Source organism: Musca domestica, unplaced genomic scaffold, assembly GCF_030504385.1.
Source record: "Musca domestica strain aabys unplaced genomic scaffold, Musca_domestica.polishedcontigs.V.1.1 17, whole genome shotgun sequence".
Classification (NCBI taxonomy): domain Eukaryota; kingdom Metazoa; phylum Arthropoda; class Insecta; order Diptera; family Muscidae; genus Musca; species Musca domestica.
Genome location: NW_026712230.1, coordinates 6,452,018 through 6,524,106, shown reverse-complemented (window position 1 = coordinate 6,524,106; position 72,089 = coordinate 6,452,018). Strand labels below are relative to the sequence as shown.

At 33.6% G+C, this 72,089-nt stretch overlaps 3 protein-coding genes across 4 annotated transcripts; 1 reads left to right on the top strand and 2 right to left on the bottom strand.

The window, feature by feature from the left end:
* The first annotated feature begins 7,610 nt into the window (after positions 1-7,610).
* On the top strand, positions 7,611-9,644 carry LOC131800518 (larval cuticle protein LCP-30-like). The gene is made up of 3 exons (XM_059120411.1): positions 7,611-7,766; positions 7,856-8,379; positions 9,286-9,644. Exons 1-3 carry the CDS (start codon positions 7,743-7,745, stop codon positions 9,527-9,529), a joined length of 792 nt encoding a protein of 263 aa, XP_058976394.1. The 5' UTR covers positions 7,611-7,742; the 3' UTR covers positions 9,530-9,644.
* A 4,986-nt stretch (positions 9,645-14,630) lies between these two features.
* Positions 14,631-25,089, bottom strand: LOC131801689 (uncharacterized). Its single transcript, XM_059120616.1, has 2 exons — positions 24,384-25,089; positions 14,631-14,817 (listed from the first exon to the last, which is right to left on the bottom strand). Exons 1-2 carry the CDS (start codon positions 25,005-25,007, stop codon positions 14,746-14,748), a joined length of 696 nt encoding a protein of 231 aa, XP_058976599.1. The 5' UTR covers positions 25,008-25,089; the 3' UTR covers positions 14,631-14,745.
* A 19,576-nt stretch (positions 25,090-44,665) lies between these two features.
* Positions 44,666-47,336, bottom strand: LOC131801688 (uncharacterized). Of its 2 annotated transcripts, XM_059120614.1 has the most exons (6): positions 46,461-47,336; positions 46,263-46,403; positions 45,991-46,203; positions 45,569-45,919; positions 45,356-45,515; positions 44,666-45,289 (listed from the first exon to the last, which is right to left on the bottom strand). In XM_059120614.1, the coding sequence occupies exons 2-6, from the start codon at positions 46,380-46,382 to the stop codon at positions 44,817-44,819; spliced, it is 1,317 nt and encodes a 438-aa protein (XP_058976597.1). In that variant the 5' UTR covers positions 46,383-46,403; positions 46,461-47,336; the 3' UTR covers positions 44,666-44,816. The 2 variants fall into 2 exon arrangements, with proteins under 2 accessions (XP_058976597.1, XP_058976598.1); XM_059120615.1 differs by having other exon boundaries at positions 46,263-47,336.
* Positions 47,337-72,089: the final 24,753 nt, after the last annotated feature.

Here is a 72,089-nt window from a genome sequence, read left to right as displayed (position 1 = left end):
TTCCAAATTCCGTTACGTATTCCAAATTTGGAGACTGTATCTTCAACCAATCCATAGATATGTGCATATAAAATCTAAATTTTTGGGAGGTACCTCCGATTCTGATGCTATATCTCCAGTTCCAAGTGGAAATTCAAAAATGTATATAGCCTATGTTACTTTCAGGCGATGTTGCAGTATATATGGAAATTTTCAGGAAAATCTATTTAGCGGTTTTCGAGTCCATAAATTACAAACAAACAAACAAACATACAAACATTTTCCTCTTTTATAGATATAGATTAACTTACTTCATTTCGTTCGGAAGCTAGAGTGATTTGCACAGACGGACGGACATCGCTAAATCGACATTGAATTTTATGCTGATCAAGAATATATACTTTGTGGGGTCTAAAAAGTATATTTCGAGGAGTTACAAACGGAATGAGAAACTTAATATACCCTCCATACTATGGTGGAGGGTATAAAAAGATGCCAAATTAGGGCCAAAAAAACCATGAAAAAAGTGGGCAAGACCACAATATATATAATAGGTTAAATCATAGGATGGTTATATAAATATCGTTAAAATGTAAAATATACTTGATATGGGATTGTACCCTTATCCGCGAGTTATGACCTATATCATGACCTGCAAAAGTAATTTAGAAGCTGTTGAATGTTTGGAAAGAATTTGTGGAAGGATAGAATTCCTTGTCTTACTAAATGTCCAATTTCCTGTACTATTTTGCACTCTTTATATTCCGTATTTTACTGATTGCAGTCTTAAAGAATTTTGCATTTTGTGCTCCCATTTAGCTTTGTTGGTCATTTCTGATCGTTTAAATGTGTTCGCATCTTCCAGCTGAAGCACGATGTAGGCCCTAAATATCAATTTTAGATATGAAAGATCGCCAGTTAGCATCGTATAGCGCACCTATTTCGTTTTTATGGTGAAAAATTATTCTTCATTTTGTTCACAAAAGATCCATTGAATTCAATATGATAAGCCAAATTGAAAAAAACCGTACATAATATAAAGTCGACAAAAGAAGAAAGACAAATTGAAAAAAATCTTCAACTTCTTCACAGATTTTTTAGAGCGAATGTTTAAAGGTCCTTACAAACTACACTTCAATGTAACCCGTCTGGAGTTTGTGGTGGACACTTCCACATAGATCATTCGTTATTCATTCATAACACTTAACATTAACAATAATTTGTGTACAAAGCAAAATAATTTTGTCATTGAAACTTATGACTTAGTTCCTTTTGGTTTTACAACGGCACATTTTATTTCTATGTATGTCGGTTTTGATATTTTTTTCTTGTGGCACCTATATGTTGGCAACTCGCTTAATTTTTACATTCCCTTTTTTCCTTCTTCACAATGGCAAACAAAGGTCTAATCTTCCGCAGCCAAATTAATAAGCTGTCTTTTTTACTGAAACTTCAAGAAGTAAAGATCAGAAAACAGTTCCCGATATCCGAATAAATTTGAAACCATCCAAGTGATTAAAATTTAATTTTACATCCAATCCAATTTCTACCATCTTGCATCACATAAAAGTTATCATATTTAATAAGGGTAAGGTTAATCAAATGAGAAAAAGTGCAAATATTTACAGACATTTTTTGTAGAGACTTCGGTACACCCAGTGCTACGTCATTAATCCGGAAAAAGTGATACCGAACCCTTATTTGGCTTAAAAAACTAAAGGCAATTTCCAAAGACTTGCAAATACCAGCTTTTGTTGTAGCCCAAAGAAAACAAACACCATTCCGGAAGAATCTGAAATTCGCCCTACATAAAATCTGCATAGGTACTAAACACGCTTAGATCGTAGTCTACCCACCGGGTAGACAAGGAACTCCAGATTTTGCCATAAGCCCACGGGTTTGATTACTAACTTCACAACATAACCTACAACATTAAACCTTCAATAGGAGAATCGAAGCCACGTGAAATCTTCGGATCCTAGTTTTGCCATACCTCAAAAATTCACAACTTCAAGTACAAACTTCGCATATTGGCTGTGATACTATTTGGAAATGCTGGCTTAAATACCACCCAAAACCAATACAAATCGATTGCTAATGTTGCACAATTACCTGGCGATTACTGGCATTCCATTGTATATTTAATCATAAACCCAATACAGCCTCGATAGCCTGTAAAAATAGTATCGCAGCATGGAAAATAGGATATCAATATGGGAAACTAGCAACTCATTCTAAATATACATCAGGGTCCCAACACGAGTCCATTTCAAATAAAACCCCGATCTATAATCCAGCATTGACATCAGGAATCCATCACCTAAGATAGTAAAATTATATAGATAGTATATTATATTATATATACACAACTTTATATAACAAATTATTTTGCTTTATTATCTAAACATATTCAATGATATATACCTTCGTTGAGTAAATATTTTCTTGAATGAATGTTTGTATTGACGCCTATACGACCTAATGTAAAAAAATGTTTAGATAATATTGCAAAATAATTCTTATGATAATCCATACCCATTTTTGCCTCTTACTGTATGATCGACATTAGAAATAGTTCATATTGAGAAGCAAAAAGAATCTTATTAAAACAGGTTTACATGAATGCAACAACAACATACGCATGGATTGGAGGCCTTCATACCAAGCAGAGTATGTTGGTAAGTTTTTAATAATTTGTTTTTATTTTTTCTTATGTCGATCAGCTTTCTGTAAGAGAGATAATATGTTCTGTATTCCCATCATTGACCTATTACCCCTCAATTCCCATCATTGACCTATTACCCCTTTTCTATAAGCATATAATCTCTCTATGAATGCGATAGTAAGATATTAACCATTTGAAAGTTAAAAAATAATTGTGTACCTTAATTATTTTGTAAAATTGTAAAATTGTACTCTATATTTTGAAATGAATCCTTAAATATAATCAACAGACGTTTCTTACAAAATGGTATAGGGTCTTAATTTCGGATTGATTAATTTTTTAGGGGTCCTAAAAATATATGCCGTTAGGACATAGGATGGTGTGGGTTTAGAGGCACGACTCTGCTAACATCAAAGAGTCCTCATTATTTTTTACATTATCCTATAGGTCCGGTGATTTGTTTGCATTATATTTTTTCAAAAAACAACCATAAATTTCACACCTAATTTTTAAGGGGTAAATTGTTATTTTTTTGGTCCATTGTTTTGTAAAGTAAATAAAAAGGGAGTCTACAATATTTTTGTAATGATAAACATGGCTTGTGAAGAGCAGGACACGAACCCCGCAACCGACTGAAGCTAGGCTTTAATGGCTCCCGAAGTCCTAACTCTACACCAGTTCAACGATGCCTAAGTATCATATTTCGAAATAGCATCTACCACAATTATAATGATGGTGTACATTACAAATTTCAGAGTTCAAGAAATCGAGTCAATTAAATGACATCGTACATCGTAAAATATTGATTTTTTGTTCATAGCTTATCATCTTCTGAAATGATATTATTCGTATAGTTCCACTTACCCAATAAATGCATAAAATCTATAAATAATAGTTTTGTCCCTTGTCGCATTATACTCCCCAAACAGACTATACATCATACTGGAATTAAAAAAAAAAAAAAAACAAGTAAAATAGCTGTAAGTTCGGCCGGGCCGATATTTGAATACTCTCCACCATTTGGTACAAATTTGGCAATTTCGGAAAAAATAAAATCCGTTAAAAATTATATTAACATTATTTATTTATGTCCAAATAAATAATGTTTATGTCCAGTTAGAAAAAATAAGAATGAAAAAATTAGAAACAAATTCAACTCTAGTGTTTTAAAACTTCCGTTTGATCAAATTGACTTAATGAACCCTTATTTAGTAGATATATGGTTAGAATTTATGATTCCTCTTGTTATTTGTTATATACGAAAAAAGGTTTTTTTTTTTTTAATGATTTCCAATCGTAGTTTAAAGTTCCGTCCAGTTTCAATATAACAAACCTTCATTCAAATATTGGAAGCCCAATTCTAAATTGTTTGAAGATGGAATGTAAATATCTATCAAGCGAATATATTTTCGATCCACTTCCCGCAAGATAATGAACCTAATATCAATTAATTTTTGTAAATCAAATTATTAGATGATCATTACCATACAGTAAATATACGATTTAATTGTAATTCAATGCATGGTGAATGTCAAAGGATGTAAAAGAATTAAAACACATCAGAACTCTTCACTACAGTCGTGTATCCGGCTGTAGTTTGAAATAAAACGCTTTAATTCAATTAACCATTGTAATTCGCGTTAATGTCAAATACGGACACAATCATTTACATCACACTGTGGAATTTCAAAAAAAAAATGTCAATTATAATAATTTAATATTGACACAAATAACATTATGGATAGTAAATTATTTTAATTGTAAATCTTCATTAATTTGAGATTTTATTACAAAGCCTATGAAACGGCGAAGATAATGAAGAAGAAAAACAATAACACCAGTCGAATCGATCGATGGATGGCCGGATGGACAAGTGTGGGTAAATTTCAAATGCCTCATAAATTGTTACACTTAATATCGACAACTTTTTTCGTAGTAGCAGTAGCTGGATTGAGCCTAACATTGAGAATTTTTTCAATTTATTACAGTCTGATCTCGCTAATTGGGTATTTAATAAGTTAGAAAGCAGTAAGTTCGGCCGGGCTGAACTTTAAATACCCTCCACCATTTGGAAATAATTTGGAAATTTAAAAAAATAAAATCCGTTAAATGTTCTGTTCTGGAAAATACCGAATATGCCCGTTATATTGGGGTCTTTGCCATTACCGTTTGTCATATGCCATTACCATATTCAAATTCGAAACGTGAAATAAACGGTGAATAATGTAGCTAAAATCATCAAAATCCGTATATAGGGAGATACCGTAATATAGGACCTATACGAAGACCTGGAGCTGCATAGGCAATTTTCTGTCTTAGGCTGTAATATCTATGACGAACTTCAAATACGAAATTTGAAACAATTCCGGTGAATAATGTCGCTTAAATCATCAAAATACCGAATATCGGGAGGTACGGTTATATGGGGGCTCTATGAAAACGTGGACCTACATGACCCATTTACATACTTAACGTGCTTACTAGCAAAATAAACATGTGTGCAAAATTGTAGCATTCTATCTCAATTCGTTCGAAAGATAGAGTTTTATGCGAGAGAACCTAATAAGTAGTTAACTGGACCTATGAAAAAGTGCAAGGCTGAGTTTGAATTATTCAAAATGTTAACCCGTGGTGGGGAGGTACGAGTCCGATCTAAGTTTGATAATAATATTACGATGTACCATGTATCTTGCGTACCTACATCGACTCCAAATATCCTTAAACGGATTTGGTCCAAAGAGGCCTTGAGTCTAAAACCGTTATTTCGATGAGTCACGTTTTGGCCGTATCAAATGATTTATGCCCTCTTTAGCCATATGAACTCCACATGAAGTAAGTCGGTTTTGTTTCGTAACAAGTTAAAAATATCAGTCGGTATTGCCGGCAGATATATACCCTCAGCCTGTGCTCGATTATTTAAATATAATTTGACTAGTGCTACAATTATTCAAACGTTTCACGCTCTATGGAGCAGGTTCCCAAGGAATGGGCAATATTGTCCATTTTGTATCGGACCCAAAAATATTATATAAATATTCCGACGTTCCTGGTATGGATTATATCGACTCACTCTTTCACTTCATATGAGACATGTAATAATATTTAGAAAGTGTTAAAATGTGCGTGATGTACCATATAGAGTCTACCGAAATATTACACTTGTATACTTCATCTGATACGAATAAAAAATATTGAGCGAAATATTGGGCAAAATTTCAATAAAGGATATTTATGTCCAATTTTATGCTAAATCATAAATACCGATAAATTTCATATTCATATCAGGCTTCTTATTGAGAGAAATATTTGAGAATAAAAAGTAGTAAAGTATTGCTAAATTGTTTCGAAAGTTTTAACACATATACTTATTGAAAATTGTGACTCCAGAAGGGGTTGGCAGATATATATCAACTTCAAAACAGATTTTGTGTTAGCAAAACTATTTGTGTGTGAAATTTAAAGAGAGTTGGATATTTATTTCGCTTTATTTGAGAGTTTTGTTTTTCAAAATCTTGAACCCTATGTATGGGGGAGAAGAAATGGTTCAATTTATACCACCTTTATAACAGATCTTGTGTTGATAGAAATATTGAGATGTGCCAAGTCTAAATGGAATCGGATGTTAATTTGGCGTTTTATAAGCTTCGTGGGTATTCAAAATTTCGACACTTTGTGTGGGAGGTACCAGAAGGAGTGGACTGATACATCCCATGTTAGCACCAGATCTTGGGCTTATAAAAATATTGAAATGTGTGAAATTTTAAGACGTTCGGATCCATACATTACATTATTTAAAGTTATAATTATTCAAAATGTTGAACCTTTGTGGGGGAGGTATTGATGGAGTGGACCGATACTGTCCATTTTAAAGTTAGCGCTAAATCGGCTAATCGTTTCTCTTTCTGTGCAAAAAATATATTTTATATATATTTTTTGAAAATTTTGACCTTTTGTGGGGGAGGTACCAAGAGAAGTGGACCGATGTATTGCCTCTTAACACCAGACCTTGAGTTAATAAAAATATTGGGATATGTGAAATTTGAAGACAATCGGACTCGTACATCACTTTTTATAAGAGTTGTAATTATTCAAATTTTGACCCTTTGTGGGCGAGCAAAATCGGATTATCGTTTCTCTTTTTGTGCAAAAAATATTTTTTGAAAATTTCGACCTTTTGTGGGGGAGGTACCAGAAGGAGTGGACCGATACATTCCGTTTTTGCACCAGACCTTATGCTAATAAAATTATTGGGATGTGTGGAATTTGAAGACTGTCGGACTCTTACATCATATTTTATAAAAGTTTTAATTATTCAAAATTTTGACCCTTTGGAGTGGATCGATATTGTCCATTTTCGCACATGACCTAGCACAGATGAAAATATGAGGATTCGTAAAGTTCGAGCAAAATCGGATTATCCTTTCTCTTTCTGTGCAATAAATTATTTTCTTTGAAAATGTTGACATTTTGTGTGGGAGATACCAGAAGGAGTGGGCCGATATTGCTCGATCTAAGTTTGACAAAAGTATTACGATGTACCAAATTTGAATTAAATCGGATACTCCCTTCGAGAGTTATCGTGCGCACCAGCCAGCCAGCCAGCCAGACAGACAGACGGACGGACGGACATCGGTAGATCGACTCCAAATGTGAAACGAATTTGGTCCAAAGAGACCTAGGGTCTAAAACCATTATTTCGACTAGGCAAGTTTTGACCTATCAAATGATATATACCCTCTGTAGCCATATGGCTGAGGGTATAAAAAGTTGCCAGACAAATGTAAAGTGTAACACATTGTTCTCCATTCTTGTGTGAAGTGAAACAATTATCAAGGTCACACTGTACTTCAAATTAAAACATCAGCCGCCAACAACAGATGAATGCGTAGCCAAACAATCAAGCCGACGGATGATGAGTTATAACCGATTGAACATCACTTATTATCAGAAATATCATTCTATGCACTTGGTTCTCAGCTGTAACAGCGCCAGCTCGGAGGCTTTTATAGCCCAGCTCATTAGTATAAATAGACGGATAATCGTTACAAGCATTTCATTTCAAATACATTTCTATTAACAAATATTGGCGAATAACGCAATGCAGCTATTATTGAGGCCTTGGGTGCGTACCGACTTGAAGTGCTAAATAAAACTTTGATATTTAAAACTTCGACTAAAAACAGGATTTATTTAAAATGTTTTGATTTGCAGTTATGCCTTGTACTATTGGCATTAGTCAGTGTTGCAGTTCGAGCCCAAAATGATGGTCGCTACAAGCCGCCAACAAGGCCACCCACAAGACCAACACCGAAAAGTGATGGTCGTTATCGTCCTGCCAACGATGGCAGATATCGTCCAGGAGGCGATGGTAAATATCGTGGTGGTAATGATGGCAAATATGTCCACAAGGATGTGAAATATGTTCACGACGATCGTCCAGGAGGAGGTTATACGGGCGATGCAAATCCCTATAAGCAGGACAAGGATCGTTTTGGTCCTGGTGGTGGCGGCGGTGGTGGTGCTGGAAATGCAGCTGCAAATGGTGCAAATGCAGGTGGTGGGGCAGGTGCTAAAAAACCGTCATCGGGCAGTGGTAGTGGAGGAGGTGGTGGAATTTTAGCTGCAGCTGTAACAGCCAAACCCTTACCAAAAGGCAAGGGAAGTGGTGAGGGAAAAAATGGCTGGGCAATCATACGTTTGGAAGATAAAGTCGAAGAGGATGGCTATCATTACCTGTGAGTATGAGTTGTGAAAAGTTAGAAATTCGAATGAGTATCGTGAATAATTTTTAATCGAAAGCTATATAAGATTGAAGATAGCGGGAAGCTGGTTTACATAAGACACATCTTAGGATCATTACAAAGTAAAGATCGATACAAATGAGAAGAAATCCACTTTGTTGAGAAACAATTTTTTCACTATATTTCTTCTACAAATATGTCCCCTAAGGATTTGAATAAATGGTCATATTTGTTTCAGAATTTCCTCGTAATATAACATATAAGTTGTCCCAGATGACTCAGACCAGCCAGATTTTTATTAAGCTCGGCAGATTATAAACCTTGTACGAAAAATGAAAACTGAATGAAGACATGCATTTAATTGTCAAAAGATTGGGAATATGTAGGTTAGTTTTAACATCCCTGCATCAATGCCAATGAAAGACGGAAATCACTATCGTCTATGAGTTTTATATTACGTTTTTTACGGGTTAACCCAGATACTTCACAATAATGTGACTACGGAAAACATGTGTTAAAGTTATTGAGACCAACCACGGTCAACCCGGGTAAAAATTTGGTAATAAATACGCAAATGTTTATTTGAAAATGAATATATCCTTCATAGTTTTACAAAAAAAAAAAAAAAAAAAAAAAAAAAAAAAAAAAAAAAACCTTTTAAAAATAACCCAAAATTCACAATTGGGCTTAACAATCTAAAAATTTGAAATTTTATGGTTGCCTGCTAAGGCAACAGAAAATGGAAGACTGTTGTTGACTTAACAGACACTTAACAGCTTGATTTTGCTATAAAAATGTTGAAAATAACAATGTGTATGCCTAAAAGTATGCAACGATTTTTCACCAGTAAATGTTTATTTAATATTAACCCTTAACCAACTCATTAATAATGTTTTACAGATATGAAACAGAAAATGGTATTTTGGCTGAAGAAAACGGACGCATTGAAGCTCTCCAAACTGATCCGGGCCTACGTTCCAAAGGATTCTACGAATACACCGGTGATGATGGCAATTTATATCGCGTAGAATATACAGCCGATGACAATGGTTTTGTGGCCCAAGGTGACCATTTGCCAGTGGTTCCACCTCACATACCCAAATTGTTGGCTTATTTGGCAGCCAATGCCTCAAACAAGAAGTAAACGAGCCGTAATATTCTCTCCACTTTAAAGTAATTCTTTCTTTGATGACTAACAAAAATTGTAATAAAAATATTGATGACTAATGATTGGGTAATAAAATTGTGTTTGATGTTGATTATATGTTGTATTTTTATGTTCTCCACAATACAATGGAGAACATATTTTGTTTTTTCACCCAGAAATATTCGTCAGAGACCCAAAAAGTATGTATTTTCCTGATCAGAATAAAATTATAAGGCGATTTAGCGATGTCCATCTGTCTGATTAACTGATTAACGTTTAGGTATAGCCTCAATATGATAGTACCTCCTGATTTTCGCTATTTTGAAGGTTTCTGCACAATTAGTGGCGGAGGGGAAAGAAACCCTATTTACTTGTTTTAGTTCTACATTAAACAAAATATTTGTTCAAAAACTGGTCAGAAAGTAAAAAAACTATTGAAATGAAGTCTATTTTTTAAACCTCATAATACTTAAGCTCAGTGACTGCCAAACCTATTAAAGTAAGTATAGAGAATCCTAGTAAGAAAAAAATCGGTGCAATTTTAGAAAACTGCAATGAAAGTGATTTCTTTTAATAACAATATTATCGGCCATCTAGATTCTCTAATGGTTACCATAAAAAAAAATTCTACAAATATTGTTCGATTAATTTACCAACTTTAACAATAAACATTGAAAGGGATCTCAAAGAACCCTTGGTGAGTATATCAACAAATAGGCGAATTAATTTGGGAAAAGTTCTAAAATAAGGGGTAATACTATTTAAAAGATATGCGTAAACCTGTTTATGATATTAATTTTTTTGCGAACAACTTTTTTATCTGATGAGAATTCTTAAAAGAAAATTACCTTTAATTCTATTTTTAAAATGCAGATGAAGTGTGAGATCGATAAACGACTAAAGTTTAGCATTTTTAATGAATTTTGGAGGTGGAGATTATAAAAACGTCAAAATAATTTATCAAAACCTTTCTCTTATAGAATCAATATTTTAGGCTGTTAAGCCTTATTGAAACTAATTAAATCTGATATTTTTATTATTTTTAATTTTACATATTCCTTATTCATTTGAAGGCATGTTGACTTAGTCATTCGGACGAAACTTTATAGTACAGTAAATATGCAAATATACTGAAAGTCGGACATACCAAAAAATTGGAGACTACTGGTTCAATCCCCATTGCCGAACCTGTCAGTTTATCGAAAATCGAAGAACAACGTTAAATTGGGTCACACCTAAACGTAAACAGATTTAGCGCATTTAAAATACCATCTCAGACAAAATAGATTATTCAAAACTCCACACAGAAAAATGAAGAAGAAATTACGATGTTAGTTACGAAATGAGAATATCATGGTAGGCGACAATTCAATTTTTTCCATTTGTATTTTTAACACATTCGTTAAGGTGTGAATACACAAGGAGTGGGCATATTTTGTGACATTTCATAAAAGGATTACAAAGCCGCACTTAAATCCTGCCGTCGTTTTCTATTATAAATTGACATTAATATGCACAGCCATGACTTCAAGCTTTTGATGTACTTGCACCTTTAGTATTAGAAAACTTTGCATTTTCTGAAAGCCTTCAAATGTTAACGAAATCTGACAATGGTGTGACAATATCGTTCTCTTTCACAAGAATTGTTATTTTCCTTTCCTTCCTTCTTTATATCCAAACAATCATTTATCCATTAAGAATCAATACGAAAGAAGTAAATTGGGAAACTAGGAAATGAACAATTTTCTTACCTGGTGTCGACATCATTTTTGCGGCTCAATCTCTGACCACAGCAAACCCATTGGAAGAAAATTTGAGTCTTGTGACAAATTGTTTCAAATTTCATATTTAAAGTTTGTAATGGGTGCTACAGACTTTAACCAAAAATTACTAATGCAGGACCACGTCTTCGTATAAGCCCCATCATTTTCGAAGGAATTTTTTGAAAATTTTTCAATTTCCTTCAAAATGTTAGGCTCGGCGGAACTTTTTACTTGTTTATCTTAAGATTAGACTTGCCCTGGAAACTCAAAATATCACTTGGCAATTAATATGACATTAATATATGAATGTGCTAATTTTTCGCAAAATCACCAAAATACCGAATATTAGGATGTACCATTATGTATATGGGGTCTATGAGAAGACGTGAATTAGTATGGGCAATTTTCTGTCATATGAAGCAGTGCCAACTGCGAACTACAAATTTCGAATTTGATATAATTCTGTCGTAAATTATCGCAAAATACCGAATACATATAGCTAGCCATACGAAAAATGTGGATCTTTATTGGCAAATTTCTATCATAGTAAGTAGTACCAATTTTAAAATCCAAATACCAAATTTGAAACAATTCCGGTGAAAAGGGTGTACCGATACATACGAAGATGTGGACCAGCATGAGCATGGACCCGGGTCATTTCTAAGCCACTCGTCCGACAGCTGTTAAAATTATTCCAGTTACAGCTCATATTGTTTACAAGCGTACAAAAGCATTGTGGTGAGAATTTCCTGAAAAAAGTAATTTGTTATGGAATACAAGCGTGATAGTATGATTTCTTTATATTTGGCTGGAAAACCACAAGTGGCTATCGTTAGAGCACTTCAGCATTTAAATGTGAATAAATCTCTTGTGTCTCGTACCATCGCTAGTCACCGTGATACTGGTAGCGTAGCCAGACGTCAAGGAAGTGGACGGAAGAAAACAGCGACATCAGCAGAAATGGTTCGAAAAGTAAAGAAGCGACTTGATCGAAACAGCACGCGCCACCCAAGAATGGTTACAAAATGAGGTTCCTCGCTTCATTTCCAGCGCACAATGGCCACCAAAATCTCCGGATACCAATCCGTTGGACTATTGTGTCTGGAGTAGTTTGGAAAGCAAGGTTGGCATACCAACGTGTCGATCACCTCAAGCAAGCGCTTCACCGGGAATGGTCCAAAATACTGCAAACACCAAGATAAGTGGTTGAAACATTTAGTTAAAATCATCAAAATGCCGAATATTGAGAGAGTCTCAAAGATATGAATTTGGATGGGTGATTTTCTGTCATACAACTTTCTATCGTATGAAATGTGACACAAATGATCAAAATGCCGGATATCTGGAGGTTCAGTTAAATGGGGCCCACACTTAACCGTGGACCTCTATAGCAAATTATCTGCCAGAGAAGGTGGTACCTATTTGTGGGGCATTAAATTAATTCCTTTAAGTGTAACAAACGGAAAGACATATGTAATATACTCCCCATACTATGTGCAAGTAAGTTTTATATTTTCCTAGGTACCCACAAGGAAGTAAATGGTACAAACAGGTTCACACTGTATATAACGGCACCACAAGATATTTGGAATGTTGATGGCAATTTCCTTATTCTACTGAAATACCTGTTTAAAATATAACTTTCTCGAATATTAAATACGAATAACTTTTATTTTGAAAGCTTTTGTTTTCATTATGCTTTATTCAAAAACTTATTAAACTTAAAGCAGAACCTTGACGAACTTCACGCTTAAGCATATCAACCCAAAACAAAACGACCAAATCAGTCGTAAAATAACTAGCCCATTAAAGGGCATTCGTGGAAGTAACACATCGTAGTAGAATTTATAATTTTGTTAGTATAAGCATGTATTTGAATAACGTGCTCAGTCGTTGGAACCAATGATAGAAATTTATTAGTTTTGATAATGACGATGTGAATTTTCACACACCAGCTGTGTATATTCGACGTTTTCGTAAGGCCCCATATAACTGAAACTCCTGCTATTTGGATTTTTTTAAATTACTGTGTCATTTTTCAATGGATTTTTTGTACATTTTGAAAATTTCTTCCAAATATAGGAGGGTATCTAAAGTTCGGTCCGGCTTAACTGTCTTTTGCTCGTTTTTATACCCTCCAACATAGTATGGAGGGTATATTCAGTTTGTTATTCCATTTGTAACACCTCGAAATCTATATATATATATTCTTGATCAGCATAAATTCTGTGTCGATTTAGCGATGTCAGTCAGTCTGTCCGTCTGTGGAAATCACTCTAGCTTTCGAAAGAAATGAAGTAAATTGATAAAAATTTACTCAAATATGTATTAGGTCTGCAGGACTCTTGGTATTGAAAATGGACCATGTAGGTTCACGTCTTCGTATAGCCCCCCATATAACGGTTCCCCCTATATTCGGTATTTTGATTATTTTAGCGACATTATTTACCGGGACTATTTTAAATTTAGTATTTGAAGTTCGTAATGAATACTACAGCCTATGACAGAAAATTGTCTGTCAAAAATTCTAGCGACATTATTTACCTGAATTGTTTCAAATTTCGCATTTGAAGTTCGTAATGGATACTACAGCCTTCGTATAGCCCCCATATAACGGTACCCCCGATATACGGTATTTTGATGATTTTAGCGACATTATTTACCGGAATTGTTTCAAATTTTGTATTTGAAGTTCGTAATGAATACTGTACCTATGTCAGAAAATTGTCTGTGCAGGCTTATGACAAAAGTTGCGTATGCAGGTCCACGTCGTCGTATAGACCCTAACATATTTTAAGATTTTAACAGAATTTTTAATAGAATTTAGTTTTTTTGGAAAATTTCCAAATTTGTACCAAATGGTGGAGGGTATTCAAAGTTAATATTTCTTTTTTTACTTTTTGTATAAATTCCACTACACAATCTATTAAACTTACAGCTTTTTTACTAGTTTTTTTTTTTTTTTTTTTTTATTTCAACTAAAAAGGATGGGTTCATAATCTTGATTTTACTTAATATATTAGTTAACAAGTAAGAAATGGCTACTATGGCTAGTCCGGTTCATAAGTTTAAAAAATAATAACTGTTTATATCAGATTGTGTAGTGGAATTTATACAAAAAGTAAAAAATAAATATTTTCTTTTTTATACATTAATTATTTTTCACTTACTGCGATTTCATTAAAAGATAAGAACATTTCGTTTTGTTTTCAACTTCAAAAGTAAATAAGTAAAAGTAATTTTAAAATAATATACGTTAAAGTATTTTTAATTACCGAAGCAACACAATAACTCACATGTATTTATTACGAGTTTTTAACACATTTACACCGAATGTAACTTCATTTATTTACGATAATGTTTTATTAAAAGTAAGCATCTCTAATAACAATAAAATGCAAAACCCAGTTTTGTTTATGGCCTATGTCGACCGATTTTATAAGCAGCCATTTACAATGTTGGCAAGATATTGACTTCTATATACTCCAAGACATCTTTGATGGCATTCTTTAAGTTTTCGTTCTGCAATGAAAGAAGAATAAAGAAATGTTATTTATATGTATGTAAAAAACTATATAATTAAGAAATTATGATTTTTTGACGTTCATCCTGGATTTAGGTAACCTACTCCAAAAAAAGTTGTTATTCCCGGGGTACAATTATGAGGACAAATAAGTAGCTACGTTTTTTAGTATCCAAAAAAACCAAAAATAGTTTTGTTGACTTATGTGTTGCCAGGAAATAACAACTTACTTTGAATGACATGCGCTTTGTTAAAAAAAATATATAAATCCGATATCGAGTTAAGGAGATAGAAGGCTAAAATTTGGACACATGTATATTTTGCTAGTAGGCAGGTTAGTTCGTAAATGGGCCATGTAGGTCTACATTATCATATAGCCTCCATATAACGGTGCCTTCCGATATTTGGTATTTTGATGATTTTAGCGACATTATTCAACGGAATTGTTTAAAATTTGGCATTTGAAGTTCGAAATGGATACTACAGCCTAAGACAGAAAATTGTCTGTGCAGGTCCACGTCTTCGTATCGACCCCATATAACGATGCCTTCCGATAATCGCTATGATGACTGTAGCTCCACTATTATCTGAAGTTTCGAATTTGAATATTGTAATGGCTTATGAAAAAAATTAGCAATACAGGTCCATGTCTTCGTATTGACCCTAACATAACGGCTACATTTGGTATTTCTAAAATTTTAACGGATTTTATTGTTTTTGAGAATTGTTGTTGAGAAATTCCAAATGGTGGAGGGTATTTAAAGTTCGGCCCAGCCGAACTTACAGCTTTTTTACTTGTTAATCTTTTTTTATGCTCTCCGTGATAGAGGGTGTATTATCTTTGTAATTCCGTTTATAATTATATCTGTACCTTCTAGTACCTCACCAATAACTTTCTCATAAAATATGAAATCAGTGCCCCATTATTTTCAAACTACATATATATATATATATATATATATATATATATATATATATATATATATATATATATATATATATATATATATATATATATATATATATATATATATATATATATATATATATATATATATATATATAAAAGGAAGTTGTGTTAGTTACTACGCTTATAACTTAAGAACCGCTGGACAGATTTTAACGATTCAAACAAATTCGGAATTGTCTCTTTTCCGAAGAGGATAATATCCAAAAAATCGCGTAAAAATGTGATACATTAACGTTTTCATTTTGACTTTTGAATTGTACAATAGTAATGTTTTATTTTGCATGATTTTTTTTCCATTTTGACTTACTTTTTTCTAATGTACATTTGTAGTGTTTTTTATATTTTATTTTTGAATTCGAATATTAATACCAATTTATTTAATTGACTTGATTTCTTGAGAACTGAAATTGATGGCGGGTTACATGGAAGTGTAGTACCGAATTATGCGGTGGCGAAACGGAATAGAGGATATCGAAATAATTAAACGCGGTCACACCAAAGTTAAAAGATAATTACTTTTTCAAAATCGCCAAAAACTCACGAAAAAGAGATCTCATTGCACAAATTCTGAAATCGGGAAAAAAATCGAAATTTTTTTTTTTTTTTTTTTTCAATGGAATCGATTTTTAAAATAATAGTACATTCTATTGACAAACTTTGTAAGGACCTTTAAACATTTGCTGTAAAAATCGGCTAACAAGTTGAATATTTTTACAATTTGTTATTCTTTTTTTGTCAATTTTTTTTTTCAATTTGCATTATCATATTGAATTCAATTGATTTTTTGTGAAAAAATGATCAAAAATGACCGAAAAAGTCTAATGGGCCTCATCTCAAAGCGTGAACGTGCCTTTTTTATGTGACAATAATCCGTCCAATGAGAGCTCAAAATGCAAAATTCTTTGGGAGTACAATCAGGAAAATACCAAATATAAAAGGTGCAAAATAGTAGAGCGAATGGGACTTTTATTAAGAAAAGGATTTCTATCCTCCCAGAAATTCTTCCCAAACATTCAAGATACCTTAAATCGCTTTTGCAGGTCATGATATAGATCATAACTCACGGATAAGGGTACAACCCGATTTTATATTTATATAACCATCGTATGATTCAAGCTATTTTTGGGGTCTTAGTCCCTTTTTATTTTTTGGCCCTTATTAGGCATCTTTGTGTCTAAGGGGGTACAGAACCTCTTCGCATAAAATTTGAAATTTTCAGAGTAGGGCCCATATTGGTCTTGAACACATTCATCAATTGATTTGGCTAAAAAATTTTGTTATGCTACCCTGGGGAAGGGAACCATCATACAGATAATTGCCACATAGGAATTATTTAAGTAAAGTCTCCACATTGGAGTATCCCCAAGTCCACTTTCACACCTAATGTGTGGTCAGAAAGGAAAATTTTGTATTCTATTGAATTTGTAACTCCCAAGAGAATATTGGTTGGGAACGTAGATTTGGAATGTACATCTATATGAAATAAATTGTGGGAACATGAACAAATTACAAATATAAGAAAGTAGTACGGGACCGAATATTTGTTGAATCGACATTGAATTATACTATGATGAAAAATATGGACTTTATGGGGTCTCCAATTTACAATTTAAATGGAAAATAAAAAAATTCCCATCTTACGGTAATGGGTGTGAAATACCTATAATTTTGAGTTGGCCTCTATTTGCCATATTGGATTATAAGGGGTAGAAGAAAGTTTTCAAAGTAGTTCGATGTTTCGGAGTAGTGCCCATATAAAGGTACCTCCTGATTTTACCATATTTCAAAGGATTTGGCTAAAAATGTGTATTCGGGGGGTGAAAATCTTACACAAAAATGTCAACATATTCACAAATTTTAGAATTTTCTCCATGCAATAGTATACCCTCAAGTCCACCTTTTTGCGGACAAACAGACCGACATGGTTAGGGGGACTTATGAGGACTCTAATGCACAATCTAAGGTGCTAATGGGTTTAAAAAAGTAATTAACTTAGCCTATTCTTAAATCATTCAGCCCTCAATTATGAGGTGTACAAAATACAGTAAATTCCAAATTGCTTCTCATTTGACTGTAAAATTTTGCTACGATTTTTACCATACTAAAAATTAATTTGATCCCTTACATGGGGATAAGATTCATATATACTTTTTAATAGATTTGTATAGCACATCCACACATTTGAAGCACACGGTTTAAATATTGAAGTCCACTGGTTAAAAATGGGTACAGATATTTTAAAACACTTTTAATCGACCAGTACGCAAACACTTACATCAGTCATATCTGTGAATAATTATGCTTTTAAAAATATGCATAATAAACAAAAACTACGGGCCGGCAACGCGGACCGGGCCAGCTAGTTTGTATATAAAATTTTGAATGCATATAAAATCAAAAGGGGTGCCGAAGCTCACCGGTTTTAGCTACTTTCTATTATAAAATACGAAAGAAAATAACGCCTGAAAGTAACATATATTTTTATTTTAGGCAGATGGTGTCAAAAGAAGAAATATTTTGCAGAAAAATATCTCTATACCTATAAGAATAAACTATAAGTTGGGTACAATATTCTTTAATAAAATTATATTCGAAATTTATTTATAACATGTGTTTGTTTGTTATACCCTCAGCCATATGGCTGCAGAGGGTATATATCATTTGATACGGCCAAAACCTGCCTCATCGAAATAACTGTTTTAGACCGTTTCAGAATATTTGGAGTCGATCTAGTGGTGTCCGTCCGTCCATCCATCTGTCTAGCTGAATGTTGCGCATGATACCTGTCGAATGGAATATACGACTAGATCCAAATATTAATGTGAAACGCCGTTATTTTATTGCCAGACTTAGATCGAGTTTGGAGATTGGCAACATTGGCCCACTCCTTCTTGTACCTAACCCCCTAAGGGTCAGCATTTCAACGCAAATAATTTATTACATAGAAAGATTAATGATTATTTGATTTTGTGGAAACTTTGCAAATGCCAATATTTTTGTCAGTGCTGGGTCAGGTGCGAAAATGGACGATATCACTAACCTGCCCCACAAAGGATCAAAAGGTGGAATAATTATAACTCCTATAAAATGGTATTTATAACTCTTATATAATAGTCCGATTGTCTTCAAATTTCACACATTCCGATAATTTTGTTAACATAAGATATCGTGCGAAGATGGTTCTCTTAATACTTCATTTATCCAAATATTTTCACTAAAACAAAATCTGGTACGAAAATGGAATATATCGGGCCTTCCTTCTGGTACCTCCCCTACAAAAGGTCAAAATTGTGAATAATCAAAAATCTCATAAAATGCGAAATAAGCATCCGATTCATTGTAAGTTTTACACATTCCAATATTTTCACTAACACAAGATTGGTGTGAATATGGAATTTATCGGCCCACTGCTGGGGTCAACATTTTGAATAATTATAACAAGTCAGCGATTTTAATCAAATTCGTGAATCTCAAATTTCTGTTATCCCTAGAGCTATTAGATATTGAGGTCCACTGCTTTAGGTTATATATATATATATATATATATATATATATATATATATATATATATATATATATATATATATATATATATATATATATATATATATATATATATATACTAGCTGGCCCGGTCCGCGTTGCCGGCCCGTAGTTTTTGTTTATTATGCATATTTTTAAAAGCATAATTATTCACAGATATGACTGATGTAAGTGTTTGCGTACTGGTCGATTAAAAGTGTTTTAAAATATCTGTACCCATTTTTAACCAGTGGACTTCAATATTTAAACCGTGTGCTTCAAATGTGTGGATGTGCTATACAAATCTATTAAAAAGTATATATGAATCTTATCCCCATGTAAGGGATCAAATTAATTTTTAGTATGGTAAAAATCGTAGCAAAATTTTACAGTCAAATGAGAAGCAATTTGGAATTTACTGTATTTTGTACACCTCATAATTGAGGGCTGAATGATTTAAGAATAGGCTAAGTTAATTACTTTTTTAAACCCATTAGCACCTTAGATTGTGCATTAGAGTCCTCATAAGTCCCCCTAACCATGTCGGTCTGTTTGTCCGCAAAAAGGTGGACTTGAGGGTATACTATTGCATGGAGAAAATTCTAAAATTTGTGAATATGTTGACATTTTTGTGTAAGATTTTCACCCCCCGAATACACATTTTTAGCCAAATCCTTTGAAATATGGTAAAATCAGGAGGTACCTTTATATGGGCACTACTCCGAAACATCGAACTACTTTGAAAACTTTCTTCTACCCCTTATAATCCAATATGGCAAATAGAGGCCAACTCAAAATTATAGGTATTTCACACCCATTACCGTAAGATGGGAATTTTTTTATTTTCCATTTAAATTGTAAATTGGAGACCCCATAAAGTCCATATTTTTCATCATAGTATAATTCAATGTCGATTCAACAAATATTCGGTCCCGTACTACTTTCTTATATTTGTAATTTGTTCATGTTCCCACAATTTATTTCATATAGATGTACATTCCAAATCTACGTTCCCAACCAATATTCTCTTGGGAGTTACAAATTCAATAGAATACAAAATTTTCCTTTCTGACCACACATTAGGTGTGAAAGTGGACTTGGGGATACTCCAATGTGGAGACTTTACTTAAATAATTCCTATGTGGCAATTATCTGTATGATGGTTCCCTTCCCCAGGGTAGCATAACAAAATTTTTTAGCCAAATCAATTGATGAATGTGTTCAAGACCAATATGGGCCCTACTCTGAAAATTTCAAATTTTATGCGAAGAGGTTCTGTACCCCCTTAGACACAAAGATGCCTAATAAGGGCCAAAAAATAAAAAGGGACTAAGACCCCAAAAATAGCTTGAATCATACGATGGTTATATAAATATAAAATCGGGTTGTACCCTTATCCGTGAGTTATGATCTATATCATGACCTGCAAAAGCGATTTAAGGTATCTTGAATGTTTGGGAAGAATTTCTGGGAGGATAGAAATCCTTTTCTTAATAAAAGTCCCATTCGCTCTACTATTTTGCACCTTTTATATTTGGTATTTTCCTGATTGTACTCCCAAAGAATTTTGCATTTTGAGCTCTCATTGGACGGATTATTGTCACATAAAAAAGGCACGTTCACGCTTTGAGATGAGGCCCATTAGACTTTTTCGGTCATTTTTGATCATTTTTTCACAAAAAATCAATTGAATTCAATATGATAATGCAAATTGAAAAAAAAAAATTGACAAAAAAAGAATAACAAATTGTAAAAATATTCAACTTGTTAGCCGATTTTTTACAGCAAATGTTTAAAGGTCCTTACAAAGTTTGTCAATAGAATGTACTATTATTTTAAAAATCGATTCCATTGAAAAAAAAAAAAAAAATTTCGATTTTTTTCCCGATTTCAGAATTTGTGCAATGAGATCTCTTTTTCGTGAGTTTTTGGCGATTTTGAAAAAGTAATTATCTTTTAACTTTGGTGTGACCGCGTTTAATTATTTCGATATCCTCTATTCCGTTTCGCCACCGCATAATTCGGTACTACACTTCCATGTAACCCGCCATCAATTTCAGTTCTCAAGAAATCAAGTCAATTAAATAAATTGGTATTAATATTCGAATTCAAAAATAAAATATAAAAAACACTACAAATGTACATTAGAAAAAAGTAAGTCAAAATGGAAAAAAATCATGCAAAATAAAACATTACTATTGTACAATTCAAAAGTCAAAATGAAAACGTTAATGTATCACATTTTTACGCGATTTTTTGGATATTATCCTCTTCGGAAAAGAGACAATTCCGAATTTGTTTGAATCGTTAAAATCTGTCCAGCGGTTCTTAAGTTATAAGCGTAGTAACTAACACAACTTCCTTTTATATATATAGATATATGTTGGTTTAAAAACAAATTCAAAAAATTAATAAAAAACGAAAATATTGTTATACTTTAATGTGCAAATAAACAAATAGAACACGCGTTCTACCAACGCGTGAACATGACAAGAACAGCTGACCATGAGAAAAGCAGGAACATGCCATGCATGCCCGAAGAATTAGTCCTCCTTTCCAAATTCCGCCATATATTCTGAATTTCAATCGAATCGGTCACATCTGAACCGATTTAAATATAATTTGACAAATTTATTTTTGTACCAAATTTAGTCACTTATGCCGAATGTCATTGGAATCGGAAATACGTGTCGTGTTTCGTGTATAAAATATGTGAAATCGGCCGAAAATATGTATGGCAGCTATATCTAAATCTGAACCGATTTCAATATAATTAAGCAAACCAATATTTTAGACAAATTCCATCACACATTCTAAATTTCATTGAAATGTGGCTTACACAGCATGTTTAATGCAGCAAATACATGAAATCGGCCGAATATATTTATGGGAGCTATATCCAAATCTGAACCGATTTCAATATAATTTGGAAAGTTCATTTTTGTTTCAAATTCCGTTACGCATACCAAATTTGGAAACTGTATCTGTAATTGATCAATAGATATGTGCATGTAAAATCTAAATTTTTGGGATTCTGATGCTATATCTCCAGTTCCAAGTGGAATTTAAAAAAAATATGTAGCCTATGTTACTTTCAGGCGATGTTGTTTTATACTTGGAAATTTCCTGTAATTATTAGAAAACAAGTAAGCAAAAGCTATAGTCGTGCGGGGCCGATCATGTGATTCCCTACAGCACTACAATGTGTTAGAAGCCCCCTTATGTCCAAATCCATTTTGGAATATATCGCTTTTGAAATTATGTCACGGAGCACTGCTCAGTTATTACCCTTTGCTTTTGGCCAGAGACATTTGCCCAATATTTACGCACCCCCTCGTGCTGTTAGTTGTTGTGGTCCATTTTACAGCTAAATATAATCGAATTATCATCCAAAATACTAGAATTCTTCCCTCTCTTCTCAGGCGTGTCGATTGGCGTCAATTGTGTGATCAGGAAATTTTTTTGTTTGTTTTCGATTCATTTGAACTGCTTGTCTACGATCTATATGATTTGGCTACATTCGTCAAGGAAATCAGCATAAACAAGCCAGAAGTTGGCGTCAATTGTCTTTTGTGTATTTCGAATGCTGGTATTTTTTCACACAAAAGTAGTGGTCCATTCTACCTGCTGTCCTAAACTCTAACTTCATGCGAGATTTCGTATCCTTTGTTTTCTTTGTGAACATTTTTAGTTGTTGGTCCGTTTCAACCTTGAAAAATATTGCGGACATCTTCGAAAACAATAGGACTAACCCCAACCCTACCCTTGTGAAAACTTTCGGACGATATTTGCAATCTGTATATCCCCACCTGTGTCGTAAGGTAAAAAAATATTACAAAATATACACTTCAATATTATAAGTCAAATTGAAAAAATACGCGCGAGATAAAAAATATGAAAAAAAAGAAAAATGTCACAAAATACTACAAAATTTATATTAACGTCTTATTTGAATCTTTTTATGCAATTTTTTTAAGATTTTATAATTTAATGCCAAGAAGGCATTCTGAATTGACAAAATTTGTCAAAATCGGTCCAGCCATTCTTGAGATATAAGCATTCTAACTAACATCCCCTTCCTTTGTATAGACACATTGAATAGATTTCGCTATATATATCCGATATATTTATTATCGGCATCTACGTTACGGTCAGAATTGACCTGTTCATCTATTTGTGATTCCGCCGGAAATAAAAATATTCGCGGTTTAATGGAAAATTTGACTTTTATTTAACACAAATGTAATGGTCTATTTCACACACTAAATATGACCGATGACCGTCAAAATTGGAAGGCTTCTGCCCCAGTCCTTAGCTCTAGCCTCATGCTAACTTCCGACCTGTAGAGCAACTGTAAACTCAGGAAATTTTTCAGTTTTTTGTCCATTTTATGAGATCATCTTCAAAGGCAATAGGGTTCTATTCTGGCCGTAGCCCCACCTCCACTCCAAATTTCGTGAAGATCGGGCCATAATTGCAACCTGTAGAGTGATTACAAATTAACATGGACAGACAGACGGACATACATAGCTAGATTGACTCAGATTCATATATTCTTTCCTATGTGTGAAACCAATATTTCGAGGTGTTACATAATTTTTGGCCCAATCAAAATTATAATACCCCCAACACAAAGTGTTGTAGAGTATAATTAATATTGTCAGACATTGCTTATGAATAATTCTCTATTCATAAGCAATGTCTGACAGTAATGTGCAGGTTTAACTTTTAGTATCCTCCACTTTCAAAACATATTAAATAGCCTATTTCCTCTGATAATCAAATCAATTTTCCATTTCACGTTCTTAATGGTGATTTAATTGATGTATATGCAATAGAATTGACAATTTAAATGCTAGAAGTTTTCTAAATCTGATAAACTGTAAACGTACTAATGGTCCCACCTTGGCTATAATTTCATTGCATAAAAATAGAAATATGTGATCCCACGATATGACGCAGAATGCCATAAAATGACCATTATCGATTGATATTCCACGTTCAAATACAATTCCATCTGCTGAAAACTAGATATAACAAATAATCTAATCCTTTAAAATGCTAACTACTCACATTTGATTTATCTTTTCGATCCGTAACAGAGTAATCGTAACCCCTGGCCTTGTCATATTCTCCATCAATGTGGGCATCACTTTCTTCACTACCCGTCTTAGTTGCACTCTCACTTTCACTGTCACCCGCTGTGCCATCATCACCATTGTCGGCAGGTGGTACATAAGCTTTGCCATGTCCATTATTACCACTGAACAGCTGATTTTCATTGACAAAATTAAATTGATGGCTTTCATCGCCATCCCGCAGCCATTCAAATTTTATGATTTGCCAGCCACTGCCTTCGTAATTGAAGTCGACCATGAAGCGTAGGCGATCTTTGTCGCTCAAAGGCAAAATACCAGGACCACCATCGGCCTTGACAACGAAAATATTGCCACTGGCATCGTGTACATATTTTAGGCCTCGATCACCATAGCCGCCATCATAGGGACGATGAATGTGTACATATTTGCCGCTATCGTCTGGCGTCCATTTGCCCCTTAGGCCTCCATGTAGTTCTGGTACATAACGTCCTGGTTTGATTGTTGTGCTGGTATCCTGTGGCAAGGTCTTGGTAAAGTTCAGCAATGTTGCGATCACAATGATTTGTATTGAAACTTTGTATCCTTGAAATTGTGACATTTCCACTTCAGTAAAATCGAGATTCAATACTAGTTTTTAAGCTTTTTTCTAACAATTATTTTATTTAAATTTATAAAAATGTGTGAATGCTATTCGTTGCACCTGAAGACTATTTCACAATTGTTTCATAAGTAAAGATTACACTATGGATTTTTCAGCGGTTATCAAAACAACTTCTGTGAAAAAAAACATGTCAATATTTTTATCAATTTTATTTGGTTATTATAACAATTACAGCTCACCGCTGACGAATGTCTGGTGTGTTATTTTTACTTTTACCCTACACTAGACAACATCTACAAGAGAGGGAAAGACTGGTTTAAGGGAAGACTTCAACTGTGCTAATGTAAAAAAGAGATTTTAGATAGTTTTAGTCGGAATATCGACAAATGTATTTTAGTGAGCTTTTGACATTGAATCGAAAACAATTATAATCAATAATTGTAAAAACCCCATATTAAGCAATAATTATACCCTACAACAGTATGTGTTGGGGGTATTATAAGTTTGATTGGGCCAAAAATTATTTAACACCTCGAAATATTGGTTTCCCACATAGGAAAGTATATATGGATCTTCCTATCTCACCGAGCTGAGTCGATTTAGCTATGTATGTCCGTGGGCCTACGCTTATTGTCTTTGAAGATGATCGCATAATATTTAGGGATTGAAATGGACCAAAAACTGAAAAATTTCCTGATTTTGCAGTTGCTCTATAGGTCGCAATTATAGACTAATCGAAGCGGAAGTTATCATGGTTCTAGAGCTTAGGGCTGGACAGAAGCCTTTCAATTTTGAGTCAAATTCTCCATTAAATCACGAATATTTTTAATATCGGAGAAATCACAAATAGACGAACAATTCTGACCGTTACGTAGATGCCGATAGTAAATATATCGGATATATATAGCGAAATATATACAATGTATATATACAAAGGAAGGGGATATTAGCTAGAATACTTATATCTCAAGAATGGCTGGACCGATTTTTTCAATTTGACTTATAATATTGAAGTGTACGATTCTCTCGAAAATTTTCAAAAGTTAGGCTCAGAAGGGCCAGATCTATTGTTTTCAAAGATGTACGCAGTATATTTAGGGGTTGAAATGGACCAACAGCTACATATTTTCCTGATTTTGTTGAATGGACCACTACTTTTGTGTGAAAAATACCAACATTGCCATTCTACCGAGACGCTGAAAATAACTAAAAGCTATATCCAAAATACATAAAAACACGAAATTCTGGCTTTTAATGCTGATTTCGTTGACGAATATAGCCTAATATTGTAGACAAGCTAATCATATAGATGAGTCAAAATTTAGAGATACAGAAAGGCCTCTTCCTTTTGAAGACGATTGCGAAATATTTAAGAGTTCAAATTACCAATAAACAGAAACAAATTCCTGATCACACAATTGAAGCCAATCGACCCGCCCGAGAAGAGAGTTGAAGACAGGGAAGAGTTCTAGCATTTTGGATGACCATTGGATTATATTTAGCTGTAAAATGGACTAACAGCACGACGGAGAGCGAAAATATTGTGCAACTGCTAAGGGTAATATTTGGGCCGTGCTCCGTTACATGATTTCTCAAACTGATTTGGACATAAAGAGGCTTCTAAAATATTGTAGTGTAGTAGGGTATCATATGGTCGGCCCCGCACGACCATTGCCTTTGCTTAGTTGTTTTTGTATACATTTATTATTTTCAAAAAATTATTATAGATTTTTTCGATTCTTGAATAGTTTCACTATATGGCTGTATTCCCTAGGCATTGACCTCCATTTCTAGCTACAGTATCAGCAGTAAACTATCGTAATATACCGACAGTAGTTCTAACAGATTTAAAAATAACATTGAAATTCTTGAAATTCATTTGGAATGTCAGCCACTCAATTAGATTATTCAATAAATATGAGAAATTTAAAATGTGAATATGAAAAACTTGCATTTGAATGGAATTCCTCTGCTTCTGCTTCTTCTTCTTTTCTTTTCAAATTTCAATTGGCAACTTAACAAATGCACTTTTTCAAATAAATTGTATTTAGCATATCATTATTGCATGGGAAAGGGATATTACTCACAGTGACAGCCATTTGGCTGACGTTCCCTGCAAATGAACTGCATTATTTTAACCGGACAATATCATTTGAAAATTAAAAGTGTGAATACAATTTATTAAATGTGATTCTTTATTGTGAGTAGGCGGATTTATTTGATGTGAAAAGATACGGATTGAATTTCACTGAGGTTAACGACTGGGTGGAATAAATTATAGGTTTAAGTCAATTACATGTCAAACAGAAAATGTGACAGTTATCAATTGGGATAATTAAGTGACAAATTTTCCCTGCCTTATATGAATTGTACTTTTATTTATTAAAGAGACAAGGTTATCCATATTTAACAACTAAATATGTTTTTTTTATACCCTACAACACTATGTGTTGGGGGTATTATAAGTTTGATTGGGCCAGAATTTATGTAACACCTCGAAATATTGGTTTCCCATATAGGAAAGTATATATGGATCTTCCTAGCTCGCCGAGCTGAGTCGATCTAGCTATGTATGTCCGTCCGTCCGTCCGTCTGTCCGTCTGTCCATGTTAATTTGTAATCACTCTACAGTCCGCAATTATGGCCCGATCTTCACGAAATTTACAATGTAGGTGGGGTTAAGGTCAGAATAGAACCCTATTTCTTTTGGAGATGATCGCATAATATTTAGGGGTTGAAATGGACCAAAAACTGAAAAATTCCTGATTTTGCAGTTGCTCTACAGGTCGCAATTATAGACCAATCGACGCGGAATTGCGCATGTGGCTAGAGCTTAGGGCGGGGAAGAAGCCTACCAATTTGGGTGGTCATCGGATAATATTTAGCGGGTAAAATAGACAATATCTTTTGTGTTGAAAAAATTCAAAAATTTTCATTAAACCGCGAATATTTTAAATCCCGGCGAAATTAAAAGCCATGACAAGGTTACTTCTGATCTTTACATTGATGTTAACATCCAACAAATCGGATATATAGCAAAATATGTGCGATATATATTTCTAGAAGAAGAAGATATGCTTGAAAGATCTCTTATATGTCGAGAACGGCTGAACTGATTTCGACAGTTCTCATTAATTCAGAATGGCCTCTTGGCAGGAAAGAAAAAACGTCTAAAAAAATCGCATAAAAATATCTCTCTAAAGACGAAAATATTGATTTTGTAATATTTTCTCATATTTTTCAATTTTGTCATATTTTTGGCATATTTTCATTTTGAATTAAACATTTGGTAATATTTCTACAGCTAACAAAACTAAGTAGTTAGGATATCAGGATATCATATACAGATCGCATTTATGGCCCGATCCTTATGAAATTTTGCATGGGGATAAGATGAGGGTCAGAATAGAAGCCTACTCTTTTTGGAGATAATCGCCATATATTTAGGGGTTGAAATGGACAAAAAAACTACAAAATTGTCAGCAAGTCGTAATTATCGCCCGATCGCATTTGAATGGAGGTTACCGGACATTGCAAAAGCCAAATAGTTTTGAATGGCCATCAAAAATATTCAATGTGTGAAATAGTTTGCCAACTTTTGTAGACAAAATACGAAAATATCATTCCAGTGTCTTTTTGGAGAATTCACAAATACAGGAAAGACGCACTTCTGACTATTTCGTTAAGGCTGATTTCGTTGAAGAATATAGTCAAATGTCTGTATCTCATATAGATGCGTTAAAGTCAAAAACCAATAATAAATGTTAATCTTTTGCCACTTCTGAGAGATTATAGGTCTTTGAGAAATATTGGTTCCAGATCTAGGAAGACCATTTATGTGTAAATTGGAAATGAGCAAATTAGTTCAAGTTTCTATTATTCGAAAATTAGAACGAAACCTGATGATTTTCTTTTATTATTTGTCACAATATATTGTGGAATTCTTTCGAGTATCTGGCCTATATAAACTGTATCATTTATTATAGTGTTGTAGGGTATTCAACGGTCGGCCCCGCTCGACTGTAGCCTTTGCTTACTTGTTTAAAATACGAAGAGTATGTCCTTGGCATTTATAAATTGCCATATGAAAAGCCAAATTTACAGGAAACTGCAATTTTTTAAAGTTGAACCGAATTTTTTTTTTGCTATTAGTGGAATTCGAGGTTGCAATACCCATGAACCTAAAGATGGGTACGTCTCCCACAAAGCCGTCACAGTTTTGAATAACCAAAATGTTATGACCATTGCGAATTAGGCATCTGATTCTTTCTATATTTCTATTAACACAAGATATTTCTATTAACACAAGATCTGATGTAAAGATGATAAATATCGGCCCATTGCTTCTGATGCCTCCCTGCAAAGGGTAACAATTTTCCATACTTACACCTCTCATAACTTACGAAACAAGTCAACCATACATCTGATGTAAATATGGAACTTATCGGTCAAATATTTCCTTATATATAAAAGTGGAAAATGTTTGTACGTTTGATTGTTTGTTTGTTGTTTTGTTGTATGTATGTTTCAATGTATGACTCAAAACCACAAAAGAGATTTTCTAGCATATTTACAAATGTATTACACCATCGCCTGAAAGTGAAAAAAGCAATTTGGTACCAAAATAAAATTGTCAGATTTGGATATAGCTACCATCTATATTTTCAGCCGATTTCATGTATTTGATGCACCAACCAAGCTGTATATCTCCAATTTCAATGAAATTTTGAAAGTCAGAAAGCCAGAAAAAAAAACCAGTAAAGAAAGTTTTAAAGTCGGACGGGGCCGACTTTATGATACCCTACACCACTTTGCTAATTTAGTAGAGCTCCACATAACAATTAAAAGTTGTTATGGGAGAATTCAATCATACAAGCTATTATAATTTAAAGTTCAAAGGAGTAAATATGCATTTGTATCTTTTAAATTCGGACTTGTGTTGCCCATTAGGTGCACAAATAATTTAAAATCGGATAAAATATATATATATGGGAGCTATATCCAAATCTGGACCGATCTTCACCAAATTTGACATACTAGCTTCTAGAAATTCCAAATTCCATCCCATTTAGACAAATATTGGACGTTTGGTGCACAATAAAAAATAAATCGGACGAAGTTATATACGGGAGCTGTATCCAAATCTGAACCGATCTCGATAAAATTTGACAAATGTATTTCTGAGCTGTATTTGATATATTTCCCCAAATATTGTTGTTGCAGAGTGCATATTATCGCTGCGGAGGACAAAAATAACAAATCGGATGAACAATATACATGGGAGCTATAGCTATATCTGAACCGATTTCGATCAAATTTGACATACTTATTTTCAGGCCTAATTTGGGTGTATATGCAAAATTCCATACAATTCGGGCTGATATTACACGTTTGGTGCACAATAAAAAGTAAATCGGACGAAGATATATATGGGAGCTATATCTAAATTTTGACCGATTATCTCCAATTTCAATAGAGTTCGTCCTTGGGCCAAACAAATGATTTGTGCAAAATTTCATCTGGATCGGGCAATAAATGCGACCTGTACTTTGTTTACAAAAATACATGGACAGACGGAGGGACGGACAAGCATAAATCAACTCAGAATGTGATTCTATGCATATCATCAAAAGGAACTATGGGTCTATCTCGTTTTCTTTTGCCTGTTACAAACAAATGCACCAAGACATAATACCCTGACCACTTTGTGGTGTAGGGTATAAACAAAAATATCGTAGATATTAAATTTTTGAATTTGTTTTATTTTTAGTTAAAACCCACAAAATATTCGTATAGAAAATTTTCAATTTATATTAAATCAAAAGGGGTATCGAAGCACACCGGATTCGACTATAGTCGATATAATCCAAATCTTGCACATTTTAATATTTATTCAGACTTGTGTCAGAAACCTATCCAGTGATGTAGCACTACAGACCAGTCTGACAGCGTTTTTAGTACACCCTATACTCATTAGTGCGAGTAAACTATAAAAGTCAACCTAAGAAAGAAGAAGTCAATATGTCAAATGAACCAAATAGTGTTTTAAAATGGCAAAAAAAATAAATAAAAACTTTAAGGCGTGTTTCGTCTTGAAATTAACCACATTAATAGATCATCAGATTTGCTAAATTAGAAGCTGTTAAATTACCATGAATACACAATTCCAAACATTCCTAAACTTTGAGTCATCTTTTGCCTCAATTACAACAGCATATATTAAATTGAAATTCATACAAATATCGATTTTAGGCAGCATCTCAATGTAAGATGCTAATAGTTTATCTGCGATGAATGCGTGCCACAGCACAGCAATCACCCAACACATGTTTTCAATTCATATTTCGAAAATGATTACAGTTGTAATAATGTATTCAAAATTACGATCAATTATCGAAAAGACAACCGAGATATTCCCAAACCAGTTTAAAAGAATGCAATTTCGATGCAGAGACATGAGTCAAACAAAGGCTTTAATGACAAAAATTGATTACGGCATTCAGAAATACCCATTCATTACGATTCCGAATTCGATTCCGGCGATATATGTTTTAGTCACGCAACAGCGGAAGTACACAGGTACACACTACACATACATATATATGACCAAAAGTAATTTCCCAATCGATCAGACACATTAGTAGGAAATTAATTTCTTCTTAATTAAACGTAATAATTTAATAAGAAAAAATAATGGAATTTTGAAAATGTCTCTGAGGTATGAAATTAAAACAAACACAGTTTGCATTTGCACAGAAGATTAAGAACATAAAATTTTGAATAACACCTGGTACACTTTCGGCGTTGTCGTGTAAATATATCTTTATGGGCACTTAAAGATCCCCAAATGCATCGTAATTTTTCAATTTCCTGTTCATGCAAGATGTTTCCTTTGCGGAAAAAGGAATAACAAATTAAATTTATCATTTATCATTCCTCGTCCTCGTGAATTATTCAAATTTGAGTTGCATACATATGTATCAATATGTGGACCATGTTGACGTCTCATATTTTTTAGTGTGACCTAAATTGGCCTTTGTAACAACACGTGCATAACTTAAATTAATATTAGTCATCTTTCAAATAGGGGCACCACTAAAATCTTAAAATTCATTCTTTAATTATTTCAATATGATTTTGTATCAAAATAATTGGATAAACATAACTTCAGACTTTAATGCCATGTTTACGTTAGAACTTTTTGTAGGGTTAACCTACTTTGAGAGGATTTATTTGAAGTAAAAGTAATGGATATGACAATTTAAATCCAAATCCAGTGGGTTAACCCTCATATATATAAACGTACTATAAGAAGCGATATAGAAATTAGGATGATATAGTAATTAGAGAAGAACATCTAAATTGCCTTTTAGACAACAGTTTAGAGTGTTTGTCAATGAAATATTAACCCATTAACGCCGACGGGTGCGAAAACGCAACAAAAATAGAGGTGTTTTTTAGCATGCATAGAAACGGTTTCATATTTGATATCGCTTTTCTGTTTCTTGGTGTATATAGTAGATTGATGGGTCTATTTATTTGACTTTGGCTTTGTCAGACATCACCTACATGATGATAAACGTATCGCCAAGTGCAGGTTTTTCCACATGCAAAAAATAATCCCATTTTCACCAAATTAGAAGTACTTGCTTCAGGGTTGAATTCACTCGGATGTGTCGAAATCCATTCATATTGGATAGATATTAAATATGTGGCGGACAATAAAATTTAATTCGGACGAAAATATATATGGGAGCATCGAAATCTGAACCGATTGCCAGATATACTTCTAGACTGAACCTGGCTGCATGTACCTAAATTAATTTGATTCGGACGGATATTACGCATTTGTATTGTATTGTGCACTACTTATGAAATCGGACGACACTATGTATGGGAATTATATTCAAATCTGATCCGTTAATTACAATTTCCATAGATTTTCAATTGGATGATTCTTTCTCTTTTTATACCCTCCGCCAAAAAAAAAAGTATAGAGGGTATATTAAGTTCGTCATTCCGTTTGTAACTCATCGAAATAATCATTTTAGACCCAACAAAGTATATATATTCTTGATCAGCGTAAAATTCTTAGATGATTTAGCCCTGTCCGTCCGTCTGTCCGTCTGTTGTAATCACGCTACAGTCTAAACGAATTAAGATAGGAAGCTAAAATTTTGCACAGATCTCTCTTTTGTCAGGTCAAGTTCGAAGATGGGCCATATCGGTCCACGATATCGTGTAGCCCCCATATAACGGTACCCCCCGATATTCGGTATTTTGAAGATTTTACCCACATTTTTCAACGGAATTGTCTGAAAATCCACACAAGGAGTCCCTTGTGAGTACTTTACATCCTGAAAGAGAATTATCTATATAGGTCTACCATATTGTATATCCCCCACATAACGGTACCCCCCGATATTCGGTATTTAGAAGGTTTTACCCACATTTTTCAACGGAATTGTCTGAAAATCCACACAAGGAGTTCTTTGTGAGCACTTTACCCCCTGAAAAAGAATTGTCTATATAGGTCCGCAATATCGTATATCCCCCATATAATGGTACCCCCCCGATATTCAGTAGTTTGATGATTTTAGCCACTTTTTCCAATGGAATTATCTGAAAATCCACACAAGGAGTTCCTTGTGAGTACTTTACGCCAGGCATAGATTTGTCTTAATAGGTCCACAATATCATATATACGCCCATATATCGACACCTTTCTATATTAGATATTGTAAAGATTTAAAAAAAATTTAATGGATTTTGTTTTTTTGAAATTTTTCTAATGGTGGAGGGTTTTCAAAGTTCGGCCCGGCCGAACTTACTGCTTTTTTACTTGTTGTTGTTAACACATCTTTGAATGTTTAAACAACTTGTACCTCCCTCTCAAAAGGTCAACATTTTCAGAGAAAATACTTTTTCGTACACAATCGGTCAAAATTTTGAATATAATTATAATTTGCAAAATAAGAACTCGATTCTATTCAAATATTCCATATCCCAATATTTTCGCTAACGAAAGATTTGGTGTGAAGAATGATGGATGGAGCTGAACCCGTCCGTCTTCGCTACTCCTTTCACCTTTATTTGCATTCAAAATTCTACACAATTCTCACAATCCTGTAAAATAAATTATATACAAAAAAAATTAAAAAGAACGTATTCATTGTAATGTAAAAAAATTTAAATTACGAAGAGTTTGTCCTTGAATTTTTATAAATTGTCATATGAAATGCCAAATGTACAAGAAACTGCAATTTTTCAAAGTTGAACCGCATTTTTTTGCTATTAGTGGAATTTGAGGTTGTAATACACATGAACCTATATACTTCTCCTCAATAATCGTAGTCCTAATTAAATTTTTGTGTGCTTTTTTATAGTTAGAAGTTTACAACAAATTCCGTCACACATTGCAAACTTCATTGAAATTTGACATACATAGCGTGTTTTCTGCATCAAATACATCAAATCGGCCGAAAAAATTATGTAGGATCTATATCCAAATCATATCAATATAATTTGACAAATTTATTTTTAGATCAAATTCCGTCACACATTCCAGATTTAATTTAAATTAGAGATTCAGAGCGTGTTTGGTGCAAATTTATTTAATCACTGGAATCGAACATACATATCGTGTTTGGTGCATCAAATAAACGAAATCGGTCGAAAATATACATGTGAGCTATATCCAAATCTCACCGATTCCAATATAAGTTTGGCAAATTCATTTTTGTACCTTGAGATCTGATATTAATATAGAAATCATCGACTCACTCCTTCTGGTACTCCCCCATAAAAAGTTTACATTTTGATTAATTATTTGCATAATCTTGGAAAAAAATGTTAAATGCTCATCCCAACATTTTTCCAGTATTAGGTCAAGTGGAATACTTCGGTCCACTATATCTGATAGCTCTCGCACATTTCTTAATTTTTCAAAAATTATTACATTTCTTATGTAAAGTTAAATGAAGTTGTCGATATAGCCCAAATCTGTTACATTTATATCAGACATATGTCAGATACAAAATGGACAACATTGGCCTAATTATTTGGAACCTCCTTCCTAAAGGGTCAACAGTTTCCCCCAATCTATATCAACTTAACCATCATTTAGCACTTTTCGTACACGTTATACTAAATATTTTGAAATGTATTTCCTATTCTAAAAGCGATACACTAACAGTTGTCTCTATACCAATGTTAAACCCTCTGGCTCTTTTGCTACAATCTATACGAAATTTAGTACGAATTAGTACCTTTGGTAAACTACATACTATGTATTTTCAAATCCACGCCCCCAAGCCACAAACTAACATTGATCGTAATATCATAATGAAGAAATCCACCTCCTTTCCTATATCATATCCCAAATTAAGCACTATCGTACTACACACAATGCTCCTTATACCAAAATTTGCAATTCCATCTTCTTTCTTATACCATATCCAAAATTTAGTACTATTTGGTATTTTCCGTCAAATCTGATGTGTTTTGCTACTACTTGATAATAATTGTACCATGGATTCCGACATAAAGATTTTAGTTATATCCGCTAAAAACATAATGGTACCAAGTTAGCAGCTTTTAGTTCTTTTCATGCACTTAAAATACGAATTTCATAAAAAACTAAAACCAAACTCGACCAGTGCCCCTCTTTAAGAATTCTAGATTCATCGGTTCTCCCAATGCACATGGTACAATATTTAGTGGCTTTTAGTTATTTTCGTACAATTTTATTACGAATTCCCAAAATGTTTTTCCCTACATCTTCTTGTTAGTTATATTCAAACCTACATATATAAATGAAAGCTCTGGGAGCTTCCAATCGCTCAATATTAATGGTTTGTACTTCACCTATGTATATAGTTTGAAATTCGGAGAACCTAGACTTTTCTCACACATACATCCCAATGTTGAACTTCACCCAATCTTTCCAGATTATAGTTTCAGTCATTTCGTCTGGCCACCAGTGTCAGTCAATCAGTAAATCAAACAATCGCCCAACTGTTTTACTAATACAGGGTGAGATGAAAACCAGTAAAGAAAGTCCTAAAGTCGGGCGGGGTCGATTTTATGAAACCCTACACCACTTTGCTAATTTAGTTGAGCTCCACTTAATAATTAAAAGTTTTTATGGGAGAATTCAATCATACACGCTATGATTATAATTTAAAGTTCAAAGGACTAAATATGCCGAAGCTTTTGTATCTTTTAAATTCGGACTTGTATTGCCCATTTGGTGCGAAATTAATTTGAAATCGGATAAAAATATATATGGGAACTATATCCAAATCGGAACCGATCTCGATAAAATTTGGCAAAGATATTTCTGAGCTGCATTTGATATATTTCCCTGAATATCGTTGTTACGGAGTGCATATTACGGCTGTGGGTAACAAATACAATAAATCGGATGAACAATATATATGGGAGCTATAGCTATATCTGAAACGATCTTCAAAAATTTGGCATACTACCTACTAGACTAAATTCGGTCGTATGTGCCAAATTCAATCCCATTTGGACATATATTAGACGTTTGGTGCACAATAAATGGTAAATCGGACGAAGTTATATATGGGAGATATATCCAAATCTGAACCGATCTTGATAAAATTTAGCAAAGGTATTTCTGAGCTGCATTTGATATATTTCCCCAAATATTGTTGTTACAGAGTGCATATTACGGCTGCGGAGGACAAAAATAACAAATCGGATGAACAATATATATGGGAGCTATAGCTATATCTAACCGATTTCGATAAAATACTTATTTTCAGGCCTAATTTGGTTGTATGTGCAAAATTCCATACTATTCGGGCTGATATTACACGTTTGGTGCACAATAAAAGGCAAATCGGACGAAGATATATATGGGAGCTATATCTAAATTTTTACCGATTATCTCCAATTTCAATAGGGTTCGTCCTTGGGCCAAACAAATGTTGTTTGCAAAATTTCATCTCAATCGGATAATAAATGCGACCTGAATTTTGGTCACAAGAATACATGGACAGACGGACGGACAGACGGACTGACATGCATAAATCAACTCAGAATGTGATTCTATGCAGATCATCAAAAGGAACTATGGGTCTATCTCGTTTCCTTTTGCCTGTTACAAACAAATGCACAAAGACATAATATCCTGACCACCTTGTGGTGTAGGGTATAAAAATGTAACGTCGTCCGACAGCTGTTAAAATTATTCCAGTGACATCTCATTATATTGGTTACAAGCGTTAAAAAGCATTCTGATAAGAATTTTCCAGAAAAAAAAGTTATTCGTGATGGAATTCAAGCGTGATATTGTGATTTCTTTATATTTGGCTGCAAAACCACAAGGGGCTGTCGTTAGAGCACTCCAGCATTTAAATGTGAATAAATCTTTTGTGTCTCGTAACATCGCTCGTTACAGGGATACTGGTAGCGCATCCCGAAGTCAAGGAAGTGGACGGAAGAAAACAGCAACATCAACAGAAATGGTTCGAAAAGTAAAAAAGCGACTTGATCGAAACCCGTTTCGCACATTAGGCAAATATTGAAAAATGAGCTCGGGGTAAAGCCATTGAAATTCCAAAACGTGCAAGAACTTACACCGCAACAGAAAGAAAATAGACTCACAAGAGCTAAAGAGTTGCTTCGCTTGACCGAAAGTGGTGAATTACAGAATTTTGTTTTCTCCGATGAGAAACAACAACAAACACAATGATCGTGTTTACTTGCCGAAGAGGTCAGGTGAAAATGTGAACCTTCGGTTGGCCACAAGAACTCGTGGGCCGCCATAACAGCCGATGGTCGCTCTCCGCTGGTATTAATCGACCGTGGCATCAGAATAAATGTCGAATATTATCGCCAAAATATTCTGGAGCGTCTATTAAAGCTTTGGGGCACGCAAACATTTTGACCGCACCCCTTGGGCATTCCCACAGGACTCAGCACCATCGCACTCAGCACGCGCCACCCAAGAATGGTTACAAAATGAGGTTCCTCGCTTCATTTCCAGCGCACAACGGACACCAAAATCTCCGGATACTAATCCGTTGGTGTCTGAAATATTTTGGAAAGCAAGGTTGGCACTAATAAATACCTCACCTCAAGCAAGCACTTCCCTGAGAATGGGCCAATATACCGCAGATCAACATTCGGACAGCGTGTGACGCTTTCATTGGCCGTTTGAAGGACATAATTCTTGACAAACGTGACCAATTCGAACAAATCTAAACTTATTCTAAAAGTTGATGCTATTTTCCGACATTTTTTGTTTTCATTCAATAAAATTTAAAAAAAAAATTTAAAAATTATGGCTTTTGAATTTGTTGCAGTTTTTTTTATCTCACCCTGCATATTATGTGTTATTAACATTACAATATGTCTAAATCAAATACGATACAAGACGAAAAAATGTCAAAACAACGTATAGTTATCGGAACACCCTGTTACAACGACATGCATTTTTACGCTCCACTTCCTCAAATTTAATGTGGGTACATTCTTCGATCCAAAAATATGATATATCTTTTGTGTTTTCCAAAAAAAAAAAAAGATTATACTCTTTTTGGGATTATAAAAAATGCGAAAATAATTTATGGACAGTCGCTGCGATTAAATCGCTGAATAATATAAAAATATCAATTTATTAAAACAGTATTGTCGACAGATCTTCTTCCTGCGTGTATTAACCCCAGTCAAGTTGATTCAACTTGGATATTGTCATTTAGTTCGGTGGGGGTTTTTTGTGGGTATTTCTCTTAAATACCTGCATCTATATTCTCTTAATTATTACAAACACGAAATTGCCAAAATCATGACTCAAAACATATTGCTTTACTTTGCCTTGTCAGTAAAACAAAAGAGAATTTCAAACTGGATTATACCGCGACACACGTTCCAAACAGTCATTACGCTTTTTCGATCATTCGGTGTCCGTCTGTCCAGCCGCAAAAATGATAAATTAACAAGTCTTCAAAATATGATCGTTATTTTAAACAAAAATGTTTGCAAATGCCCCGAGGAATTTATTGAGGATTTGTCATTGTTTTGACAAATAAATAAATGATCCGTTAACAGTCTATAGATAACTCAGGACAGAGACCTTAAATTGAAATTTATTTTGAATTGTAAATAAGAACATAGACACTCTTATCGGTGTTTTGTAGAAAAAGAAGTAAAAAAGAATTTCCAAAACACATATTTTCGTAAAGTGTCCAACACACTTTTTTTATAATCTCAGTCTTTCAGTATGTTAACACGTGTTCGATCATGTGAAACATTTAACGACTTCATTATCAGGATCAATCAGCTGCTGCCAATAATGTAAAAAAGCCGCAGTTATCGGCTAAGATCAATGGAAAAAAATTTTAAATATGGACAATTAAAATCAGATAAAGTCAAGCTTTTAAAATGCCGCTGCTTGCAAAATGTATGGCACAAAATTTCCAATGCATTGTATCGGCACAGCATTGTTGGTCCAAAAATAACAGTAATTCATTAATAAACTGTCATTCATTCTCAGCCCTGTGTCTCAAAGCTGTGTACCGATTTCTGAGATTATATGATATATCTAACAAGTTAAAAAGGATCAGTCGGTTTTTTCTACAGATACACACTCTCAGCTTATTTCACATAACAAGCAAAAAAGCTGTAATTTCGGTCGGGCCGAACTCTTAATACCCTCCACCATTTGCAACGAATTTGGCACTTTTCAAAAAAATAAAATCCGTTAAAAATTCTGTTAAAATCTTAAAAATACCGAATGTAGCCTTCATATTATAGTCTATACGATGACTTTTGTCATAAGCCATTACAATATTCAAATACGAAACATGAAAAAAATCGATGAATAATGTAGCTATAATCATCAAAATACACAATACAGGGACATACTATTATATGTTGGCTATACCAAAACCTGGACCTGCACAGACAATTTCTGGTATAGGCTGTAGTATCCATTACGAACTTGCTAAATTTGAAACAATTCCGGTGAATAATATAGCTGTAATCATCAAAATACCGAATATTGGGAGATACTGTTATATGGGGGCTATATGAAGGCATAGACCGTAAACATTGGAACATAGATCAAATTTGGAACATTTCCGGTGAATAATGTCGCTTAAATCATCAAAATACCGAAAATTGGGAGGTACCATTATGTGAGGGCTATATGAAGACGTGGACTTGCACAGACAATTTTCTGTCGTAGGCTGTAAAATCCGTTACGAATTTCAAATACGAAATTTGAAACAATTCCGGTGAATAATGTCACTAAAATCATCAAAATACCGAATATTGGGAGGTACCGTTATATAGGGGCTATGGGAAGACGTGGACCTGCACAGCAAATTTTCTGTCATAGGCTGTAGTATTCATTGCGAACTTCAAATGCCAAATTTGATATATTTCCGGTGAATAATGTCGCTTAAATCGTCAAAATACCGAAAATAGGGAGGTACCATTATATGAGGGCTATTTGAAGACGTGGACTTGCACAGATAATTTTCTGTCATAGGCTGTAGAATCCGCTACGAATTTCAAATACGAAATTTGAAACAAATCCAGTGAATAATGTCACTAAAATCATCAAAATACCGAAAAAAGGGAGGTACCATTATATGGGGGCTATACGAAGACGTGGACCTGCATAGACAATTTTCTGTCATAGTCTTTAGTACCCATTACGAACTTTAAATACGAAATTTTAAACAATTCTGGAGAATAATGTCACTAAAATCACCAAAATACCGAAAAAGGGTGGTACCATTATACCCATACCAAAACGTGGACCTACATCACCCATTTTCAATACCAAAAGTCCTGAAGACATAATACATATTTGAGTAAAATTTTATCAACCTACTTAATTTCGTTCGGAAGCTAGAGTGATTTCCAGAGACTATATGCTTTGTGGGGTCTAAAATATATATTTCGAGGTGTTGCAAACGGAGTGACAAACTTAATATACGCTCAATACTATGTTGGAGTGTATAATCTATATCTATAAAAGAGGAAAATGTTTGTATGTTTGTTTGTAATTTATGGACTCGAAAACCGCTGAATAGATTTTCCTGAAAATTTCCATATATTCTGCAACATCGCCTGAAAGTAACATAGGCTATATACATTTTTGAATTTCCACTTGGAACTGGAGATATAGGAACAGAATCGGAGGTACCTCCCAAAAATTTAGATTTTATATGCACATATATATTGATTGGTTGAAGATACAGTCTCCAAATTTGGAATACGTAACGGAATTTGGAACAAAAATAAGTTTGCCAAATTATATTGTAATCGGTTCAGATTTGGATATAGCTCCCATATATATTTTCGACCGATTTCGTTCATTTGATGCCTCAAACACGCTATGTATCCCCAATTTCAATGAAATTTGAAACGTGTGATAGATTTTATCTAAAAAATTGATTTCCTAAATTATATTGAAATCGGTCAGATTTGGATATAGCTCCCATATACATTTTCGACCAATTTCATGTATTTGGTGGACCAATCACGATATGTATTTCCAATTGTAATGAAATTTAAAACAAGTAACGGAATTGGGAGCCAAAATGAATTTGTCTGAAATCCGATTTGAATTGAAATAGGTTCAGATTTGGATATACCTCCCATATATATTTTCGACCGATTTCATGTATTTGATGTACCAAACACGCTATGTATCTCTAATTTCAATGAAATTTGGAATGTGTAGCGGAAATTAAAACAAATATACATTTGTCAAATTATATTAAAATCGGTTCAGATTTGGATATAGCTCTCATATATATTTTCGACCGATTTCATGTATTTTATGCACCATACACGATATGTTTGTTCGATTCCAAAGAAATTTGGAATATGTAACGGGATTTTGATTAGAAAATAAATTAGTCAAATTATAGTTGTATAGTTGTGTCAAATATTACACCCAGAGAAAAAATGACAACATCCGTGTATGAAATGACCACATCCGTGTATGATAGTGTATCAACCACGTTTGGTGTCAAAATGAGCACGCTGTTGTCATTTTGACACCGAGATTTTGGCAACGATTTCAACAACAGATGTGCATGAAATGAGCACATACGTGGTCATTTCGAGCACGCCCCGTTGTCAGATTGTCAACGCTTCGTTGTCAGATCGTCAACGCTTCGTTGTCAGATTGTCAACGCTCCGTTGTCGGATTGTCAACGCCCGTTGTCAGATTGAAATCAATGGTGGTCATTTTTTGATATCCGTTCCTTTTCCATTTTATACCCTTAGTAGAAGAAACGACATTTTTTGAAAAGTATTTTATTGAACGAAACCAATTACATAAATTCAATATAAATACATATTTGATTTAACAAAACAATTCGAATTACATATATTCAATGTATAGAAACAAATTAAATTAACTTAAATCTGAAATAAACTTTTCCATTATTCATAGGATATAAGTGAAATGGGTAAGTAATAAAATCTAAAATTGGTATTAAAAAAATTGTATCCTCATTCAGAGAACCAACTTCATACGATTGTAAATGGTAATCAAAGTTTTTAACTTTTACTTGGTTACATAAAATGTAAACATTTTCATTTTCAATTATTAAATGTTTAATTTTGAAAAGTTCAATTGCGGCATTATTTGTTGCTAAATAATAGTTTTTTTTATACCTAGTTCCCTTAAAAAAAATGTCATCAGACACTTTGCAATTTTGGTAATTTAAAACTGGCTTACTTTTTTTGTAACAATATTCCTCTTTTGCCAAATCTTCGATGGTATGCGTATTAATGATAACATTTGGTTCTAAGTTATCTTCGTGTTTTAATAAAAAATTGGAAAATTTCAATCCAGACTTAATAGATAATGAACGACAGGGATTTACTCTTGATGTAGTATTTCCTAAATAGGCTTTTGCTTCCTTGTGTTTAGCTTCGAATCTCATGCTCCAGAGATATTTAAGGGGACCACATTTTCGGATAGCTGTGGGATAGTGGACAAGAAAGTGGTGTTTCGGTTTTAACGAACCGTATAATGTTATATAAAGTGAATGGTGATCTCTAATTAATTCTTCCAATTTTATTAAATCGTCTTCTATATAACTTGGTCTTAAAAGTAAATCGATTATTTGTAATAATATTATAAAAACTTTCCAGTGATCGTTGGAGAAAGGAATTAAATCGCCTACCATTAAAGGTAAAAAATTAGTAAAACACATAGTTTCACTAGCTGTCATTTTTAAGTTATAGTTTTTCAATCTACATAAATCTAGTGGTCCAGATTTATTTCCCACTTCAATTTCTCCAAATTGGAATAAAGATTTTCTGCTGTTAATACAATCTAACGTAACAATATTTTCTTGAATCAGCCCGAGAATTACATTAGACATATCGTAGACACATATGCCCTCGAAAATGTCATGCATAATATCAAAACAAAAATTTTCAGTGACGTTAAAATTTGGTAAAGATTCGAAGATACACTTGTTTTTAATACCTGTTTCTTGAAAATTATTTTCCAATACATTTGAGTTGTAATTCTCTTGGTTTCTTAAACTATCTAAATGCTGAATTGCGTCGAATTGCATTTGGGACTTTTTTCTTCTACATACCCGGCAAAATCTTTTAGAGTTAAATGATTGCACGTAGCCTAAAATACTATTAACTGCTAAATTATCTCCAATAATTACACCTAAAATAAAATGCACCTTCTGAACACTTTGTTGAACACAAATTTCAACCCCTTCTTCTAGAATTTTTAACTCTTCTACAAGATTGTGAAATGAAACTTCATTTCCACGTTCTTTTAAATCCTTTGATGGTATAAACGCAGCAGTTAATATATAATCAAGTTTTGACAACAAGTGCTGTGGCATTGAAGGAAAGCTAATATAACAACCACATATGGAAAATGTATGGGTTCCAAGAGGATTATTAATTTGAAAATCATCCATGTAAAGGACATAGGGAATAACTAAATTGTACTGATATTTTAATAATTTAGTTTTATATAACTCACCGTTTGTAAAATTTTGTAAAACAGGTGAATTTAGGATTTTTTTGGAGTTTTCTAATGTCAAATCTAAGAGATTTGGAATTTTAAAAAGGGCACTTATCATGAATTTCAGTGGCATTATATAAATATTGGATAACTTTGGACCTAAACTGGGATTTCCGCTGATAACAATTTCCGAGACTTGATTGCTAATTACATAAACCTTTGGATCATCATAAAAGTTTAGTTCTTTTAAAATTTTTAAAAGTCTATATTCCGTTCTAGTTTCTTCGAAAGGATTTTTACAAAAGTTTAGTAAGTACCTTAAGTCTTCATAATTTGGATGATCAGTTATATATTTTTCAATTGTACATGAAATGGATGAAAGCAGAATTGAAACAGAATGTTGTATTTCTATAACATGATTTCTAGGCATATAGCTTTGACCATGTAATTGTAAAGACAGATATAAGGTTTTCTTTTTCAAAACATTTAAATCCTTTTCTATTGTATTGTTGTTAATAACAGTTTCACTGTTTGTATAATCATTTTCTTTTGATGATGACATTTCAACTGGCACATTAATGGCTTTAACCATTGGTGGAGCTTTTGTGTGATTCTTGTGAAGTTTTTCTAAATGAATTCTGAATGACGTAAATTTTGTAAATGTTTGCTTACAGTTGTCCTGAACGCATTGTACTTTTAAAAATTTAGTGGACATTAAATGGTCTGTTTTCAAATGAGCTATTAAAAGATTTGCCTTATCAAAATGCTTACGGCAACGAAAGCAAATATACATTTTGAATTGTACTTTAATTATTGTTGCAGAAATTAATAAGTGAAGTCAAATTAACTGATTTTATATCATATACAGTATTAATTTCATAAAAATATTTTTGGATAAAAATCCATGGAATTTGGCAGGCATTTGGATATTTTAAAGAAAGTGCATGAAAAATTTTAAAACATGTATCTAAACATTCGAGGAACGATTGAAATTTTAACAAATTGTGGTTAAAAAAAACATAAAAACCTTTTATATTGAAATCGGACAAACCCTCCACAATTATAAATGGCTGTATAGTTAATCCAGCATTGTAATACTTTTCAGTGACTGTATCAATTTGCCTTTTATAATCGTTAATTGTCGGTAGTCGCAGTACGAAACTTTCCTGCGAATCAGCTATTGTTACTTTTTTTCGTAATTTACCGTTTCCACATTTAAACCTAGCAGGTGATGGTAAAACTGAATTCAACAGTATTGCGTATATATAATCTTGAGCATCTGCAACCGAAATATAAAATAAATATTACTTTTAATGTTTATGATAAATCAGGAATTAAAATTTACCTATGCTGCTTGCCGTCAAAACATTTGCGAAGAGTTGTTTGCAATGTTCGTTATGAATATTTTTCCCATAATAATTGTAAATTTTTTTCTTAAATTGGTCCCATTTAGAAAGTAGAAGATTGCCTTTCTGTGGATACATAATATCGAAATCAATGTTGACCTAAAACGAAACATTAGTATCCATATACAAATAAATAGCTCATGGCTACTTACCAATTCTGAAGCTCTTGCATCGGACAACTTCGTCCATTCAAGGAGAAATGTATGGCTACTTAAATTTTTTATATCTCTTTGCCGTATGTTAAAAGATCTTTTCCATTTTTCGCAGATCGATCCCCAATCATTACATTCTCTTAGTAAGGAAGCTTTCAATGAATTTTCAACTGATTCATCAATTTCGGGAACATCTTTGTTACAAAAATTAGGAGATGTGTGAGTTGCTGCTTTGCTTGTGCTAGGCTCGGAAATCAAAAGCTTTATTCTTTTGGACTTCTTGTTTCTATACTTGGCATAAAGTTTTCCGCTTGCGTTGTTCTTTCCTTTTCTTGAAATGTAATAATAATCCTAAAAATAAAGACATATTATAAGTTAAGAAACTACATAATCAGATACGTTGTTTATATTGTTAATCTTACCCTCATTTCGTTTTCAAGAGGAAAAACGGAACAAATTTCATCCAATATGCGCATATAGTCTTGAGTGTAAAGAGTAACATTGTTGGTTAAAATATCTTCAATAATTATATTAATTATATCATCTCTTTGCTCGTCACTTAATTTCTTATTAACGCTACTACATTCAAGCGCTAGTTTCCCCTTCGAGGTATGTGTTAACAATTCCGTTAGATCCTATATTAAATAAAAAAACTACATTAACTATGCTTACACAAATATTACTCTTACCTTACCTCTGACAAAATTCCTTTGGCTTTTGAGCAGTTCGAACCTGTAGTGTCGGGAGTACCAGGAGTACTTGCAGGTGTCTCGTTGCGTTTCCACCATTCACCTATTTTAGATGGAACTGACATAGTTTCGTCATCAATCCCGAGCTATTGTTATGACAATATTAATACTGAGTTCAACTCTGTAAAACAAATAATACGTACCTTTCGTTTTTTCCAAGCAAAGAGCTTTTCTCTGAATTCAACACGCAGTCCCAATGGTGGCACTGCTTCCTTTAAATCTTCTTTTTTCAAGTACTGCAAGCTGCGAAATGTTACATGTGATGCTAAAAGAACAAAAAAGAAAATTCTTTGTTAATTACACTGATTAACTGAAAAATTCATTTTTATTTACTTACCTTTTAATTGTTCAAAAAGCGACTCCATATTTATTCCTTTTAAGAACTCCCTTAACATATAATCGTCCTCATTGTTTTCCGCATCTTGACTGCTGCAATGGTTTGTATCGCGAACCACAACAATATTGCCATCGATTTCTAACAACTCACCAATGATATTTTGAGGATCTTGCGAATTATTATTCATTTTCAATAAATTTTTTGCACAATGCGTCCTTTCTCTTTCAATAACACGGAAAAAATGGTAAATATGCAGCCGATTGCACACGAGTAAAAAAAATGACAACGGTGGTGCATGATTCATACACGGTAGTTGCTAAAATGGCAACGATCGTGTACGATTCATGCACGTCGGTGTACAAAGTAACAACGGTGGTGCATCATTATGCAGGTGGTGGTGCATAATTCATACACGACCGGTGTCATATTGACAACGACCGTGTGTGAATCATGCACCACCGTTGTCATTTTTTACTCGTGTGTAATCGGCTGCAATTACCAATATTACAAATGGACAAATTAAGCACGGCTGTTGTTGGTACCGAAAGTTGACCACGTCTCGGTGTCAATTTGAGCACGTTCGTGCACAATTCACCAACAGCCGTTGTTGAAAAATATAACAACGGGTCGTTGCGAAAATGACAACATACGTGCTTGATTTCGCAACGGGATTTTTCCCTCAGTGTAGATGTAAATGTTTATAAGTGCGGTTGTAAGATTTAGAAGATTTTCCAAAAGAATTTTAGTTCTATTTAATTCTTTGGTTCCTCTTCTATTGAACTTACAATCTCGTCACTTGGGTAAAAAAATGTTTTTTGTCATTGAAATAACTTCTGGGGAGAACATCCCAGACAAAAAACAAGGGTACTGATGAGGATTGGTGGCTCTTTCCGAAACCTTGGTATTCCCTGCCCTACACCCTGGTAAACATTACCACTAATGAACAAACGTTGTTTTTATAAAAACAACAATAAAGGGATTAATCCTGACCATTTTGCAACAACAAAATACTATGGTATCCAAACAAACAAGCCAAACACTGTTCTATTTTTCAAAATATTGATCCGTTGTATGGGGGACACAAGAAGCAATGATCCGATATATTCCTTTTTCTCATCTAGTGTTAATATATTAAAAATATTAGGATATGCCGAGTTTGAAAATAATTGGATGTTCTTTTCCCTTTTTTTAGCTTCATGGTTATTCCACATTTTGACCTGTTGTGGGGGAGGTATCAGAAGAAGTAGTCCAAAATACTGAGTCTTCACGCCATAGCTTGTGTTCTTAGAAAAACTGATATGTGCGAAATTTTAAGACTATCGTACTCTTATTTCACATTTTATAATTGTTATGATTATTTAAAATTGTGAGCCTTTATGGAATGGGTACTTGATGGAGTGAACCGATATTGTCCATTTTTGCACCCAACCTAACACTGATACAAATATTAGCATGATCCATTCTTGTTCTATGACGTACATTATTTTCTATGAAAATGTTGATCTTTTGTAAGGAATGTACCAAGAGGAGTGGACCGATATTGTCCATCCCCGAACTCAATCTAAGTTTGACAGTGATATTACGATGTACCAACTTTAGATCAAATCGGACCCCTTTCGAGTACTATCGTGCAGAGGAACGGACCGACACAGGGTGAGATGAAAAAACTGTGACCAACATGAGACTGCTGTCATTTCTAAGGCTCTCGTCCGACAGCTCTAAAAAATATTCCATTCGCGATAATATTCGGCATTTATTCTGATGCCACGTTCGATTAATACGAGCGACCATCGGCTTTTATGGCGGCCCACACCATCGCCATAGCCGGCGCTTGAGTTCTGGTGGCCAACGGAAGGTGCACATTTTCAGCTGACCTCTTTGGCAAGTAAACACGATCATTTTGTTTGCTTACAAACTGCTGGAAAACGAATGTATTTCATCGGAGAAAATCAAATTCGGCAGTTCACCACTTTCAGCCAAGCGAAACAATTCTTTAGCTCTTTTGAGTCTATTTTTTTCTGTTTCGGTGTAAGTTCTTGCACTTTTCGAAATTTCAATGACTTATTTTTCAATATTTGTCGAATGGAATATTGCGATATGTTCAGCTCTATTTTCGGCCACTCCGACGCGGGTTTCGATCAAGTAGCTTCTTTACTTTTCGAACCCTTTTCTGCTGATATTGCTGTTTTCTTCCGTCCACTTGCTTAACGTCGGGCTACGCTACCAGTATCATGGTAACGATGGTACGAGACACAAACGATTAATGCACATTTAAATGCTGAAGTGCTCCAACGATAGCCACTTTTCGTTTTCCAGCCATCACGAATAACTTTTTTTTCTGGAAAATTCTCACCAAAATGCTTTTGTACGCTTGTAAACAATATAATGAGATGTCACCGGAATAATTTGAAAAGCTGTCGGACGGATGGCTTAGAAATGACAGTAGTCTGAAGTTGGTTGCAGTTTTTTCATCTCATCCTGTATAAGAGGATATTGCAATTTTTTGCAGGAATGGTTTATATTCTCTGAAATGCCAAATTAATATTCCAAGGTAACATTTCTCTTCGATTCGTAAGGAAACTATCGAAGGGTATTGGTACATTGTAATATTTCTATCAAAGTCCTTGTGGAATCCTCTGAAAAAAGGACTAATGTTCATACCCCATCATTCGAGAACATTCGTTAGAACTATTAAGTTTTATAAATTAAATTTGTGTTTCATAAATACCAGTGGGAAGTTGGCTTCATCCTAATGCGTATAGCCTACTTCAACCTTGACCAAGGCCATCTTGCAATATAATCGGCAAAAATTCCTCAATTCGGAATCGAAAGCATATAAAAATACTAGATTAATGATGACACTGAATGACATTTACGACAATATTCATATGCAATTTTTGACAAATTTTAATGACAATGAACTGTTGGAAGTTTCAAAATAAAAACGCCTACAAAATATCAGTTTAATTAAAACTCAAATTATGGATTTTGACGCAGAAAAAAAGAATCAACGTTTGTTGGCCGGCTGGTCGTAAAATCATTGACATGTTTATTTTTGAATTTCAAAATTATGTGAGATAATTTTCCAATTGTTTCTGACCGGCTTGTGGCTGGAATTTACGTGCGTAATATTACCCAAAAGTATAGGTGCAAATGTGAATAATCTCAGTTTTCAACACGTACATTGTTGCTTTTGTAATTATTTTTGAATCAAGAATGATTAAACAGATGAAAATGATTTATTGTGTGTGTCTTTTTTCAAAATCATTTGTGATCATTGTTAATATTTGAAAATCCAATAGACTTACATGTAATTATGTCAATTAAAGTCAGTTCCATAGCTACCAAAACATTGATAAATTGTTCGCCACCAACGTTGGTCATTAATCAAATGGGCATTTATGATTAATAAAAAGTTTCTTAATGTCACTTTAAAAAAATAATTAAAAATTTAATTAGTGTATTTACTTGTTGTGCACTTTTTGTTTCGGTTATTTCCTGTACAAGAAAGTGGTTAAATTGGGTGGAGCATGTCTTTGAAATTCATACAAAAGCGGAAGGAAGTTCCCTGAATTTAAGTGCATCATTTGCAATTTAATGATGTTAATTATTTTATATACAGCAATTAATTTAAATATCATATAAAGTCATTTGTAAATATTTGAGTTCGAAGATTATATATGTATAGATCTCGCATCGCATCACCACAAACTATGGTAATGAATGAATATCATCATGTATACAACATGAATGAGGTTGTTGTTTAAAAAAGCATGTATGAGGCTTGAAGGCTGAATTAAGTTCTTGTTGCATGGGAATATATTAACACAATTTTCTAAGGCTGCACAAACTATGTGCATGAACTTGAAAAAATACGAAGAACCAGAAACTTTACTCTGAACAATATTTGTACGATAGGAAGTACAAGGACCGGCTTGTTTTCAACTATCAACCTCTACTACAAATAATGGTTAAAAAATATGTTACTTTCTAATCCACGTTTGTCAAATTTCAATATTCTATCATTTTAAGTTAGGGTGGTTCTTCATATACTATTTGATACCCCGTAAAGGGGAAGTTACATTACTGTCGTAATTCCGTTTGCAACATCTCAAAGGAACATACAACGCATGAATTTTGTTTGTTTCTCGGATTCGAAAATAAATGACGAGTGGCGGTAATGAAAGCCTATTGCCATTTCGTGGTTCTGGTAAAAATCAAAATCTTCTAGCGAACATAGCTTGATTTCATAAATATTGATTTGAAAACTATGAGAATTGCAGCAAACTTATTTTTCTTCCAATTGCAAGGTAAATGACAGACAAATGTTAGGGTAAAGGAAACATTAGAACCCACATATACAAATTTTTAGACATATTCATGGGAAAATGTGCCAAAAATCATCGAAATACCGCTATATGGGGCTATACAAAAACGTGGACCAATAAATGCAATGTTTCGCTAAAGGAGCTAGAACCCATTAGAACCCACAATTACAATTGTTAGACAAATCCGCGAAGAAATGTGGCGAAAATTGTCAAAATACCGAATATCGGGACGTATCGTTAGAAATATCGGGAGGTATCGTTACAAAACGTGGACCTATACATGCAATGTTTTGCCACCGGAGATAGAACCCATTATGACCAACAAATACCAATTTTTAGACAAATTCGTGGAAAATATGTGGCAAAAATAATCAAAATACCGAATATTGGGAGGCACCGTTATATGGGACCTACCAAAGCGTGGACCTATACATACAATGTTTTACCACACGAAGTAACCCCATTTTGACTTACAAATACCAATATTCAGACTAATTTACATTCATGAAATAAATGTGGCAAATCTTCATCAAAATACCGAATATCGGGAGGTACCGTTATATGGGGACTATTCCAAAACGTGGAATTGTTCTGCTAAATTTTGACGCTCTATGTCGAATAATGTTGGCTGTATCGTGATTTCAATAGACAGACGGATATCCTTAAATCGACAAAGAATTTTATGCTGATTATGAATATATATATATATATATATATATACTTTATGGGTTCTATGACTAATATATAGGGACGTTGCAAACGGAATGACAAAGTTAATATACCCTCCTTTCCAAGGTGGAGGGTATAAAAATAGCCTCTATTAATTTATGGCACCTGGTCAAAACAGGCATGTATGCCTGTATGAGGCTTGAAGGCTGAATTAAGTTCTTGTTGCATGGGAATATATTAACACAATTTTCTAAGGCTGCACAAACTATGTGCATGAACTTGAAAAAATACGAAGAACCAGAAACTTTACTCTGAACAATATTTGTACGATAGGAAGTACAAGGACCGGCTTGTTTTCAACTATCAACCTCTACTACAAATAATGGTTAAAAAATATGTTACTTTCTAATCCACGTTTGTCAAATTTCAATATTCTATCATTTTAAGTTAGGGTGGTTCTTCATATACTATTTGATACCCCGTAAAGGGGAAGTTACATTACTGTCGTAATTCCGTTTGCAACATCTCAAAGGAACATACAACGCATGAATTTTGTTTGTTTCTCGGATTCGAAAATAAATGACGAGTGGCGGTAATGAAAGCCTATTGCCATTTCGTGGTTCTGGTAAAAATCAAAATCTTCTAGCGAACATAGCTTGATTTCATAAATATTGATTTGAAAACTATGAGAATTGCAGCAAACTTATTTTTCTTCCAATTGCAAGGTAAATGACAGACAAATGTTAGGGTAAAGGAAACATTAGAACCCACATATACAAATTTTTAGACATATTCATGGGAAAATGTGCCAAAAATCATCGAAATACCGCTATATGGGGCTATACAAAAACGTGGACCAATAAATGCAATGTTTCGCTAAAGGAGCTAGAACCCATTAGAACCCACAATTACAATTTTTAGACAAATCCGCGAAGAAATGTGGCGAAAATTGTCAAAATACCGAATATCGGGACGTATCGTTAGAAATATCGGGAGGTATCGTTACAAAACGTGGACCTATACATGCAATGTTTTGCCACCGGAGATAGAACCCATTATGACCAACAAATACCAATTTTTAGACAAATTCGTGGAAAATATGTGGCAAAAATAATCAAAATACCGAATATTGGGAGGCACCGTTATATGGGACCTACCAAAGCGTGGACCTATACATACAATGTTTTACCACACGAAGTAACCCCATTTTGACTTACAAATACCAATATTCAGACTAATTTACATTCATGAAATAAATGTGGCAAATCTTCATCAAAATACCGAATATCGGGAGGTACCGTTATATGGGGACTATTCCAAAACGTGGAATTGTTCTGCTAAATTTTGACGCTCTATGTCGAATAATGTTGGCTGTATCGTGATTTCAATAGACAGACGGATATCCTTAAATCGACTAAGAATTTTATGCTGATTATGAATATATATATATATATATATATATATATATATATATATATATATATATATATATATATATATACTTTGTGGATTCTATGACTAATATATAGGGACGTTGCAAACGGAATGACAAAGTTAATATACCCTCCTTTCCAAGGTGGAGGGTATATAAATAGCCTCTATTAATTTATGGCACCTGGTCAAAACAGGTAATTCAATTGACTTCTATATGATGGGGACTCCTTCATTTTAAAATCTCAATAATAATCATCTCAGGAGTCCGACACATATGTAGTACATTAATTTATCTCAAGTATTGCGCTTTCGAGAGAAATGGATTGAAAAGTTTACAACAATTTTTAGATTGACTTCAGTTGCAACCCATCATTTTTGGAAAAAATATAGGTTTTTCAAACTGAAATATTGACTGATGAAGAAATTAGGTAGTATCTCTACATTTCTACCAGCCATAGATTTGTTGTAAATATGGGACTGATGATATGGACTGATGATTAACTGATATTTCGTTACATTTGCCTACAACTTTTTAAAATAAAAATGCATATCTATATCCAATTTTTTCTTAGTGTGCCCGACTTCTGTCTAATTTGTGCATGTATTTATTGTTTTGAAAAATGAAAACAAAATATTTTCAAAACCATTGATTGGAAGACAGGTACATTGAGGCTCGCACATTACAACTATAGTTTGGATAATATTTTTGAGAGAAAATCCAGGCATTTCATTCAATTTCTGCTCTTTTTTTACTCATTTTAAAAATGAGGAAAATATAAAAAAAATTCAACCAATTTGTTGTATATAATTGTGAATGAGTCTGACAGGAAGCTGGCATAGCCTCAGGGCTATATTTCTGTAGTTTTATGAAGCTGTTCTATCTCCATGTTGTACATAAAAATGGTATAAAAAAGAGAAAAATGTTTATTCGTTTTATTGTTTGTTTGTAATTTATATACTCCAAAACACCTCAAAAGATTTTTCTGAAAATTTTGAAATATATTATAGCATCGTCTGAGAGTAACATCTATATCTATAAAAGAAAGTTGTGTTAGTTACTACGCTTATAACTCAAGAACCGCTGATCTGTTTTAACTGTTCAGACAAATTCGGAATTGTCTCTTGGCGGAAAAGGATAATATCCAAAAACCAGTAAAGAAAGTCTTAAAGTCGGGCGGGGCCGACTTTATGATACCCTACACCACTTTGCTAATTTAGTAGAGCTCCACATAACAATTAAAAGTTTTAATGGGAGAATTCAATCATACACGCTATGATTATAATTATAATTTAAAGTTCAAAGGACTAAATATGCCAAAGCATTTGTATCTTTTAACTTTGGAATTGCATTGCCCATTTGGTGCACAATTAATTTGAAATCGGATAAAGATATATATGGGAGCTATATCCAAATCTGAACCGATCTCGATAAAATTGGGCAAAGATATTTCTGAGCTGTATTTGATATATTTCCCTGAATATCGTTGTTACGGAGTGCATATTACGGATGTGGGTAACAAATATAACAAATCGGATGAACAATATATATGGGAGCTATAGCTATATCTGAACCGGTTTTCACCAAATTTGACATACTAGCTTCTAGACTCAATTCGGTCGTATGTGTCAAATTCCATCCCATTTGGACAAATATTAGACGTTTGGTGCCAAATACAAGGCAAATCGGACGAAGTTATATATGGGAGCTATATCTAAATCTGAATCGATCTCGATAAAATTTAGCAAATGTATTTTTGAGCTGTATTTGATATATTTCCCCAAATATTGTTGTTGCAGAGTGCATATTACGGCGGCAGTGGACAAAAAATAACAAATTGGATGAACAATATATATGGGAGCTATAGCTATATCTAAACCGATTTCGATCAAATTTGGCATACTTATTTTCAGGTCTAATTTGGTTGTATGTACAAAATTTCATAATATTCGGGCTGATATTACACCTTTGGTGCACAATAAAAGGCAAATCGGACGAAGATATGTATGGGAGCTATATCTAAATTTTTACCGATTATCTCCAATTTCAATAGGGTTCGTTCTTGGGCCAAACAAATGTTGTTTGCAAAGTTTCATCTCAATCGGATAATAAATGCGACCTGCATTTTGTTCACAAGAATACATGGACAGACGGACGGACGGACAGACGGACTGACATGCATAAATCAACTCAGAAAGTGATTCTATGCAGATCATCAAAAGGAACTATGGGTCTATCTCGTTTCCTTTTGCCTGTTACAAACAAATGCACAAAGACATAATACCCTGACCACCTTGTGGTGTAGCGTATAAAAATCGCGAAAAAGTGTTAAATTTGACAATTTCATTATGACTTTTGAAATGTACAATAGTAATGTTTTCTTTGGCATGATTTTTTTCTATTTTCACTTACTATTTTCGAATGTACATTTGTAATTGTGGTAATATTTACAAGGGTCTGGGCCGAAAATAGGAAAATATTGACCCACTGCCTCTCGTACTGAATACGAATAACGGTTATAAAATTAATTGCAGATTCTTCAATCTTAGCACCTCCGGCTTAAGGATATTATTGCTGCCATTTGGTCGCATGAAATCTAGTTAAATTTTAGGCCTATTATACCGCTTACGGATAGATAAAGATGTATAAACTGTCCTCTTAAATCAAATAATGCGTTTTAAAACAAGTTTCGTTTACTTATGTTTATACATTTACTTTTAAATTGATTTGGCAATTAAAAATATCCGACAGAAGAAAATAGATAAATCAAAAAAGTAAAGTAGCAGTTAACTTCGGCGAAGCAGAACTTTTGGTATCCTCCACCATTGGGAAAAACATATTCTTAGTTATATTTTCTATGTATTTAAAATGGCAAATTACAAAAATGTAATTTAATAAGATGATTATTGTTTATTAAGAATAGCGTAAAATGTGTCAAAAAAATCCAATATGCTGGCTATTATTAAGAACAAATCCATTGAAATATCTGACTAATGAGGTAATACTTAGACATATATAGACAATTTTTGCCAGTGGAAGAAAATTCCATAAAAATTTTGACCGAAATCATAAAAATAAATCTGGCGGATATGGTGGCTATATACAATAGTAGACATATTTACACAATTTTTCGTCACATTGATAAGTGTATATTAAGAACTTAACGCATCGGATTCCAGACAAATTCATTGGAAAATGTGGCTAAAATCATCAAAATACCGAAAATCGGAAGGTACCATTCTCTTTCAGAAGGTAGAGCATACGACGTGGACTTAAAACAATTTCATTTAAAAATGTGACTTCAATCAAGAAAATACCGAATATGTGGAGGAACACTTGTCTGGGGACCATACGATATCGTGGACCGATATAGCCCATCTTGATTATGTGATTAAAACAGATGGATAGACAGACAGGGCTAAATCGACTTAGAATTTTACGCTGATCAAGGATATTTATACTTTGTAGGGTCTAAAATTGACAAACTTAATATGCCCTCCATACTTTGTATGTATCTGGAGGGTATAAAAATTTCTAATTTCAGGTAATTTCCATCTGTGGAAATCACTCTAGCTTCCGAACGAAATAAAGTAGGTTGATCAAATTTTACTCAGATGCATTTTATGTCTGAAGGAAGTTCGATATCCTTTCCTATCCCGTATAACTGCACAGCCATATTAAAAGTGTTTTGGTTGTTTTAATTAAAATTTTAATTCCAATTTTGCTGATAATTGGCAGCTTGTGTTCCCAACACATACGCATCATCCTTGAATATAACTGTCTTTATGGGCCTAAGTTTTGGCATTGCTCCTATATGAATGCCCTTCAGATATTTGGTATTTTAATGATTTTAGCTACAGTAATTAAAAGAATTAGCTCGAATTTGGTATTTGGAGTTCGTAACCTATACCTCTCTATATCCGGTATTTTGACGATTTTAGACACACTCGGCATCAGAATTAATTAATTAAAAATTTGGAGTCTAGAGTTCGCAATGGAAAAGTCTAGATTTTATGAAAAAAGCTTCGAAAATGCTTAGAAAGTAAAAAGACATTAGTTTTTAGGAAAATTTTAGGTTTTCCGTTAAAAAATTGCGCCATATAGTTCAATAAACTATATTCTATTGTTGAGTAACTAAAACTGTGACCCACCTCAAAGTTGTTTAATTCATTCAATAATAATTTGAAAGGGAGATTATAAATAGCGGATCTGTCAAGTTTGCCAAAAACAATCGCATATTTTTAGTAACAATAATATTAATATTATATCTATGAGTTCATAATTGTATTCAAAGATACAAAGATATTTTTCTTTATTCTGGCAGCACAACTAATTCCCTATCTGCATATCTTAATTAGCTGATCCGCTGCTACTTTAGACAGACCACACTATACGTTATTTTAATGTAAATTGAAAGTGAAATGATAAATCGAAATATCTTATCCGCTGATCTCCACTTCATTGTTCCTCCCACTGTCAAAAAAGAGGTGTGAATAACATCAACACTTTCGATACAGCTGCGGCCATTCGCCTTGCGATTTTGTTTCGAAACAAGCAGCACCACCGCATGATCGTCATCTCTTCGCTCGTAGTTAATTAATTATTTTGCCTTTTTTTGGGTTTAGTTTGACGTTGTTTTATTTTTACGACGACTATTTTGTCATAAAAATATGGACTTTAACATTAAAAGTTCATTAAAATAAAACAGGAAACATATGCGATATCTGTCGTCTGGCTTTTGTGGCATATCTTCCGGTAAAAATATGGGAAGTCCTTAACGGTTAAAGAAACAAGAGACTTTAAATGTATACGAGTATTTGTATTGTAGATTTTACCTCATCTTTGATGTACAGTGTTTACAAAAAAAAAAAAAAAATAACTCGAGTTTCCTGTCAACCAATTTCGTTTTGTTGGGGCTCATGGAAAACGGAAATACCATTGGGTTATTTCCACCTAGTTCATATCTAATCTTTGCTTAGAAATCGAAAGATATATTTGTATTTAATTGCCCTTTAATATACCTACCTCAGCGGAAGGTATATCAAATTCCGTTTGTAACACCTCTACATTATTGTACCTTCGCTCATTCGGTATTTTGACAATTTTAGCCACATAATTTATATAAATTGTTTAACATTCGATATAGCTTTGTAGGCCGTAAATTGTGTCAATTCACTGTTTCCTGTAGCTTCCATAAAACGGCAGTGATGAATATTCAGTATTGGGATAAGTTCAGCCTAATTTTCCACAGAATTTTTATACCCTCAGCCATGCGGCTAAAGAGGGTGTATATCATTTGATACGGCCAAAACGTGCCTCATCGAAATAACGGTTTTAGACCCTTTGTCTACTTGGACAAAATCCGTTTCAGGACATTTGGAGTCGATATAGCGAAGTCCGTGCGTCCGGTCCGAAAGGTCAAAATTTAAAAAAAAAAATATTTTACTGCACAGAAAGAGAAAGCTTCATCCGATTTTGCTCCAACTTTGTTTATACTAATATTTGCATCAGTGCTAGGTCAGATGCGGACAATATCAGTCCACTCCATCAAGTACCTCCCCACGAAGGTTCAAAATTTTGAGTAATTATAACTCTTATAAAATGTGATGTAAGTTTCGGATTGTCTTCAAATTACACAAATCACAATATTTTATTAACTCAAAGTCTGTTGTGATTATGGAATATAGCAGAGCACTCATTCTGCTACCTTCCCCACAAAGGGTCAAAATTTTGAATAACCATAAAGTTCATAAAACGCAAAATGAGCAACTTGGCACATCTCTATATTTCTCTCAGCACAATGATGGACCACTCCTTCTGGTACCACCAACACAAAGAATCAAAATTTTATATACATTTTTAAAATTCCACTTTTAACTGGAGATATGGTACCAGAATCTGAGGTACCTCCCAAAAATTTTGTTTTTATTTGCACATATCTATTGATAGATTACAGATACACTCCCCAAATTTGGAATGCATAACGGAATTTATAACAGAAGAAAGAATTTATAAAATATATTTGCAAATTATATTGAAATCGTTTCAGATTTGAATATAGTTCCCATATACATATTCGGCCGATTTCATGTTTTTAATGCACCAAACACGCTCTCTAATTTCAATGAAATTTGGAATGCGTAACGGAATTTAAAACGAATATATATTTGCCAAATTATATTGAAATCGGTTCAGATATATCTTCGACCGATTTCGTTTATTTGATACACCAAACACGATATGTTTGTTCGATTCCAATGTAATTTGGAATGAATGACTAAATTTGGTACAAAACTAAATGTGCCAAATTATATTGAAATTGGTACAGATTTCGATATAGCTACCATACACATTTTCGGCCGATTTCACTATATGATGCACCAAACACGGTATGTACCTCCAATTTCAATGAAATATGTTACGGAATTTGGTGTAAAGTAAATTTTGTCAAATTACATTAAAATCGGTTCAGATTGTGAAACGCTTTTATTAAGAAGCATTGCCAACAACGCCTGTGCAATGGTATTAAGCTAACAGTAAAAAACTACACAACAATTTAATTGAGAATACCATTATTACAGGGAAGTATATTGCTACGTCGAATTTGCTAATGGCAACAGAAATGCCACTTAACTTCAAAAGATTACAGTTTCCTGCACGCTTGGCATTTGCTATGAAATTAATAAATCTGAAGGACCAACCCTTCGTGTATGCGGACTACATTTGGCATGTTTTTTTTTTTAGTTTTTGAATTTGTCTTATTTTTCATCCAACAAATATTCATATATAAAATTTTGAATGCATGTAAAATCACAATGGTAGCAAAGCGAACCGGGATCAGCTAGCAACTTTTATGAAATCTGAAATGAGAATTGGAATGGCTTATTATTTCGTAAATCTCAATATTTCTACCCACACAAGATCTCGTATGAAAAATGGATAGAACGGACGAAAGATAATAGGATAGAGCACTACTTCTGATACCTTCCCCACAACGGGTACAAATTTTCAAAAACCGTGAAGCTCATAAGGCGCGAAATGAGCATCCAGTTTCTTTCAAAACAACCCAAGATCTGGTGTGAAAATGGGACATAACAATCCACTCATCTGGTACCTATACACAAAGGGTCACAATTGCCATTCTCTTCATAAATTGTGAAACAAATTAGAGATTCTTGAAGTATGTAAATATTTATCTCAAGCAGAGATCTCATGTGAACTCCTTCTGTTTTCTTATTCACAACAGGTTAAAATTTTGATTAATACCTATCCGCATAAATTGGAAATAAATTCTAGATTTTCATTAAATTTTGCACCCAATTTTTTTATTAGTATTAGACGAAGTGAAATACATCGGTCCACTATATCTGGAACATCAAACAAACTTTAACATTTTCCAAAAATCATTACATATCTAATATAGACTGAAGGAAGAGTCGATACAGCAATATACATAAAAATACTGACCTATACCTTCGGCACCATCCGGGTCAACATTTAAAACAAATAAATACAATTAAAGTATTTTTAGTTCACACCTTCATATAATCGATTGAAAGCATAACTAATTTATGGCTAGAAAACACTGTAGATGTCATTGCCAGCCAATGGAATGACCCAGCAGCAGCTTAAATCTCAACAACAAAATGGGATCGTAAACAAGAGATTACTCGCTCGAACAGTGAGAATGGTCTGCGGCCATTCTGGTACACCAACATCATCGAACTATATCACCTTTCAATGGTGAGTCGTCGATGGAACTGAGTTTTTTGGCTTAACTTATTTATGAGAGGACAGTGAACTCCGACCACACCACGTTCCAATACACAACAACAAAACGCTTTTTGAGCTGCCCTCTATAGCAATTCGGTTGTATGCTGTGACGTAGTATGAATCACTACCCAAACGACAGCAAAAGTGAAATAAAAACGAAGATGATTATCATAAAAATGTTTACCAACAGAAGAAGATAAATGTTAACTGTATTTTTTTTTTCTTTTTGATCTGACCAAAGATGAAGAGAAATTTTCATAATAAAAATTAATGAAACAAGATGCTGCTCATGTTTTATCTAGCTTTTGGTAATAAAACTGTTGGTGTTGCGTGTTATTCTCTTCGACACCCATAAAGAGGGATCGCTTTAACATTGACCTTGAAGTTTTAAATGTAAATGCATTGCCGATGGTATTTATTGAGGTGTTACAGGGAAATGAGCACACAATTTACAATTCAAATAAATGTTTTAAGCATATAAGGAAGAATCTGAAAAAAACACGTACACCCTCATTCGTAGAAAAGTTACAATAACGAGACGAGTAAACCGTTTATAGAAATACATACTTATTTTCTTAAAATTTTGAGAATTATGATTTTTCAAAATGTTAGTATCATATGAATATTAGCGATACAGTACACTTTACGTCATATCCACAGACGGACAGTTAGTCGATGGAATGAAAATTGAGGGAGAGATACTGAAAAAGTCAATCTATATGTTACATATACATAATGTTAGTAAAAACAAGTAAAAAGCAAAAATTTCGGCCGGGCCGAACTTTGAATACCCTCCACCATTTGGAACGAATTTGGCAATTCTCAAAAACAATAAAATCCATTAAAAATGCTGTTAAAATATTAAAATTACCGAATGTAGCTGTTATATTAGGTTCTATACGACGACATGGACCTGCAAAACTTAAAAAAATCTGTAATAATGTAGATAAAACATCAAAATACCGAATATCAGGAGGTACCGTTATATTGGGACTATACAAAGACGTCGACTTGCAAGGACAATTTTCTGTCTTAGGCTGTAGTATCCATTATGAATCTCAAATACCAAATGTGAAACAATTCCGGTGAAAAATGTCGCTAAAATCAACAAAATATCGAATATCGGGAGGTAGCGATATGGGGGCTATACGAAGACGTGGACCTGCACAGACAATATTCTGTCTTAGGCTGTAGTATCCATTACGAACTGCAAATACCAAATGTAAAACAATTCCGGTGAAAAATGTCTCTAAAATATATTTGAAATATCGAATATAGGGAGGTACCGTTATATGGGGGCTATACGAACACGTGGACATGGACAGATAATCTCCTGTCATAGGCTGTAGCACCCATTACGAACATCAAATAACAAATTTTAAAGAATTCTGATGAATGTTGTCGCTAAAATCATCAAAATACGGAATATCGGGAGGTAGCGTTATATGGGGCTATACGAAAACGTGGACCTGCACAGACAATTTTTTGTCTTAGGCTGTAGTATCTATTACGAACTTCAAATACCAAATTTGAAACAATTCCGATTAATAATGTCGCTAAAATCATCAAAATACCGAATATAGGGAGGTACCGTTATATGGGGGTTATACAGGCCGTAGACCTGCACAGACAATTTTTTGTCTTAGGCTGTAGTATCTATTACGAACTTCGAATACCAAATTTGAAACAATTCCGATTAATAATGTCGCTAAAATCATCAAAATATCGAATATCGGGAGGTACCGTTATATTGGGGCTATACCAAAACGTGGACCTATATGATCCATTTTCAATACTAAAAGTCCGGCAGATATAACATACATTTGAGTAAAATCTTATTAACCGGAAGCTAAGGTGATTTCCACAGACGGACAAACGGACGAATATCGCTAAATCGACATGGAATTTTATGCTGATCAAAAATATACTTTGTGTGGTCTAAAATGTGCATTTCGAGGTGTAACAAACGGAATGACAAACTTAATATACCCTCCATACTATGGTGGAGGGTATAACAAGTTGAAAAGTATTAGTCGGTTTTGCCGACAGATGTATACCCTCAGCCAATGTTTGATTATTAAAATTGTTTACCCTCTATTGTGTAGGTTCCCAAGGAATGTGCCGATAGTGTACAATTCGTATCGGACTAAATAAATATGATGGAAATAGTGGGACGTGCCAGATTCAGACTTATTGGTTATTTCCTTCACTTTATATGTGATATGTAATAATTTTTAGAAAATGTTAAAATGTGCGTGATGTACCAGTTATAGTCGACCGAAGCATTCCATTATCATATTTCATCCAATACATATTGGCATGGTCAAAATTACAAGAAAATCGAACATTTATATCCAATTTTGAACGAAATTATAAATTCCATATTCGTCTCAGGTTTCTGGTTGAGATAAATATTTAGATACTGCAAGTTGTAAAGAATCGCTGACTTATTTCGTAAGTTATGACATGTCATTTGTATGTGTGAAATTTGAAGAGAGTTGGATGCTTATTCCGCTTTCTTGAGCCCTATCGGGGGGAGATACCAGAAGAAATGGTCGGATCACTACCAACTTCATAACAGATTTTGTGTTGATTGAAATATTGAGATGTGCCAAGTTTGAATGGAATCGAATGTTAATTCCGCGTTTTGTGAGCTTCATAGATATTCAATATTTACCCTTTGTGTGGGAGGTGCCAGAAGGAGTGGACCTATATATTCCATCTTCACACCAGATCTTGGGTTAGTAAAAATATTGTGATGTGTGTAATTTGAAGATAATCAGACTCTTACATCACATTTTATAAGAGTTATAATTATTCCAAATGTTGACCCTTTGTGATGGAGTAGACCGAAATTGTCCATTTGTTGGGGAGGTACCAAAAAGAGTGAACCGATATTGCCCATCTCCGAGCTCGATCTATGTTTCATAATAATATTACGATGTACCAAGTTTGGATCAAAATGGATACTCGCTTCGAGAGTTATCGTGCTCACCAGCCAGCAGACAAACAGGCGGGCGGACGGACATCGCTAGATCAACTACAAATGTCCTGAAAAGAATTTCTTCAAAAAAGACCTCGGGTGTATAACCGTTAGTCATATTACTGAGGTCTGCCATATTGCGATGTGCTAGGTCTGTAGAAGAACGATGACAGTTTTCACTTAATGTGAACGTTATTTAGATCAGCATATTCCATGTTGACTTCGGTTTTACATAATGGTACTAAATTCATTTGTAATAGGACCTCTTTGGCACATTATAAACACATTCAAATTACTTCCGGTGTTTTGGAGTGAAGATATTATAGCCGAAGTCACGTTCAGAGTTTTACTAGTGAAAAGTACACAGTGCGTTTAATGTTTAGCACTTAGGGAATAATTTTATTTGAAATCAACTTCGATTTAAAAAAACCTGTCTTAAATATAATAAAAAAAATACAACTGTAAATAAGTTAATTTGAAAACTTAAGAGCCTCCCCGAGTTTGCATGAAATTTTGAAATGCTATTCACCTACACACGTAACTATTCAAAGATATTATCCTTGATATTGTCTTGATCAAATAAACTTAAAGTTTATTAAACCTTTCCAGATGTAAAACGTGAGCAATAAAAATATTTTTAAGTATTTCCCCAGTTGCTTTTAAGTCTATCAAGACACGTATTTTATTTTTGCAAGATATATCTAAGCCATCTGAAATTAAAGATCGCCGTAGAATTCCACAAGGTCCAACAAACGATTACCCTCAAACGTCCGACTTTATTAAGCATTCGGTAATCTAAAAGAAAATTCCAAAGGAAACTTTCATCATATATTTGTTTGACAATAACATTCAAACATTTCCAATTTGGTCTACAAAAATTATACTCTACATACACATGATTGGGTTTTAAATTATGTAACATATATAAAATTTAGAAAACTCACATTAAAAGATGCTAATAAACACGTAAATATTGTTCTGTAATATGTTTTTATTCCGTGTCATATTTATTATCGCATAAAATGTTCTTAATTGTATGTGTTTTAACACCTTCAGCCGTATTGGCTATAGAGGGTATATATCATTAGAATAGGGCAAAACGTGCTTCATTGAAAAAAAGGGGTTTAGACCTGAAGTTTCTTTGGATCAAATGTGTTTCAGGACATATTGCAGCCGATCTAGGGGTGTCCGTCCGTCACTACGTCTACCTGTCAGGCTAGCTGTTGTCCACGATAACTCTCGAAGGTGGTATCCAATTTCGTCCAATCTTGATACATTGTAATAATATTATTAAACATAAATCGAGTTCGGAGATGGACATTATCGGTCCTCTCCTTATGGTAACACCGAAGCCGAAGCATTTGTATCTTTTAAATTCGGACTTGTATTGCCCATTTGGTACACAATTAATTTTAAATCGGATAAAGATATATATGGGAGCTATATCCAAATCCGAACTGATTTCGATAAAATTTGGCAAAAATACATGGACAGACGGACAGACGGACATGCATAAGTCGACTCAGAATGTGATTCTATGCAGATCATCAAAAGGAAGTATGGATCTATCTCGTTTCCTTTTGCCTGTTACAAACAAATGCACAAAGACATATTACCCTGACCGTTGTTGTGGTGTAGGGTGTAAACATCAAGTTCGGCCGGGCCGAAATTTTAATACCCTTCAACTTAGGGTAAATGAAACATTAGAACTCATTATGACCCCCCAAATACAAATTTTTAGATAAATCCGTGAAAAAATGTGGCAAAAATCAAAAAACAAATACCGAAAATCGGGAGGTACCGTTATATGGGGGCTATACGAAGACGTGGACTTGCACATACAATTTTCTGTCATAGGGTGTAGTATCCATTTCGAACTTCAAATACCAAATTTGAAACAATTCCGGTGAATAATGTCGCTAAAATCATTAAAATACCGAATATCTGGAGGTACCGTTATATGGGGGCTATATGAAAACGTGGACCTACATGGCCCATTCACGAACTTAACCTGCCAGCTGGAAAAATAAACATGTGTCCAAAATTCAATCTCAATTCATAAGAGAAGATAACGTGATTACAACAGACAGACAGACAGACGGACATCGCTAAATCGACTTAGAATTTTACGCTGATCAAGAATATATATACTTTGTTGGGTCTGACATGAGTATTTCGAGGAAATGACAAAGTTAATATACCCTCCATAGTATGGGGGAGGACAAAACGAAGAAAGCATCCGATTCTTTTAAAACTTCACACATTGAATATATCTATACACTCCTTTTGGTAGTCACCCACAATGGTTCAACATTTTGTATAATTGTAGTTCTCATAAACTTCGAAATAAACATCCGATACTATATAAATTTCACAAATCCGAATGTTGCTACCAACACAAGACGTGCTATGTAGAAGGGACCAAACATTCTGGTTCTTCCCCCACAAAGGCTTAACATTTTCAAATCTCTCATAATCAATCTCTTGGTATATCTAAATATTATATTGGTATATCTAAATATTTCCAAAAAGCTGATATGAATATCGAATTTATCGGTCAACTTCTTCTGGTACCCCCACCACAAAACAATTATTTGCATAAAATATGAAATAAATGTTCGTTTTTAATTCAGGGTTGCGCATCTCAAAATTCTTATCAGTATTAGATAAAGTGGAATACTTCGATCCAATATATATGGTAACTCACGATTATTTCAACATATTCCAAAAATGATATATCTTATATAAGGTGAAGGAAGTAGTCGATATAGTCCAAATCTTGCACGAAATAGAACGGAACCACCTCCATAAAGGGCTAGCTAGCTAGCTAGCAGATCAATATTTAAGTAAATTTCAGTATTTAAGAAAACGAACAACTTTCCTACAGCTCTTAAATAATTACCCTTTACTTTAAGAATCTCAAATCGTTCAGCTACTGACCTCTGTTTCGACAAATGAAAGTTCTTATCTGTTAAATCAGCATCATTCAAAAGAGATTTATGTGTGAAATGATTGAATTCGCACATAAAACATTAAACAATTAATTTATATATTATTGTTGTTCGGATTTCTTTAAAATGTGGACAAACTGGTCAAATATCTGATAAAATGATGAATTATAAGAAAAGAGTAATGACAATTAACCTGAAAAGGGGCATTAAATTGAAACATTAATGGGAGCAAATACTAAAATTTACAATCAATGCTGAATGCAGTTATCATTGTTAGTCATATATTACCGGAAATATTTTTTCAATACTCATTCAAATGTTGCTAATATATTTCCTGCGAGTGCAATAAGAGATATTTATTTATTTGTTATTTTTATCTGCAGCTCTCAGATTTTCTCTAGGACGTCAAGAGATCTGTCGGACCGAACATAACAACTTTTTGTATTTCCATGCTGTATCTGCAATATGGGACGAAAAATCGTTGTTGTGGAGAACATTTTACGGGTATGAGTTACTTAAATAAAATATCAGATGGAACATCTATATGAGACCTATAGCTATATCTTAACCTATTTTCACCAAACTTGACACACTTTCGTCTAGGTTCGTTCGTTCGTCCGTGCCAAAATCCATTAAATTCGGACTTATATTAACCATTTCTAAGCCACTCGTCCGACAGCTGTAAAATTATTCCCGTGACAGCTCACTATATTGTTTACAAGCGTACGAAAGCCTTTTAGTGAGAATTTTCCAGAAAAAATGGTATTCGTGATGGAATTCAAGCGTTATAGTATGATTTCCTTAAATTTGGCTGGAAATAACGAGTGGCTATCGTTAGAGCACTCCAGCATTTAAATGTTATTAAATCTTGTCCAGCAGTTTGTAAGCAAACAAAATGATTGTGTTTACTTGCTATTTCAGACATTTTTTGCTTTCATTCAATAGAATTTAAAAAAAATAACAATTATGGCGTTTGACTTTGTTGCAGTTTTTATGTAACACCCTGTAGAGATGTTTGCAATGCATGACAGTTTCGGAATTACTGAAAGCGGTACTTTAATTACAGCATATTGCAAAGACTGCAGATTCGAAATCGGATAATTTTAGTCGGGATCCATATCAAAGTCTGAGATTTATGCCTGTGTCGAAAAAAAAACACATTGCGTTAGTTTTTAAGACTTGTGAAAATGACTTCGTCTCTAATCGACTACGACACCAGAGCTCTAACAAAAATAACACAAATGTAAATGAATATGTATAACAAGAAAAAGCAGTAGGTTCGGCTGGGCCGAACTTCGAACACCCTACACTGTTTGGAAGAAATTTGCAAAAAAATCCGTTTGAAAAATACTGTTAAAATCATAACAAGTAAAAAAGCATTTGGAACGAATTAGGACATTTTCAAAAAATGAAAATTCTGTTAAAATCTCGGAAGGTGCCGATATATGGAGAGATAAACGATATTGTGGACCTATATAGATAATACGCTTTCAATAAATAAAGTACTCACAAGGAACTCATTGCGCGGATTTTCAGACATTCCATTGGAAAACGTGGCTAAAATCATTAAAATCCCGAATATCGGGGGGTACCGTTATATGGGGGATATACGATATCGTAGACCTATATAGACAATTCTCTTTCAGGGTAAAGTGTCCACAAAGAACTCCTCGTGTGGATTTTCAGACTATTCTATCAGAAAATGTGGCTAAACTCATCAAAATACAGAATATCGGGGGGTACCGTTATATGGGGACTATATGATATCATGGACCGATATAGCCCATCTTCAAACTTGACCTGCCTGCAGACAAAAGAGAGATTTGGCAATCGTTTAGCTTTCTACCTTAATTCTTTTATCCTGTAGCGTGATTACGACAGCCGGATGGACGGACAAGGCTAATTCGTCTTGGAATTTTACGCTGATCAAGAATATATATACTTTGTAGGATCTAAAATGATTATTTCGATGAGTTACAAACGGAATGATGAACTTAATATACCCTCCATACTATGTATGGTGGAGGGTATACAAATTTCGAATATATGTAGTTACCGTTATATTGGGTCTATAAAAGGAAGTAGACCCGCATATGTAATTTTTATCATAGACCTTTACGATATTCAAATACGAAAACCGACCGGTCATGGACTGTAGTACCTTTGGGAACTTCAAATACGATTTGTTTATTTGAAACAATTCCGGTGGATAATGTCGCTAAAATCATCAATATACCGAATAAAGGGTGGTATATGGGCCCCATATCAAGACCTGAACCTGTATTTGCATTTTTATGTCACAGATGGCAGAACCCATTAAGAACTTAAAATAGGAAATTTCACTTCATTTCTGGTGAATAATGTAGCTGAAATCATCAAAATACCGAATATCTGGACTATACCAAAACTCAGACCTATATTGACAGTTCTATGCAAGGAATACATATGACCAATTTACAGCAGATTCGGTTTCAAATTGTTACTAAAACACTCAAAAAAAAACTTAAATATGTCGGTACAGTAATAATACGTGGACCATCATAACCATTTTCAATAGCAAGAGATCTGCAGACTTAACTTAAATTTTAAATTTTATCAGCTTACTTAATTTCGTTCGGAAGCTAGAGTAATTTCCACATAATGGCGGATATCGACATAGATCGACATAGAATTACATGCTGATCAGGAATGTATACACACATGTGGGGTCTAAAAATTTATATTTCGAGGTGTTACAAAAGGAATGACAAACTTAATTTACCCTCCATACTATGGTGGAAGGTATTGAAGTATATACGTACAGAATTTTTAAGTGTTGCCCACCTAATGACATCTACACGCGGCAGTTTTTTTTTTTCAAGATATTATTCTTGATATTATCTCAATCAACTAATTTTAATGTTTATTCAACCTTTCCACAGGCAAGACGTGCATGACAACAAAAATTTTTTAAAGTATTTAACCCGTTGCCTCTAAAACCAATTAAACCATAAAAATGTTGGGTTTTGGTGCATGTCATGGCTATGCTACCATAAATTATCGCACGCTTTAATGTCGAATGCAATGAGATGCAAAACATTTATAATCGTTTCATTTTAAACCTTCTAATTAATTTTCTGATTCGGAAACCTTAAAGACAATTTAAGGAGAAAACTTTCATCTAAATTTTTATTTGACGAAAAAAAAATGCAATGAGAATTTTGAATTTTATTGTACAGCTACTGACCTCTGCTGTCAACAAATAAAAGTTCTTATCTTTTTAATCGCCACCAGTCAACAGAAATTTATGTGTGAAATGATTTAATTCGCAAAAAACCATTGAAAAATCCAAAATTTAATTCATGTGAACCGCAGACTGATATGCGGTTGCTGTTGTTCTTATTTTGTTCAAATCTGGACAAACTGGTAAATTATAATTATTATTAAATTATTATTAAATTATAATTAAATTATAATTAAAAGTGATGAAAATTGCCCTTGGAAAAGGGAATTAAATTGAAATATTTTCCACATAAAATTAAATCTTTAATTAATATGTAAATCCGGGATTTCATTATCAATCAATTCTCTTTAAATTTTTGTTGATTTATTTACTTTTATTGCAAGAACCACACTTTTTTATGAGGATCGGACAAATAACAGACATAATACGACATTGTAACCAAAATTCATGCAAATATTCGATCAGGGCAAATATATTATTTAATTATATCCTCTGTCATATGGCTATACATAATTTAATCTGGTTTTAGACTTTAGGTCTCTTTGGACCAAATCCATTTCAGGACATTTGGAGTCGACCTAGCGATGTTCGGCCGTATGTCTGTCTGGTTGGTGTCAACGATAACTCTCGAAGTATCCCATTTGGCCCAAACTTGGTACATCGTAATATTATCATTAAACTTAAATCGATCTCGGAGATGGGCAATATCGGACCACTCTTTCTTGTACTTTCCCCACAAAAGATCGATTTTCAAAACAAACAAAAAATAAATAAATATTACACAGCACAGAAAGGGAAAAGAAATGATAATACGATTTTGCTCCAAATTTGCATATCCTACTATTTGTATTAGTGTTATGTCATGTGAGAAAATGAACAATATCGGTCAACTCCATCAAGTACCTACCCAACAAAGGGTCAAAATTTCGATTAATTATAACTCTTATAAAATGTGATTATCTTTAAATTACACACATCACAATATTTTTATTAACACAAGGTCTGTTGTGAAGATGGAGTATACCTCCCACACAAAGGGTCAAAAGGTGGACTATCAATGAAGCTCATAAAACTCGGAATTAACATACATACCTTGCCGCATCTCAATATTTTAATCAACACAAGATATGTTTTAAGGATGGTATAAATCGGACCATTCCTGCGGGTACCTCCCCCACTTTGGGTTCAAGATTTTGAAAAATTAAACCCTCAGAAAAAGCGAAATAAGCATCCAAATCTCTTCAAATTTCACACACACAAACATTTTTCCTAACACAAGATCTGTTAAGAAGATGACGAAACAAGTCAGCGATTATCTACAACTTTTTATCTGCACTAGGTAATGTACGAAAATGGAGTACTCTTACTTCGGCCGACTATATCTGGTACCACATGCACATAAAAAAATGGGCAAAATCGACTGATACTTTTTAACTCCACCATACTATGGAGGGTATATTAACTTTGTCATTCCGTTTGTAACTCCTCGAAATACTCATGTCAGACCCAGCAAAGTATATATATTCTTGATCAGCGTAAAATTCTAAGTCGACTTAGCGATGTCCGTCTGTCTGTCTGTCTGTCTGTCCGTCTGACTGTATGTTGTAATCACGCTATCTTTCGAACGAATTGAGATATAAGGCTAAAATTATGTACACATGTTTATATTTCCAGTAGGCAGGTTAAGTTCGTAAATGGGCCATGTAGGTTCAAGTTTTCATATAGCCCCCAAATAACGGTACCTCCTTATATTCGGTATTTTGATGATATTAGGGCAATTATTAACCGTAATTGTTTAAAATTTGGTATTTGAAGTTCGTAATGGATAATACAGTCTATGACAGAAAATTACCATGGAACGGTACCTCCCAAAATTCGGTATTTTAATGATTTTAGCTACATTATTCACCATTTATTTCAAGTTTCGAATTTGAATATGGTAATGGCTTATGACAAACAATGCCTATGTAGGTCCACGTCGTATAGACCCCACTATAACAGCTATATTCGGTATTTTAACAGCATTTTTTAAGGATTTTATTTTTTGAAAATTTCCAAATTCATTCCAAATGGTGG

What these genes read in the sequence shown, in the direction of transcription:
- LOC131800518 (XM_059120411.1), top strand. Translation starts at nt 7,743, where the DNA reads ATGCAGCTATTATTGAGGCCTTGG. An exon ending in AGCTATTATTGAGGCCTTGG is followed by an intron (nt 7,767 to 7,855) that starts GTGCGTACCGAC and finishes TTTGATTTGCAG; the next exon opens with TTATGCCTTGTACTATTGGC. An exon ending in GAGGATGGCTATCATTACCT is followed by an intron (nt 8,380 to 9,285) that starts GTGAGTATGAGT and finishes AATGTTTTACAG; the next exon opens with ATATGAAACAGAAAATGGTA.
- LOC131801689 (XM_059120616.1), bottom strand. Translation starts at nt 25,007, where the DNA reads ATGTCACAATTTCAAGGATACAAAGTTTCAATACAAATCATTGTGATC. An exon ending in ATCGAAAAGATAAATCAAAT is followed by an intron (nt 14,818 to 24,383) that starts GTGAGTAGTTAG and finishes CTTTCATTGCAG; the next exon opens with AACGAAAACTTAAAGAATGC.
- LOC131801688 (XM_059120615.1), bottom strand. Translation starts at nt 46,382, where the DNA reads ATGTCAGTTCCATCTAAAATAGGTGAATGGTGGAAACGCAACGAGACA. An exon ending in CCAAAGGAATTTTGTCAGAG is followed by an intron (nt 46,204 to 46,262) that starts GTAAGGTAAGAG and finishes TATTTAATATAG; the next exon opens with GATCTAACGGAATTGTTAAC. An exon ending in TTTGACGGCAAGCAGCATAG is followed by an intron (nt 45,290 to 45,355) that starts GTAAATTTTAAT and finishes TTTCGGTTGCAG; the next exon opens with ATGCTCAAGATTATATATAC.